Source organism: Vidua macroura, chromosome 2 (assembly GCF_024509145.1).
Source record: "Vidua macroura isolate BioBank_ID:100142 chromosome 2, ASM2450914v1, whole genome shotgun sequence".
Lineage (NCBI taxonomy): Eukaryota > Metazoa > Chordata > Aves > Passeriformes > Viduidae > Vidua > Vidua macroura.
This window is the reverse complement of record NC_071572.1, coordinates 13,661,079-13,733,167: the sequence shown is the minus strand read 5'-3', so window position 1 is coordinate 13,733,167 and position 72,089 is coordinate 13,661,079. Positions and strand designations below refer to the sequence as shown.

The 72,089-nt window shown below is 43.3% G+C and overlaps 1 protein-coding gene across 1 annotated transcript; it reads left to right on the top strand.

Annotated features, from left to right (window-relative positions):
* The first annotated feature begins 17,838 nt into the window (after positions 1-17,838).
* Positions 17,839-51,408, top strand: PTCHD1 (patched domain containing 1). The gene is made up of 3 exons (XM_053972001.1): positions 17,839-18,308; positions 30,465-31,125; positions 49,164-51,408. Exons 1-3 carry the CDS (start codon positions 17,880-17,882, stop codon positions 50,816-50,818), a joined length of 2,745 nt encoding a protein of 914 aa, XP_053827976.1. The 5' UTR covers positions 17,839-17,879; the 3' UTR covers positions 50,819-51,408.
* Positions 51,409-72,089: the final 20,681 nt, after the last annotated feature.

The following is a 72,089-nucleotide window of genomic DNA, read 5'->3' as shown; positions in this document are numbered from 1 at the left end:
AATTTCCTCCACCCTGCAGGTGCCAGGTTCAAAATCCCCAGCTGTACCTTCAGCAATGTGGGTCTCACACACCCTCCGTCCCCTCTGTGATATGGACTTTTTCTGCAGCCCCCATCACCTCTGCCTTGTCAACACCTCCAACTTAAATATTTTCCCACTATAAAGTATGCCTGGACACAATTCTAGAAAGGTCTAGATGGAGGATTTTATGTGCTCTACTTGAAAGCCACCCTCAGCTGCAGAGCTACCCTAAGACACCCGACTGTTGTGTCCTTATCCTGCTGCTTCTTCCCAAGCTGTCGTGTTTTGCTCCACATGCTCCTTAACATCCAGTTCCCTCCCAAAGCATCTCCATCCCCTCACTCCAGTTCCCACTCAAGTCGTCTGGAGAGGGCGTGGGAAGGTAAAGACAGGGAGGAAAAAGAAATTAAATGGACCTCGAGATACATTCCTGCTGCAGTGAGAAATGGTGTTATCCTTGCTTTCCCCACCTCCCTTCCTCTCCTCCCTCACATCTACTCCCCTGCCTATGATCTGTATTTCTCTCACAAAGATTTGGTAATCCTTTCTCAGGGCAGGAAGAGGAACTGTGTGTGGCAGGAGTGAGTGGTGCAGGAGCTCACAGTCCTCTCTCCCCCCAGCCCCAGGCCAGGGCTGCTCCCCCTGTGCCCTGCCCAGGCTCCAACCCGGGCAGGGGCTGTGCCTCTGCTCCTGTACATCAGATGCCTTGGGTGTTTGGAAGCACATGGGAAAAATGCAAGCTAAAGAGGAAGCAAGCCCTTCAACTTGGCTCCAATGCAGTTTTCAATGCTTAACCTTTTTAAATGGCAGCAGCATTGCACCACAATTAGTTTTCAATATATCACTGCCTAAATCCGTGTATCTTCATTCCAAGTATTATTTGCTGTAGAAAACATCTTATGATGACCTGCCACCACAGCTGAAATACATTCATCTCTGCAATACATATACATCTGAAATACATTCTAGGATTAATTAACTTCTTAATTATCATAAAATATCATAGTCAACTATTCAACTATTTTCATCATGCTGTCAAAGGCCTGTGTACACAAGCTAGGGAGTACACACTCCTTGTCTGAGGTAACACTGGCTTGCATAAATCACAGGCAATAATCACAGTGAATAATAACTAGAATTTGCAGTACAGCACATTCATCTTAGGGAAGATGAGAGTGACCAGGGTGAGAAAAAGACTCCAAGATCAAAGATCTTGCTTGTGCTGGTAGCACAGGCTGGCAGATGAGAAATACAATGAACCCAAAAGGTAAGCAACTAAATTTACCATTGGTTCTTGTAAGCAATGTATGATCAGTAAAACCCCATTGGAGACATGTTTGAAGCACATAAGGAAATGAGGAGAGGGAAAGCTTCACATTAGGTGAATCTTCCAGGGCCAGGCCTTGTTTTCCACAAAGGTAGCTAGAAGTGTTGGAAGTGAGCTGTGGAACAGCCCTTCTTACCAGAAAAACTTACAGCAAAACAATGTTTCTCACCCTCTTATTGAAAAGAAACTACAAACCAGAATTCTTCCTCAAGGCTCCCTAGCAGGGCAGTGGGAGCTTCTTTTCTCCTGCTCAGTTTAGCAAAACATGCAGGAAAGGGAGGTGATAATCCCCTGGCGACATTTCACTTAACACTTCTCTGGGAGGCAATAATTCCTATGTGCCACAGGAACCAGAGTAATGGAAGCAGGCTCTGTTTCAGAGAAGTCTCTTAATGTATTTGCAGCACATAAAGGATATTAATATGAGCTTAATCCAAGTTTTGATGAAAGCACTGTAAAGCTCTTATAAGGCTTTGGTGACATTAGGCACTTTCACTTCAGAGCAGGTGCTGTTTGGCAACCCTAAACAATGAGAGGCTCCAAACCAAAGGAAATCCAGGCCTGACCCAGGGACCAGATGGATTCCACACACTGAGGGTAAGTGAGCCACATCCTCCATCCCTTACCTTCAGGGTGAAGACAACAGTTCTGGCTTCAGTAAATAAGCAAACATAAGCATGTAGACACAAACCCAAAAGTAATAAAGGGTCACATTGGAGCTTTTCTGTATTAGGGCTGTACGATGAATTTCATTTGCTAATTCACAAGAGAAGGCTGGGAGCATAAAAACTGGGGAACTGAGCCCTATCCCTTCCTTTTTTTGACCACTTATTTCCTCCCTAGATATCTCTTGGCTCATCCACCTTGTAGGCACAGGTTCTCTCCATCTTCTTTGTGCACCTAACATCAAGTTTTCTTGCAAACTGGTTTCTCTTCACCACCAGTAACAGCAGTGCTCACTGCAGCCCGCATGCTAACATATCCTTATACATTTTTAAGGGCTGTTGTGGACTAAGACATGTTTCATGAAGAGATGGAGAAAATAAGAGAGAGCAGGAAAATGGGGCTAATCAGGGCTGAAAGTGTTAGAATATCAATACAAAAATGTATCTGTAAATTATGGCCTTTGCTATTTTTAGCTACCATTTCAGAAAGAGCAATCATGATGAGATACCACCTTTGCACCTCAACTCCTCAAAGGCAACTTGTCCTCACGACTTTGCTGCTGCTGCATGAATAGGAGATGCTCTCTAAGCAGACAAGGAAGACAGAGCAGCTCTGCATGGGACTGTGCCCAGTGATTCAGCTGCAGAGCTGCCACTCATTTTGCCATGTTGCTGTAGAGAAGCTAATTAGCCCCACTGAGAGTCAAGCTTTATTAGCCTCAGTGCATGTTTGTTAACCTTGTCTCACCATCAGGGACAACACTTGGCCAGCACTGGCCAAGGGTCTCTGCACCAGACGCCGGCACACAGACACCCAACATGTTCTGGGTCTGTCCCTGGTGCAGTGTTCTGCCCCAGTATCTCCAGTGCTATGGCCAGGTGGGAAAAGTGGGGGCATGATTCACCCTGCTCCCCATTTCTTTCCCACTACTTCTTCTCCCACACGCAAACATTGCAAAGGCCCTGCACCAGTTCAGCAGAAACAGCATTCTGCCCTACATAGGACTAACCATATCCACTTCTGGAACAGCAGTGCAACTTCAGCTTTGGAACTAAGCTGATGCTTATTCTCAGTAAACACTGTCACCAAGTATTTGGCACCTACGCTCCTGCTGCTCCAACTGCACTTCAGGCCCAAAGTGCCAATGTTACTTACTACAAGCAGGACTGAGGAAACCTGGTGGTGGACCACTCCTTGAGGTGTCTTGGCCTGAACCTGCCTCTCCACACAGGATGTAGGAGCCTACACATGCATGGCAAGGCACCAAAGGTGCTCAGTCTCGTGGAATTGCTCAGGGGCTGCAACTGCCTGGTTCTGGAGCAAATGTGGAATGTGTAAGTGCATGGAGATTATGTCAGATGATGACTTTAGGCTCTCACTTACCCTACAAAGGGAGAAAACAAAACAACATCCTTAATCTGAAGAGAAGAAAATAAAGGAAACCGTTTGGTCAGAACCACACAGAATCGCTGGGCCAGAGACAGGAATTAAAGCTGCCTTGAGTCCTTGCTTACTTTTTGTATTACAATCCCAGCCCTCCTGCTCTAAGCATCCTTTTGGCTACTGCTGAGAATATGAACTAAGGTCGTGCATCAGCTTTAACAGAAATGCCTCAGATGACCCAGGGCATTGGGAATGAGTTCCTTAAGCCTTCTGGCTGGACCCCATGAGCTCATTTCAGTTGTGGAACATTTCTGGAGTCTGCTGCCCTTCTGTACTGAAACAGCTACACAGATCAGGACCTGGGCACAAAATTCTCTCCATGGCACCCTAAGCCTCCAGGTCTGCCCATGGCCTGCCTTCTCCAGCCATCCCCGGGCTCAAATGAGCACATCTCTGCAGTGACTCTAACAGGCACACACTGTCTCTATGGCAATGAGAGACAGGAAGAGCCTGGGAAAGATGCTGCAGAAAGGACTGTCTGGCACCAGGAGGAGACAGCAGAATGTGCAGGAGACCAGAGAGAAACATTCCCTGAAGGCTTAGGAAAGTGATGTGGCCACGGGATGACAACAAAGGACCCAAAGGAATATAGCAATAAGTGTCAGTTTGCTTCAAGTCAGGTTTTCCTTACCATTAATACTTTCATTACTTTTTCTTTATAATGGATTAAATTTTAACCACGCAGTACTGTAAAAAGTGCGTACTGCACACCACCCAGCTCAATCTCCATCAGGCTCCTGAAAACTGTGAAATGTAACCTTTCCAGCTTTCTAGTGCAGAACTGCACTGCATGTTATATACTTTGCTGTGGCACAGGAAGGGTTATTATGAAATAAGAAGTACTGCATAAGAGTACTTTCAGGTGCTCTCTGTATTTGTGTCAGGCTTTTCCCTCTTTGGAAGAACTGCAGTTAAAAGGCATTACATTAGCATAAAAACCATATTTAACTAAAACTAAAAACATAACTACTATTATAACTGATGATTCAGAACAGGAAAGGAAAGAAAGTAAGGCTTCTAATTCACTCTTACCTATTTATTGTTTCCTTTTTAACACTTCATTCAGACAAGAGCAATGAAATGGCCTCGCCAGGCTCAGTCTCTTTTTATAGCTACCTTTCAGTTCTCAGGTACTAGTGCCTTCTTGCCTCATACACAAGAACAAGGGAAGTATGTTTAAAAATGTACATGTTTTAATTTTGTCAGGATTTGACGTGTCACTAGAGAAAATGCAAAAAAAGTCTACAAGTTTCTGCTTTTGCTCTAGACCAAACTACTGATCATGATCAAGACAATATGACAGGGATTATTAGTCACATTAATTGTTACAATTCATACTCACAAATTGGTTTTAATCTTGCATGTAGCTATTTGCTTTCAAAATCTAATCAAAACAGAAAGGTCAATTTTTTACTTAAATCCCTAAAATGAAGTTATCTACAAAAGCTGCTGAATTTTGTCTCTTTAATTTCAGAGAGCAGATTAAGAAATGGGACAAATTTTTACTTGCACCAAGCAAATTAAGAAGAAATGCAGTGCGTATTTGCAAGCTTATTCACCTATGCTACCCCTACTGCATGCTCTTTCACAGCCACCTATTCTCTACAAGTGGGTAGGAGTGAGGGAGAAAGTGGGAAGAATTAAATATTGGGACAAGAAGTAAATAATCCTGAAGTCACTGGACAAATCAATACATTGGTAGTATATTCAAGTTCCCTATGTGTGTGTAAACAAAAGACCAGGACTTGCATATAAATCTGCATATGGTATATGGGACTTCTGAAACAACTCCCTGAGACATATATTGCTGCCCTACTGCTGTGCTTTTCAAAACCCACACCTTTTCTGAAAGAGAAAATGTCTGCACCTAGCAGATTCTAACTTTGTGTGGGTGTGTAACCGACTTGGTTACCAAAGAAACTAGTACATGTTCTACACCACTGAAAACTAATATTACTATCAGAACAAATGACTGGAAGGAGAGGAAAGGAGAGGGAAAGGGGGGGAAAAAAAGAGAGAGAGAATTACTGCACTGCAGATTTGTAACAACCAATTAATGGCCAGGAAGAGAAATGCCATAGCCTCTGTCACAAAATTTTCAGTCTCCCTACACCGACCAAACAAACCTTTGCTTTCAACGCAAATACTTCAAACCCAAGCCTACACTGCTGTGTTCACGCACCACTGCACTGCCTACACGACGTGTTTTCTGCATAAGTGAAGGAAAGTTGCAGACATCTTGTACTGTTGCCAAGACACTCTGACACTTGCTCAGAGACACTCTGCTGCTGCCGCTGCTGCTCGGGAATCCTCTGACTCCCTACACTCCAGTGCCGCACCTGGGCACTCCCCAGCTGCTTGCACCTTCTGCCTTGCTTTTCCATCAGTGGAAGGTGAACAAAACCCCTAAGCGCAGAACCGGACCATTTCTTTGGGGCAGAAATACTGTATTACTTCATGCTCGCTATGCTGGCAGGGCAACACCCATATGCTTAACGCAGCCTCGCGCCAGCACCACCAACTGCTTTTTCAGGGGTTTTTGGCCGGTTTTCCCAAAGTGCCACACCAGTGCTCTAGGTCGCTGCCCGTGTCCGGCGGCAGCTGCGGCGCGGTGCCGTGTCCCGGCGGGGCGAGGCGGGAGCGCCCGGCAGCGCTGCCCGACACCGCCGCCCCGCGGCCCCGCCGCCTCCCGGGCTGCCGGGAGCGCCGGGAGCTGCTCGGAGCGCCCGGAGTGCCCCGGAGAGCCCGGAGGTGCCTGGAGTGCCCCGGAGAGCCCAGAGGTGCCCGGAGCGCCCGGAGCGCCGGGAGCTGCCCGCGCCTCCCTTCCCGCACCCCGTCCCGCCTTCCCCTCTCCTCCCGCGGGCGAACGCGCAGGGCCGCGGAGAAAGCGGCAGAGGAGCGGTGGGAGCCTACAGCGGGTCTGAGGCGAGGGGGAAAGGGAGACAGGACAGAGGAAAGGAGAGCACCAAAGAGCGGAATATTCGGGATCTGATATGGACGTAGGACGCAACTGCACCTTGGGCAGCTGCCCGGCAGAGGTGGGGATATGGCCCCGTCATTTGGCCGAGCGCATTCCCAGAGAGCCAGCGAGCCCCTTGGTAGGCTCCTTCTAAAAACTGGAGGCAAGGGGACCCCCACAACATCACAGTCAGTATAAATGGAAGGCGCTGTTTTCCTTATAAGAACTAATCGACTCTTTTTTTTTCCCAGGTAATCCTCTGTTTACAGTCTGTGGCTGATGCATCAGCAGGCTGGTGGCATCCCCCAAAGAGCGCTGAAAGCAGCAGAGACTCAGCAGTGGCAAATGGGAAGAAATTACAAAGTTTTACCAAGAGACACTGGAGCTTAGCAGCCACTCTCGACCCTGAACAACACCTTACTGAAGGTTTCCCTTTTTCATTACCTTTTTTCTCACATCTGTGAATTTGATTGTGCCAAAGTCTGGCCATTCTTCATATCCTACTCCCTTTCCTCTATCAAGCTGCAGCCGGTTTCACCTTTGTCCAGGCCATTCCATGCCACCTGGACCTCTGGCTACAGATCAGTGACCCAAGGGATTAGTGTTACTTATCTTGATTTTCTCTTTCACTCAGAGGATCTCCCAGCCCTGACAAGAAGATAGATAACAAATTTCAGAAGCCAAAGCTGAGTTCACCCACCTTACTGCAGCTGTTCTCCACTCAAGCCCTTTCCTCCCATACTTTTACCCAGACAAAACTCTGCTTCTCAGCTCTCAAATGAGTCTTCAGGCAGCCAGATATAGCAGTGAGAGGCAAGGAAAAAGTCTGATGTGCAAGAGGCTGTACAGCTATGTAACTCTTGAGTCTTTTCTTTAAGTCTTCTCTCATTTCAGTTACCGTAACATTCCAGCACCTACAGCAAAAGACACAGGGTCTGGCACCCAGGGAACAGACTCATTCAACATGCAGCTCTGATTCCTTCCTTAATTGACCCTGGACACCTAAAAAGGAATGGCTTAATCCTAAAAAAAAAAAAAAAAAACTAATGTGTCAGCATGCAAGTAAAATGTATACTTACACTAAGGCTAAATTAATGTAATTTTGGGACCTGAATTTAGGTCCCCAACTGAACATTTCAGTGTCTGACTCTGCAACAGGAATGCTCTTTAATACATATCTGCATATAAATTCTGTCATGGGGCTGGGGGTGGGGGCAAATGTCTCTAAAGCAAATGGCTTCCCACCCCCCCACACGAGTCTCTGAATGCATTATTATCAGAGGACTCATTGAGAGATCTGAAGACTTAATATACAGGCTTTGACCTCACAAGCTGAGAAGGAAACTTTTCAAGGGAGAATAAAACACTCCCTTTACTGTGATTGTCACTAGTCTTCTCTGGCAACAGAAGAGACACAGAAACACAAAGAGGGGTGATGTATGGTGATGGTGAAAGACACTTCTCCCTGTTCATTTTCCACTCCTGTAAGTAATATGTTCCTCAAGACCAGGATTCATCCTCTCACTGTTTTATCCCACCTGCTGGTCCCAGTTCCCCTCTGCACCATTATTCTCCATCAACTGCCTAAGATTTCTGTATCTTCATGTGCCTCTCTTCCTCTCCATTTCAGTCAGGCTAATTCACCTTCCATCATATCAGAGAAGGATGCATTAAAAGAAAAAGAAAAAGAAAAAGAAACCCAGGAAAACAATCTCCCTGAACTTCACAGAATTGTCAGGGACCAGAGCAGCCCCTGGCTTCCAAAAAAAGCAATTGCAAAGCCCCAAACTGAGCATGCTAAATACAGTATGGTTTAAGCAGCCATCTCTTAGGAACCATCTGCTTAGCATGTGCAAATAGTGACTTTGGAGATTATTATGATTTACCGAATTTTGGAAGAATTTTACAGGAACAGCAAGAGAAGGCTCTAAGTACTACTGTGACATAAGTATTACAGAATAATGAAACACTGATTTTAGTTTTAGGAATAGAATTCATCTCCCATGAACCAAAATGTAAGCTTGCAGCAGCCTTGAGGGAAAAAGAAATTACTCTTAATGATTTCCTCAAATGTGCAGTAAATTTCACTGAAATACAGAACAGTCTTTCCTTGTATGATATTCCCATGCAGTCAAAATAAAGTGTGTGCTTTCAGGTGCAAAGCCAAACTCAATTAGTATTATACACAAACCAGAATATACCCTGAATGCTGATCAGAGGCAGGCTGATGATTCATACTGCCATGGTCTGCACATTCGGATTTGCAAGGAAAGCCAGTGTACAGCTTGATAAGGGGTTTTGATCCAAAAATAGGCACGGATGCGATTTTAAACATTTGCCTTAGAAAATTAGGTTTAGACACTGTTCTTTAATTGTGTGTCATCTAATGCTGATGGGCACTTACCCAGGTAGAACACCAGCTCCTCAATTAGAATGTAAAGCAATATGTAACATTTACAGTAGTGTAATTCTATATTCATGAGCAGAAAGAGCTGCTTGGAATGCAGCTTTCATAGAAAGCAAGCCAAAAAACCCTATAAAGCTCAAACAGCATCATACAGTAGGATAATTCCCTGCTTCTCTTTTATCCCAGAAACATCAGGAACAATTGGAAAATCAAGCCAGTCCTATGAAAAGTATGTAAGAGACAAAGGAATACGATGTTTTCTTATTTTCAATACACATTTGCTTAATTATCTGATGGTTCTGAACTGAAAATGTATGCCTTAAGAATAACTGACCTCTCTCAAAGACTGTATACATTTCACCTGCTCATTAAAGTTACACCTGTGACTTACTGATACAGCACTGTACAATCCATGCTTTGTCATGAGAGACATTTAGTGCTTAAAAATACAAACACGCAGACTGTTGTCTTACCCTAAATACAGTACTCTGAGAAACCTTTTCCTACTGTCCTGCATATTTACCCCACACATGGCAGTGTGGGGTAAACAAGTAATGGGACATTTTAGAGTCATTTTAATATGGTTGTGGTATGTTTTTAGTGAACATGTGTTAACATAAGGGGTGTAAGAATGGCAAATTTCTTGCATTATGATAATGTGACTGTTCTGTTTTGTCTGTTGTTCTGCTTCTTAAAGGTCCTAGGAAGCTCCTCTTCTATTTTTCTCCTGATTATAGCCAGTCCCTGGCTTCATCCATGGGTACTTACAGCAATGCAGGGGAAGGATGTGTTTGTGACAGATAGAAAGGACAGCAGCACAGAGGTACAGCAGCACAGAGGTACATCCAAACTGCTGACAAACACATCCCTGGTGCATTTTTCTGGTGTTTGTTGAGAAAGCACTGGTGCAAGGCTGAAACAATGGCCATCTGGGATCCATGTTTGTGGGAAGTTGAAAATGGGCTGGTTAAAGAGTAGGTAAAACTTACTTTCCCCTTACAATTCATTCTATTACTTGGCTCATGACAAAATTTAAAAACAGTTGATAAAACATAACAAAGTGTAATGTTAAGAATGATCTTACAGTAAGGGTTCTGAATAAAACTCTGCACTGGTTTATCATACTATGTTTCCTAAATGCTATTAAATTGCTGATTATGGTCATTCCAGTCCCTGTAAGATGCACACAACCTTTATCATCCCACTTTTAAAGATGGGGAAACTGAGGCAAGGAGAGAATAAAAGTGAATTGCCTACAGCAACACAGCAGTTGTAGAACCTGATGCCAGCAGCTTTCAGTCCTTGGTCTGTCATTTATGCTGTATTCTATAAATTATGCAAAATCCCTGTGATATTGTCTAAAATCTACTCAATCTGATACCAGTCCATAAAGACATTCTGAAAGACTGAAGAAAAATTACAGTTTTTTTTTTTTAAATGTCCTTTACTGAAGGTCTCTTACTTTATAGCCAACAACTCTGTCAATATGACTCAATACGCAATCTAGATGCAGGTGGAATAATGTGACAGAGCAGTATGAAGACAATTCTGAGTCAGTGTGCTGTCCCAAAGCTGTACATCTGTAATATATATTTATATAATTGTTTTTACTAACAGCTTTAGAGACACAAAGCCTAGCCAAAGGCTGTAAAGGGGATGTAAGACAGAATATAAAGAAGTAAAGCAGGGGAGAAATGGGTTGATCAGGCCTGTCTACACAATTTGGCTGCTCTGCCAGGGACTTCCATCAAACCCACATTTTCTCTTGAAAGAGAAAGTAGTTGAGCTAAGTAGGAGCTGTTCACTGTGCTCAGTAATGAGTCTCCTTGCATCACAAATCACAGGCTATTTTTCTTATACTTCATCAGATGTGGAAGTGTGACATCTAACCTATTCTTTTCTCCATTCTTTGGAGTCACAGAAAATAATGCTGTCTGACAGAGTCCTCAAAGATTCCTAGTCCATTCTTCTACCCTAAAGTGGGATTAGCAATCCCACTTGTTTTACTTTCATCCAACTTAACCCCACCAGTACTGGAAAGCCTGCACCTTCTCAGGTGACCCTGCTGCTCCACATTACTATTAGAAAAGTGTCACCATCAAAAGCATTTTTAGTATCCAACTCAAACATCTCCTGCTTTTATTTAAGCCTATGTAAATATATATAAAATATATATATAAATAAGAATTCACATATATTCCATATATATAGTGTATGTGTGTATCTTCACATATACATGTGCATTTATGTGTGCATATGCATGTATTCATTCCTAAATCTGAAATCAGATGCTAACCTATTTTGATAGCTCCATGTGTTTTCTTCTGCTTTCACTTGCAACCTACTGCTTTTGCCCATTTTTGTATGAAGGCATATAAACAAAAGAGAAACACTCACACTATTCTAGGAGTTACACTCTGCCAAAAATCCCAGTATCTCCAGACATATTTACTAAACTCCCAGTTAATGTTGTTTTATGCTAAACCTTGTCTCTTAAAGCAGTGCTTTACCGTTAAAATAGATATTTTATACACTTAACTGTGATAGTTAAACTAAAAATACCTATTTTTCAAAAATAATTTATCCACAAGTGAAACTTCTTTTCTATTTTCTGAACCCTGAATATTGTAATTCCTTTTCTAGCAGTATTTCAATATCAGAATAATCAGGGTTATTCCAATAAGAACTTCGAATTGTGCACCCAGGGTAATACATACAGCAATGCTTCCTCATTGGCTCACAGACATTTTTCCCAAAGAATATATTGTTTAATTCTGTCCTCTTTTTTAGAAAAATTCATATTCTTGATAAAATTTGTGCATTTCCTATTTTTTTAGAAAGCTGCATCATCCAGTTATCTAATACAATGGCATTCAGTTAACATCAACCAGACCAAGACACCAAGCAGATTTATTGCGTTGTCGTCTGCTTGTTTTGTTTCTTAAAATGTAGTATGAAAGCTGTAAATTGACTCGTCTGCTTACATTAGCTGTAACATTTCGGTACATCAGGACCATTCAGACTGCATTTCAAAACAAGAACTTAATCCATCTTTCTGCAAGGAAGGACTCTTTTTTATCAGGCCATTATTATTTATTGTGAAGGAAGGACCTTTCCCTAAGTCTGGCAGAAGTGTCAGCAGACACTCTTTTAAAATAAAGAGGGGAGAGGCCATGATTAATAGTCTGGTCAATCACAAATATCAGACAGTGGAGTGAAAAACATAGCCAGAGAGACACCCAAAGGTTTCAGCTTAAGAAGCAAATCTGGATCTAACAAAATTTAGGGGAACTCAAATAAAAGCAGAGCTGTGGTTTTGTGCAGCCTATTACAATATGCAAGGGAACAGATCCATCCTTCCCCTCTACTGAGCTTTCATACAAGCAGAGGGGAAAAAAAAAAAAAAAGAAAAAAAAGAAAAAAAGAAGATAAAAAAAGCACAGGCTCACTGGCTCCCTGTTACATTCCAGGGTTTTTTTTTTCCCAATCTATTCATATTAATGGTACAACTGGGGATTTCCAGTTTTTGTATCATCACTGCCAGGAGCAGCCTAATGGAGCATCTCAGAGACAGACCACAGTTCCAGCCACACAGGGCACTTTCCTCCTTTTATTACACTCTGTAGAAGATGTCACACATGCTTTCTCTTAGCAGTCCTCATGAATCTGCAAAGAGCTGTCGAAGAGTGACCACCAGGGCACTTGGGAGAGAATCAGGTGCCAGCTGTCAAAGTATTTCTTGGTGATTTACATCATTTTCGTATATCTCTCTTTCCACTTGGAGGAACAGGCCAGAGAGGAGCATTTACATATTTGCATTTTACAGGACAGACTGCAAAGAAGAGATATTGTCATGCAGGAGCAGGAGGGAAGATTTCTTTCCTTTCAGCAGATGCAAAAAGATATTTCAGTTCCTGTGATTTCTCCCAAGATCTGCATTAGCAAGTCCATTGTGTGGAGCGCGTGTGTCCTCTCACGGGTGGCAGCACATCAGGGCACCAGGGAGTGCAACGTCAAAGGGCATGCACAGCCACAGCTCCTCCTCGTCTTTGTCCCTCTCTTCCCTTCTGTTTGGTGAACATTAGGGGCTTACACACACTGGAGAAAAACTTCCAACACGACTGATTTTGTCAGTAGCCTGTTTCAGGGAGGTAAGAAATCAGCCATCTTGTATTCCAGCAATGAAATCTGCGGATGCAGTTTGCAAAAAGTGTGGCCATCCCTCGGCAGGGTATTGCTTCCTGGTTTCTATGCTGGGTTAAAAAGGCAGCTGTTCTTGAGACAGCGCCATCCTTCATGACCCAAAGGACTGGTGTAGCGAGGGAATAGACAGGCAGTGATGCTGCTTTGTTCCTCTATTTAATTTCTTCTTTCTCTGGTTGCACAGTTTAAGAAGTCACCTTAGTTTTGGGGTTCTTAAGCTCTAATCATGCTGTTTGGGCCCATGATGCCCCACTCCTTGATCCCAGCCAAAAGAAGGTGGGACTGAGGAGAGGAAAAGAGGCAAGTGAAGTTTCACTGATTAAATATAAACTACTAACTGCACTGAGACCAGCTTTCAATTTCCCAAGGTTACTTCTAGAAAGTCCTTTTTAGTATAAGAAAATTGTCATCCTTCTGGGAGAAATGCAGCACATAAGAGCGAAAAGAGTGATACTTTTGTATAATATTCCTACTGTGATGGAACCCGGGTTGGAAATAAGGAGGATGCTTCACTTTTCTGATAACTGCAAATGGACAAAAGTTGCAAATTAAGAGGATCCCTCACCAATCAGCAATGAGAGATTAACTTTATCATTAACCTTGTCTGTGTCCTCACCTATTTAATTGGCATTGGCCCAGGTCCCAGACCTGAGGCCAAGAAATACAGAGCAGAGTTTGGTTGGGTGATGCAATGAGAGCTACTCCTCCCCCCAGCCATCCTGGACTGGCCACATTGTCTTGATCCCTTGGCACAAAGCACAGGGTCTTTCTATGTCACCAGCAAGACCTTCAGCCAGTATAAATGAGCATAACATAACCAATGTCAATAAAAAAGGTTTTGTAAACCCTAAGAGTCTAATCATAATTAAATTCTCCTTGAAATTTTTCTTTTTAGTTCCCTTTAAAAAAAAAGTCTTTGTTACCCATCTCCTCACTGTGGGTAACCTCCTTCTCTCCAAGCTCCAGCTGGAACCTGCATTACACTTTGCTCAGTGCCCTATTGCAAAAAACATTCCCCATTCGCAGCACTAAATCCCCTGCACATGCTCCTAAAATATCTTCTCTGGTTCCTCATGCCTAACTAAACAATGCAAAATCCTGATTCTCTGCATACCTCCCACAGCCATCCCAGCTGCTCCTGACACCTTTTCTTTCCCCTAGGCCCTCTTCACTCATCTGAAGCTACTCATCAGGAATGCCCTCCTCCATCACTTCTCTCAGCTTTTTCTTTCATTGGACCACTTTTGGGGAATTAGGAGAAAGAAGTTATTTTAAATAAAACATTGCCAACTTCTTTCTCTCACATTAGTTTTAAAACTTCCCATCATAACAAGATTTGAGCAGATGCATAAAGATATGCTCATTTCTGAATGTTCAAGTCATCCTAAAGCCCTCTGACCTGGGCTTGTTGGGTTGTTTGAACCCACCAAGGCCTTGCAGGCCCTGGGAATGACACCATGGCCTCATGCTAATCCACATGACCTGTTTGGCCTTGAGAGCTTCTGAGTGTGGGTCAAGACAGTCTTTTTGCAGGGATCTGAGAGTCAACAAATGCTCCCCAGCAGACAAATCTGCTCTTGAGAGCAGACTTGAACCCTGCCTTTGAGTCACATCTTCCCCATCTCCCTTTTATACTCTGTCCCCAAAAGTAGCTACCCTGCGGTGTTTGCTTTGAAAGGACATAATCATATTGTTCCCCCTCATTATCCCTATTCCCAGCATCTGCACCTCATTGTACGGTCATCTCTTCCCATCATTCTCTCTTAATTTAGTTTGGAAACTCTCTGGAGCAATGAGACATCATTATCTATTTTGTAAAGCGCCATTCAGAGCCGTAGCAGAGTGGCACACATACGTGACAGAAATCCTACCCTTCCATTTTGCTCCAAGAGAAATGCAGAGCAGGTTAATGCTCAGTGCTGGCTGTGCAGCACGTGCTGCCAGCTTTCCCCTACAAGAGGCGAGAGCTCACCAGGCTTTGGTCTTCACAGAGTGCTGTGGGAGGCGTCCAGCTGTTCCACTCCTGACAACCACATTCCCACAGAACACATTTTGATGGCAATTTCTGGCACACTCAGTAACAAGGTGATTTCACCACCTGCAAAGTCAGCAGTATGCAGGTTTTCCTGCTGGTTTGGGAACATCCACAGGGTGCTCGCGGCATTGCAATGTACTCAGTGCAGTTCCAGCATGCACAGCTGATCTCTGACATGTCCAGTAGCATATGTCAACGTTCCCCCGTATATTCCTCCCCTACAGACATCCCCAACAGTAAAAGTCAGGGCAATTCCTTGGGCCAAAGGGAGGAAGGATTTTGTGGAGTGAAATTCTATGTCTCTTTTTGGAAAGACACAATTTCCACTGCAGCTAACAGTGCAGCCTGATGCTGGTTACAACAGGCAGTAAAACTGACACTGCTCTGGGAAGACAGAGGAACATCCAGCAGAATTGCTGATGCATCAGTTTTTTCCTCTATGCCCCTGCAAAAATGCATATATATTGTTAATGGTTGGGTTCAATGATGTCAAATGATTCTTTGAGTCTTCCTGGGGTCACCTATAGCTTACCCAAAGTTAATGTGCTGAGAACTGGGCTAGATGTCAGATCCTCAAACTAGTTTTCCTGAGATACCCTGGAGAACTGTGAATTGGCCACTGGATGGTTACTGAAACAATTAATAATCTCCTTTCCTTTTTAATAATTATAAAATATCTTTAATGGAGACCCAAAAAAGCCAGCACAGATGATACTGCCTGCAGCAATGACAAAAGTTCTTTATTTGTTGCTAATGATGTAGAGCACTAGGCACATCCTGACGTTCCCTCGACACACACGCAGGTGAGTAAGCCTGTGTTCAGGTCTGTGTACAGCCATGGCAGTGAGGGGAAAGTGCTGGACTAGGAGACAAGAGATCTGGGTTCTGAGCCTGACCTGATAGTGAACAGTCACCTAAATTCAGGTCCAGTCCTCTCCCATGTCTGTGCTTCTATGTCCACCTTTGAAATGCTCTTTAAAATATATTCAAATTAGATTTTCTTTCTTAACTTATATAGGACTGATACAAGCAGTGTGGACCCACCTCTGTGGGAGTGGAACCAAGCAGGGGCACGATCATGTTACAAACCCCAGCATCCCTGGACTGGGCACTGCAGAGGCAGCTGCACTGACCTCACAGGCAGATCACTCGGAGTGATTCCTGGTCTTGGACATGAAACCCAGAAGAATCACGAGATGTTGGTTCTGACCTTGGCTGTGCTTAATCAAGCCACTCACTTGCTCAACATGTTACAAGCGAAACATGGAACGAGTTTAGCGTTCAAGCTGTGTGACCTAGCAGTGAGGAGACAGGAATGATGTCAAGGTTTTGTGCATGAAGCGTCCATGACAAAACATCACCTTAGGTCAGACACTACTGAAATGTAAAAGGGAGGATGACTGTCAGCCTATCAACAACCAAAACAGGGAGCCACTGCCGTTTTATGCAGCAATACATGTAACAGCTGTCAAACAGAAACTTCCTTTTCTCAGATTTGTAAAACCACCGGCCTGGGTAGTAACTGGACTTCCATTACCAACACCTTTGGATTGGGAAGGAGCAGATATGGCCAGATAACAGCGCTAGGAATCAGCGTGCCCAAATATGCCAACAGCCAGAGCATTTGTGCTCGTTTCTGCTATTTAGATACAATTTGTGTTCAAAAACGAGGCCGTGCCCCCGAATCCTATCCGGTCATACCTACACACAGGTGGGCACCGCCGCCGGGGTTGCCGGTTCGCGCTGACGGGAGCGGCAGCGCTCCCTGCGCACGGCGCGGTGCCGGCAGGTGCCGGAGCTCCCCGCGCGGGGCACTGCCGGGGCAGCCCGGGGCGGCTCCTGAGACGATGCCCGGTGGCCGGGGACCGTGAGACGGGCAGGGACAGCCTCCCCGCCGGCACCCGCTCTCCCTAATGGGCATGTGCGGCGCTCGCACATGCCCACTCGGGCCGCGCGGGGCCGGCGGGCTGTGCCGCGCCGCGCTGCCGGCGCCGCCGCGGTAGCCGTGCTCAGGGAGCGCGGGGCGCGCCGTCGGGCACCCCGGGACGCGACCCGCCCCCGTCGCCGGGGGAAGCGCCCGGACGTTCCTGGCGGCGGGTGCCCGCAATAAAGCCCCCCACGAAACACACCCAACTCTCCACTCCACGGGGGACAGCCGTTCCGCGGCCCGCCGCTCGCCCGTCGGGGCCGCGGGCAGCCTGCGCTGCCCCGTCGTCCCGGGGGCGGCGGTGCCGGCGGCGGCGGGCGGGGCCGGGCGGGGCGGGGCGCGCCGCGGCGTCCCGAGCGCGGCCGGCGGGCGGGCGGCCCCGGCGGGAGGCGCGGCGCTGCGCCCGCCGCCCCGTGCTCGGCGCCGCCCGGCGTGGCCCCGCGCCCCTGGGCGGAGGGCGGCGGCGGCGGGGGCGCCGCGGAGGGCTTTGCGCGCCCGCCCCGCCTCGCCTCGCCTGCCGCGGCCGGGGGATTAGTCAGCAGTCTGCGGGCAGCCCCGCTCCCGCGCAAACTCCGCGGCGGGGGCGGGGAGCGGCGCTCGCCCCTTCCCCTTCCCGCGGCGGGGCGGCGGCGGGGCTGCCCCCCCCCCACACACACCCCCCGGCGGTCCGCGGCGAGGGGCGGCGGGTTGGGAAGTCGGGCACCGAGGGGCTGGGAAACTCCTCTCGGGCACGGCGGCGTTGCGGGAGGACGGGCGCCCGAGCCGCCCCGCGCACGCACACGGGCGGGCGGGCGCGCACACACACCGCACACACACGCACACGCGCGGCGGCGGCCCCCGGCGCCCCGCAGCCGCGGCCGGCGGGGAGGCGGCGCCCGGCGGGGCTGCCCCATGGTCTTGAGGGGACCGTGGGGGAGCTGCGGGGGCCCCGGCGCGGCGCTCGCTCTCCTGCGCGCCCTCCGCTCTAGGATGTTGCGGCAGGTCTTGCACAGGGGGCTGGGGACGTCCTTCTCCCGGCTCGGCCACTTCGTTGCCAGCCACCCGGTGTTCTTCGCCTCGGCACCCGTGCTCATCTCCATCCTGCTGGGCGCCAGCTTCAGCCGCTACCAGGTGGAAGAGAGCGTGGAGCACCTCCTGGCCCCCACGCACAGCTTGGCCAAGATCGAGAGGAACCTGGTGGACAGCCTCTTCCCGGTGAACCGCTCCAAGCACCGGCTCTACTCCGACCTGCAGACGCCTGGGAGATACGGCCGGGTGATCATCACCTCCTTCCGCAAGGCCAACATGCTGGACCAGCACCACACCGATCTCATCCTCAAGGTAACCCCGGCGGGTCCCCCGGCCCCGAGCATCGCTATCCCGACTGGCCCGGCGCTCCGCATCCCGCCCCGCTCCCCGCACCTGCCCAGCGGCACGGAGCCACCCGCGCATGCCGTGCTCTGCCCGCCCGGCACGGGCGCTGCCACCGCAGCTCCCCGGTCACCTCCCTGCAACAGTTGGGACGCCAGCCCGCCGCGGGGAGCCGGCACCGCGCTCCCCGCCAGCGCCGCGGGCTCCGCTCTCTTCCTCCTTTTTTTTCTTCTTTTCTTTTTTTTTTTTTTTTTTTTTTTCCCCATCTTTTTCTCTTTTTTCCCCGCTTTGCTCTTGTTTGCTTTGGGTGAGCGAGAAGGGCAGTCTGGCTTGCTTAAATAATTTTTTCAGTGTCTCTCTACTCGCGTGGCAGTTGTGCTCCCGAGTTAGGGCGTCTCGGGCTTTCATAAACTCAAACTTCAAAAACAGTTAGGTACCAGTCTATCAGGCTGCCGAGAATGGTTTGGGGGGCTGCTGCTGTGTCTGGACTGCACTTCTGCATGGAGAGGGGTAGCACAAAACCTTCTTCTCACTGCTCATCAAGGCAAATGACATAACTCAGCTGCTTATTTTTAGTGGGTAGTGTTTTTTTCCCCTCCACTCCCAGCCCACCACCACCGGTTTCATAGATGAAAAGAAAATCCAGCCCAGCCACAGACTGCAGGCATGGTGCAGCCTGTGCTGCCTGTTCAAGTTAGAGCGGGCAGCATCTTCTCACTTGAGCAGCACGGAGTGTGCGAGTCACAATCTGACAGGACATCTCACTGTACTATATATCATAACATGTCAGAAACCTACGTTTCTTGAAGCTGGTACTCTAGTTTATGCCCCAGTAGTTTTGAACAATCCTGGAAAGAAAAACAGGGATGATAGATGCAAAAACCTGAGTGTTAAGAGGGTCAGGTTGACTCAAGAAAAAGGAAAGGAACATTTGGAAATAAGCAGAGGTGTGGCTAGCTCAATCCTGCACATTTTTGCTGTTGCCTTGTGGAAGCCCAAAAGATTTCAGCATTTTGTTGTGGTTTTTTCCCCTGAATGTCAAACTGTCAGCCCATATAAATGCCAATGTTAATTCTTTTTTATCGCTTCAAGGAGTGTCTCTTCTGAAATGAAAAAAACAGATGCAAACACCTATTGTAAGAGACTTCAGGGAGACCTCTCTCTTTACTAAACAATGAAATAACTGTTACAGTGAATTTATTTATATTTTATTTCCACTGTAGGCACATACAGAACTGTGGTACAGAGCCACACAGTATTTTCTGTTTTCCTTTTGTCATATTATCCAACAGTAATGAGCAAACATTTAATGAGTGTCAACTTACTAAGTACAGTAACAGCAATGTTACTGGCAAATGAGAAAACTCCAGAGAAATGATTTTCATTCCTTCATTTTCTTGCACTGTGAATTGCATTTGCATCCAGTATGTGCACATTTACTCAGTCATAGGATAATAATGGTAATGGATTTTTTCTCTGTACTGCTTTCTCTAGAGATCTGTAGTTTTATCAATAGCAGAGTGACACACAAATAAATGGTACTCAGAATCTTTCTGCAGGCAAACTTCTGCATAAGATTTATCACATCAGCAAAAGAGATACAACTTTAAAAGTTCTGTCAGTATTTAACACAGCATCATTTTTAATAGACAAAATTCACTAAAAAAATATTATTTTTCTTTTAGTGAGATAATGAACACCATTGCCATTTGATTGTTTAGACATTGTCAGGCGTGTCTGATGCATTATTTCCAACTCTTTACTTATCTAGTTTATTCCAATATGCTTTGTGTAGAATGGATTAAGTTCCTTGTCCTGATTATGCTTCTGTTTGTGGGCAGAGGCAGGCTCAGGCAGCTGCCTGTCCAGCCCTGTGGATGGCCCGTCCCATGGGCCACAGAACAGCAGAACAGGAGGGAGGGCTCCTAGCTCCCAATATTGTTATATTTGTGGTGATGCAGGCCTACATCATCTTGTGTTAACAGGGCCCACAAGGAAGGGGGAAAGAAAAAGGTGGCCATCAAGGCTTTCCTATACACATTCAGTTGCATGAAAGGGAGAAGGGAGCAAAGGCAGCCCCAGCTGCAGTCCAGAGCCAGACAGCTCAAAGGACTGTGCTTGTAAATAAGTGTCCTGGGTGAAACCACAGAGTAAATCCCACTCACGTTTCTGAAGCTGCCATGTAAGCACAGGCAGGGCAGAGAACCTACACGGCAGCTTTTGCTTATCTTTCCTTTTCTGGAGGATGACCTCCCCAAGGGAGAGGTTTTGCTTTAGAATAAATGTCAGGTTGGACACTGGCTCCTCCCACATGGCTGTTGCTGCATCTCCACCCACAAGCAGGAGGATGGGAGACACAGGAGGATGGTTGCCCCAGGCAGATGCTGGATGCTCTTGCAGCACATCTTGTTGGTTTCCTTACCTGCCATATTCCACTTCATCTGCCAAAGAGGGAAGAGAATGAGCAGCTACAGCTTCCCTAGTCATGTGCCAAGGAAAGATTTTCCCGGATCTAGGCAGAGGAAGAAGTCAACGTCTGTTACTGTTCCTTAGCAAAGGGATACAAAGTTTTGGGCTCTGAGCGGTTGAAACTGAAACATAGATGGTCCTGTCAGAAGTTAATCAGTCTAACATTCAAGACAGTTCATTATTCAATGAAATGACTCTTGTGGTGACATCTCTAAAACACTCTGGTTAGCTTAGTGCAGTTCCTGGTGGGCACGTTACCAGGCTGAGAAAGTCACTGTTGCCAGTGCTGCAGGGTACCTTGTTGCTGGCTGGGCAGGGATTCTGGGCAGGGCTCAGCCTCAGAACTGTCTCAGCCCAGGGCCCAGGCAGCGCTCCCAGAGCAGGGGCTGCGGAAGGGCTCCCGCGGTCAGTGCACATCTGCCAGCGCCGCGCTGGCTGCTCCCAGGTCTTGCTGAACAGACAAGCTGCTCCACACAGGGTCTCTCCTCATTAGCAGAGAGGTGTGTGGCTCCCTTATAGAATAGTTTTGCTTTTGAGAGGATGCCAAGTACTCTTTTATTTCTTATTTTTGTGTAAATCTCTATCCGTCGTTCTCATAGCTCCCTGTAAGTGCTTACACCATTCTAGGCCTGCCATCCCAACATTGCATGTCCAGCTGCCATAGTCATTTGCAGAAGGGAGAAATCTAAGCATATCTTCAGTCTCTGATCTTGAATAGGTGTTCCAATAAAAAGCCTGGGTAGAATCTCAGATATGGAAGAGATGCATCCTGAGACTGAGATATCATGGGAAGACAAGAATGAAATTTTACTTGCTGCAGTACCTGCTCTATAGCTGAGCATAGGGAACTGGCATGCTGTGCTGTTGGTGTGCAGGATGTTTCTTCCTCAAGATTTGTGTTTCGAGAGAGAGAGGTAGGAGGTAAAAGCACCTAATTGAAGAAAGTGTGCTTTTACCCCTGTATTTCCAATGAGTGCTTAGAAAAGCAAAAATAATTGGGATACTTGGTGTGGACCATCATGCAGACGTTCAGATGATTATATAAAGTCTGTAGAAATTGTCTAAGAAAACCTAGAATCCCCCCTAAAAATAGTGTTAGAACAGCCCCTATCATTTCACGGTGATATTTTCACTTGCAGCAAGAGACTTGTTAGGTTAAAGTTATACAAACTCCTGGGAATACAGACCTAGACAGATTTTTGAACCTCAGAAAATACATTCTAACTTAGAATTTGAGACACCGATCCTTCTGATTCTGTTTATTCCTGTATGCTAACAGTGAGTCAACTGCACCATACTAAAGACTTTTTTACATTAAAGATTTACCTTTTTTTGCAGAAGAATATTCTCTCTTCCATTTCCATTCTTTTGTTTGTAAGAATAACACAGTACTAATATTTTTTGGCAAAATCTCCACTTAAGATATCAAGGCATAAAGATGAAAAGGGATTGAAATGTAACACGCCTTACTGAAGGGGATTGCATTTGCAGTTTCCTTCTATAAAAATCTGTAGATGACAGGGTTTTTTTTCTTAAAGAAACCTTTACTAACTACAGATTTGTAGTGCTTATAGATTTTTTCTCTCATAAACTGGCCGTTATTTGGTCTAGGTAACTAAATATGTATTTGTACACACAAATGAAGTAAAGTCAGGTATTTCTGTTTAAGGACACATTTATTTAAGAACTTCATAACTTCTGATTGCTGCAGAACAAAACAGTTTAGCTTCAAAATCTTGCAGACTTCATACTTGTTGGGATTTTATTTCCTCTCTCTGCTCCTTAATTATTCTGTTCCTGTTAACGTGTGTGTTGGCACGCTCTGTGTACGGTCCTCACGGATTTCCTCACTTACTTTGTACGTGTGAGGAAATTCGTGGAGGAAACAACCGTGTTTAGAAATAGCCACGTTCCCTTGTCTGTGGTATTCCCAATTGCTTTGCTGTACAAACATGGCACACTTAAACCATTACTTCCAAAGTCAGTGGAAGTGGGTTGTGGTTGTTCAGCGGAGCCGAAAGCTGGGTCTGTTGCGATCCTGAGTAACGCAAGGTACCCCTTTCTAGAAACTTTTGGCTACTCCTGAATGCCTGGACACGGGCAGTCAGCTGTGGATCTAGCAATGGATGTAATAGGTCTCCACATTCTCAAGGTAGCTCGGGCACTAAAAACACTTCTTGGGAAACAGTCAATAGAACATACAGTGCATTCTGCTGAAAACAAAATAAAGGATGAAGTCATGTCTTTAGAGCAAGGCTGTAAGATGAGGGGAAGAGTCCTAATACGAGAAAAACAAGGGTGTGAAAGCAGCAGAAGTGCAAGCCTGTTGTCATAGCAGCACAATGCTGCAGGGCTAAAATGTATCTTATGCGAAAACAGATGAGAATTAAGATACGCAGGTAAGATCTGGGCACAGCCAAGGAAGAGGGAAGGTAAATAGCACGTTGCAAGGACAGTGTGGAAGTGTGTGCAGAAACCCCCCTGAGCTCCCAGTGTCAGCAGCAGCAGCTCCTCAGAGTGATTCCTGCAGGCAAGAGGGTTCAGTCTCTCCCGCAGGCACTGGTCAGTGACTGGAGCAGAAGTCCTAAAGTTGCCTGTGCCTGGGAGGAAGATCACGTCCCCCTGGTGCCCACCACCCCCTGGCCCTGCTCCAGTAGCACCAGTCAGGACAAGGCCCCTCCGCTCTCCCTCCTTCTTCACTACCACCCTGTGCTGCTGCCAGCCGAGCAGCCCGTGCTCAGAATGCCCAGCATCCCGTGTTGCCTTGCCTTTCCTGCCTTGGAAGGTCAGACTTTGCTTCCTCTCTAGCAAACAGGACACATGGAGGACAGGTGTTTTCAATAGGTGGCTGGATGTGTTGTGTGTGCTGGGGGCATCACCCCTCAAGGAGAGCACACAAGCGGGCAGGGCAGGCATCAGAAGCCAGGGACATCTGTGCATCACAGCCACCGAGACCAGGCCACCCCCAGGCAGTGTCACAGGGCTGAGGGAGAGCTGCCAGGCCCCCCCCCACTGACCACATTTGTACTTCCTAAAAGCTGTGACAAGGCCCTGCCTTTAAGTTGGGGTTTACAGCAGGAGAACCCCCTCTCTCCAATTGGAAGGCAGAAGGAGGAGCTGAGTTGTTAACTAACACCGTGGGCTGTGAACCTGCAGCTATTAAGGTTTCCCTGCGGTGCAGAAGGGGCTGTTCCTCAGGCTTCTGCTTGGCAAGAGCCCCCTGAGAAGCAGTAGAAAGATGGAAGGGTGTTCATGGAGACATCTGAAGGGCATGGAGAAAGCCACCCGTGGTGGAACTGGTACCAGATCAGACACAGGAGCAAAGTTTTATTCTTTTTTCCCCATCATGAAAAATTGATCTTGTTGCCACACACCAGGCTGTGCGGGGAGGTTTCTGCTGCCCAGGTGTCCTGTCATCCAGCAGCAGTCAGCCCAAAAAACAGAGTGGGCTTCTCTCGGTGGAACAAATTCAGGCAGATTTACAAGGTGTCAGAATTAAGATGGTATTGATTAGAATAGCTTCTCCGCTTCAGATTAGAAAAGAAAAATCATATCTAGCGATTTTCTGTAGCTACCAAGAAGACAGATGGAAATGTAAATGTACGCACATCTGTCGCTTCAAGCACTAATAGTTGTCCCTCAGTTGATGACTTGTAGTTTGAACAATTTTTACATTTTATTTTTCTGAAAAATGTTTGGAGAAAAGATAAATCATTGTGTTTTGGACAGCTGAAAAAATTAGTTGCAAAAATAAATCCCGTGCATAATTAGTATCTTAGTGTCTCTTCAGGAAACCTGATTGTAGGACTGAGAAAAAGAGCCAAACTACTCATAGCGATCCTTGCTGCTTGTTCTCCAGCTGTGACTTCTAATGTTATCCCGAGCCATTAGGATCTGTTGGCTTCCTCTGTTGGCTGTGTGCACGCTCTTCATCCCTTGCTAGGCTGGCATGGTCAGGAGGCCACTGCCCACCACCCTTTTGAACCTCTGCCCTGGACCCACAGTCTCAGACTGACAGCAGGGCACAGCCCTGGCCAGGGGCTCCCTTGCCCTCCCTCTCTGCACCTTCTGATGAAAATGCACTCTTGAAAGTTTAATTCTGCCCATATCTGCAGAACCCACAGTGGGGATTTTTTTGTAAATTAAGCTGGAAGCTGTGCAAGTCTCTCATAACCTTTTTACGTTTTGACTGAGGCCACCTCTTGACGTGAATAAAAAAGTACGCTGCAAAGGTATGAAATGCCAGAGATTACTGAGATCATAGAAAAAGTGGAGAAATTTATAGCTATCCATTAAAGGCATTTTCTCCTCTTCATTTTCCTTGGCACAAGTTACCTGTAAAAATTACTAAAAGAGTAAACCAGCTTCTCATAAAAATGAAGTGTATATTTAAAATTATTGTCTTCATCCTGCTTTCTAGTTTTTCAGTCTTGAATCCAAAACAGTGATAAAATTTTAAATGGTAATAGGTAATGAGTTCAGAGCCTTCTCAGTCTTTCCTCCATAACCACAAGATCCGTCTTTTTTTTTTTCTTTTTTCTTCTTTTTTTTTTTTTTTAATGAAAGCTGAGATTATAAAAAAAAAAAAAATCACAATACTTCAGGCTCCAGGACTCACGATAAAAACAGACTTGGTGAAAATGACAGCGAAAATATTCTAAGAGTGTCAACACTGAAAAGCAAAGCTAATATTGGATTTGAACCATCAGATGGAGACTGCAAGACTAAATAAGTCAAATAATAGCAGCAACAACAAAGTAATATGGCTTTGCAAAGATGATGCTCCTGAGAGTAAAACATGTCTTCATGCCAGATCATTTGCAGTGCAAGAGGACATCCATATATCCAGCTAGTTTTGTCTCATTGGCCATTCATTGACTGTATGTCAAGTACAAAGTATAATCGAGTCCTTACAATGAGTGATGTCCTCTATAAACACCATATATCATTGCTCAGCAGCAAAACCAAACATATTTTTGAGGTATACATGATAAGCAGGAGGTATGATTAAAAATGGTGTCTGTGACTGACCCTGCTTCCAAGAGAGTCAGGATGTGTTTTCATGAGCTGGGCATGAGAGCTTGTTAAAAACTGAATGGTGCCATTGCGTTTTGCTGTCACTGTGGACACTGTGTCCCTGGGAGCAAAGCTGTGCCACCAGCGAGGTGAGGTCCAAGTGGTGGTTGGGTCCTCATTCCCCTTTCCCATAGATTTGATTGGGGTAGGAAATTATGTAAGGTGAGCTTAAAGGATTTCTGGGATTGGACCATTTTGCAGATGAATCAGCAGTTTCTAACCCATCCCTGCTGGGAAGGGATCTGTTTCCTTCACAGGGAGGCTGCAGACTTCTTTGTTACCTGATTAAATTAACAAAATTCTGGTAATACCTTCTCACTTTTGAATTAAAGGATTTTTCCACAAAGCAAAGGGGTACAGGTTTTTCTCACCCCTTCTTAATAGCTTCCTGCATCTTTTGCAGGGACTTAAGAATAAAAACAAGCTTTCCTTTCTGTCATGACCATACATCTCCAAGTACAACCCTTTTGCCTTCAGGCTCAGCTTTGATGGCACTGCTGAAAGTTGTGCCGAGCTCTTTACAGTGGAGAGCCGGCTCACAGAGCCCAGTGTGGGGCTTGGCCATCCCAGGGCACCCAAACTGACTCTACTGAAGGGCTCTGGTTCCCAGCACCAGTCTTCCTGTGCTGGTGGCAGAGGTAGGAGGACCAGCAAAAATAAAACAGTTTAAAGAACTTCCAGCCATGGCTCTCTGAGGCCCTGGTGCAAACGGCATAGCCGTGGATAAGTGGAAGGATTTTTGCTTCCTGGCGTCCCTTCCTGGGCCCATGGACAGAACCAGCTGGCAGGTGTGGTATTCACAGGCAGGGAAGTGCAATTTCACCACCTCTCATCTGTCAGCTGTGCCACAGGCTTAAACATGGCATGGTGGGGAGGTGTGAAACCAGTACAGCCCTCACCTGGAGATATTGGCTGAAAGGGATTTCTCTCCTTGTTGAAGCCATCATGCCTCTCTGTCTAAAATAAATAACGGAGTGAGCATGGGACTTAAAGTAAGCAAAGACCAAGACCAAGACGCTACCAAATGCAAATGACTGAAAGACTAAAGGAAAACACTGTTCTAGAAACCTCTAAGGTGGTGCAGGACACATAAATACCATTTTTGGAAGGGAAAGGGGAAGTCTAAGGAATGGTCACTGTTTAAACAATGGCAAAAGGAAGAAGTGGATGTTATTATTTCATGTCTGAACACTCTCAGGGACCGTGTGCCACCGTGGTGAGGGAGCTTAGGTGGTGCTGTGCAGTTCTCATGCTGCAGTGCTCTGGCATCTCAGCAGTGAACTGCTTTTTGCACTGTTAGCTAGCTGAAAAAGCTGGGAGTGATGAGCAAGCAGTGCATGTCTCCCTTCAAGAAAAAGCATTCATTCAAATTTTGTTATTCCTTTAAATTTCGCATTCTCCTAATAGGATCGGAAAGGATAAGAACAGCTGGATAAATGAGGATCTGGTAGTCAGTCATTTGTCCCAGGACTAGGTGCCAGGTTTATTCTGAGTATGGTTACTTGCTATTAGAATCATCTGCACTGAGAAGTGCAATATGCATTATGCATTAGCATATTGCTGATGTTGTCCCCATCACACAACAGCCTTTACCATCAGACTGAAGTTTCCTGGGGGACCTCCTGGTGTTCCATAGGCAAGCCAAATTGCAGACTGTGCAATCCTTTGAACTCACAGGAAGTGCCCTTGTAAGCTCTTGGAGCTTCTGTTTTCTGTGGAAACCAGTCACCCAGGGTTATGACTGTGGGCTTTGGATGGGTGGAACAATCTGTGTGGCCGCAGCTGAATTCCCAGCATGGCAGCAGAAAGGAGAGCACCATGGGACTGCAACTCTCATCAGGAGGAGGCAGCATCCTTGTGGCTCACGGGCTGCCACAGGCAAGCAAAGGGAGAAAGGAGAGAGCCTTCAGCCATGCTGCAGCACACTGCCCTGCACTGAGGCAGCAGAGGGCTTTCCTAGCATCAAGTCTGAAAAAAGTGCAGATAAAGTGTTGTGTTTGTCTTGAGAAGGAAAGTCTGGGTCTGAATTCCTAGGGCTGAATCCTTGGGCATGCTGGTGCAGTTCTCAGCATACTTTATTGGGTGGAGGGAATGGCAAGTTTTCCTCTTCTTTGGCTGTTTGCAGCCAATTTGAGACCAAATACTGTGGCTACTGGCAAAGCTCAGAATATATCTCATAGCTGCTCTAAACTGCACAAGCTTGCAGCCAGCTCTGGGAGCTGCTCAGCTGCCAGGATGTGCCAGGACACAGCTGTCTGCCTCCTTCCCTCTCTTCCCCAAAGCCCCATTGCCGAGAGGTGGGATGGGCAGGTCCTCCCCATGCAGTGCCCTGTCCAGCCCAGCACAATCTCAGAAGCACCAGGCCACTGCTGCAGGACAAGCTCCTCAGCCTGAAAGGAACATTTCCAAGAGGAAAGGAGTATTTTAGGTATGACATTTAGCTTCTAGCCATTCACTAAAGATGAAGTAATAGCTGTAATAGATGAGGTTATTTTATAACCTAAATATTAAAAGAAAGTGCTTCAGACATGAAAGGAAGCAAATGCTGCAGTGAGGCAGGGTGGGTAAATAGCGAGACACACTGTTTGATAGAAGTTGCATGTCAGTTTAGTTTCTTCTGCATTGTGTCACTCCATAGATCCTCTCTGAAGGAGTTGTATTGTGAATCTAATAAAGGCAGGAAATTCCTTCTATTCCTCCTGGTTTCCCTCAGCTGCACTTCTTTATGTGACGTCTTGTTTTATAGCTGTTGTCAATGAAAACCATTCAGTAGCTCCCACTGCAAAAAAATTAAAATCAGATCTCTGTCTTTGATCTGGTAAATCAGGGCATTTTCCCCAAACTGTAGTCACATACAATAGAATTTGTACCCCAAAACAGTTGGAACTTTGCAACTCCAATCTGAAAAATGGGAAGTATTCCCCATAGAGGTTAATTTCTTTGTCATGTTCCTGCAAATATTTTATTTTGTTTTATTTTAGAAGAAAGTTGTGCAAAAGACCCTAATCTGTTGCACAGACAGTTACATTTTTTTTCTCCCACCACAATGGAAAATTTTGCTTTTCACCATGGCCAGGTATCGTGTTCTCACAGTACTGTGAAAAGATTTGTTAGTTCAGTTCATTTCTCAAACTTATCTTCCTAATGTCAGTATTGAACTCTTATTTCTGTCAAAAAAATTAAAACTACTCAAAGGTGGAAAAACACACCCTCAAGCTGCTAGTGAAACAAGATGAGAATATAGGAATGCTGTAATCTTTGTCTATATGATGTCACATTATCCTGAGGAATGGAGGCAACATAACTAAATTTCTACCCATCACAGAGTGTGCAATGTAATCACAAAACAATCAGATTGTTAGTACCATGTAAATTAGGAAGGGGGAAGGTGGCTGGGTGGGGTGCTGCAAATAAGTCTCAAATACCATACAAAAGTCACTATGACTGTTTAGTTTCAACAGACACAGGAGGTTAGCCAGGATTATTTGACATTTTTTCCCTTTGTCCCCAGAAGACTGTATAAGCTCTACTGCTCTCCTGTACACTATCTTCTATTTTTTAAACAGTGTTTATCATCAGACAGAATGATATACATTAGCAAACTCAATATTTTATTTTTCAAAAACATTGTAACCCTAGCCTATTTGGGCTATTCTTTTGCCATATTTTAAATTTCTTGTTTCTTCTATGTTGACTAAAATGGATTCAGAAAAGATTGCAAGAGTTTTCTATATTTTTTCAAGAAGAGATGTTAATTTTTTCTGCCTTTCTGATGCTCAAAAATAACTGAATATTTTTGGAGTCAGAGCTTAGGCATGGCAAATTCCAGAAAGATGAGAAACAAAAAGGAAGGTGCACTAAGAACTGCTAGACCCCAAAATAACCTACAAACCCTAAAGTTAGGGGACCTTCACTAATTAACAGAACTTCTCAGAGGGAGCAAGAGAAAACCAGTGTCTGTCTCTGCCATTGCTTCCTGCTCTCAGACTACTGAGGATTTGATGGGAGAAAGAGGGAGGAGAAAAGAGGGCAAATTAGTTATTTCCAGATTTCTTTTCCCTGCTGTGCCAACCGTCTCTGTATGTTGGACATGCAGCTGTGGCCTGTGCTGGTGCCCTGTACTGCCAGGCTGCCAGTGCATCCTGCACAGGTGGCACACCTGGTCACAATGCTCTTCTGCCTCTACACCTCAAGTTGATCTCTTGAGAGAGTAATTGGGCAATCCTGGGCACAACAGTGTCCCTGGACATGGTTGGGCTTTAGCTGGACCTGTTGAGTTTACTTATTTAGAGAGGCCAAACAGCAGCTGCACGTGGCACATCCGCACGTCACGTTATGCCAGAGTTACCAGCAAAGGACACAGGGGAATAAAACTGCTGATTTGATGCATGTTTCCTTTTTTTTTATTTTTTTTTTTTTTTTGCAATGAGTGTGCTATTAATACTGCAGTCACCAGAACTTTTGTTGTTGTTGCTTAGATCAAATAGAAAAGGGACGGCGGTGAGGAGCTGCTGTCGTTCTGGCTGCTACTGTGCAAGATGAACTGATGAATAACGTGTGTGATTTCTCTTTCCCTTGTAGTTGCACTCTGCAGTGACCAGGATCCAAGTTCAAAGACCTGGTTTCAATTACACGTTTGCCCATATATGTATCCTGAACAATGACAAGACATGCATAGTGGACGACATAGTGCATGTACTGGAGGAATTAAAGGCTGCTCGTTCTTCTAATCGAACTAATTTTGCAATCACTTATCCGATTACTCACTTAAAGGATGGCAGGGAAGTGTATAATGGGCATCAGCTCGGTGGGGTTACTGTGCACAGCAAGGACCGGGTGAAGTCTGCAGAAGCCATTCAGCTCACCTACTACTTGCAGGCAATCAACTCCTTGAATGACATGGTGGCAGAGAAGTGGGAATCCATTTTTTGTGACACTGTTGAACTTTTCCAGAAATCCAACAGGAAAGTCAAAATGTATCCTTTCACTTCCTCTTCGCTGAAGGAGGATTTCCAGAAGACGAGCAGGGTGTCAGAACGCTACCTGATCACAAGCTTGGTCCTTGTGGTCACCTTGGCCATTCTCTGCTGCTCCATGCAGGATTGTGTCCGCAGCAAACCCTGGCTTGGCCTGCTGGGATTGCTGACAGTGACCCTTGCCACCCTGACTGCTGCTGGGATCATCAATCTCACTGGTGGGAAATACAATTCCACCTTCCTGGGAATCCCCTTCGTCATGTTAGGTAACTATCTCCTCTCTCTCTTTTGTGTGTTTGTGCCTCCCTGACGCATTTCCCAGCAAGCAGACAAGCATCACTGCATGGTTCCTGTTGTCTCATTCCTGCAGAACTGCCCCGTGCCGAATCCACGCTGCCTCTTTTCCTAAACTGTTTTTATGGTGCCTGGATGTTAAAATCATGCCTGGGGCTCCAGTATGGCATAGCACAATGCCATGGGATGTGGAGCCTATGCAGTAGCAAGGAACAAGCATGTGCAAATGCTGTGCCTTTTGCAGAGAGGGAGCCCAGCTGCTGCTTCTCTGTGGATGTTTGATTCTGGTTTTGGAGGGAGACCTTTGCAGTGGTCCCCATGCAACACTGACAGCATCAGCTATGCTGGCAAGTCAAAGGGCTGCCCATGTTGGGCATTTAGGGAGTGCTGGCTCTTTTGGAGACCAGAGCAATGCTGTCCTGGCTTGGCAGGTACCTTCCTGTGGAATAAGAGCGGTGGTTGGTTCTGGGTTGCATTTCTCCAGAAGTCCCTGTATTGGCTGAGCAAGTGTAGGGAGAGTTTCACAGCACTGGGGGAGAGAACTTTGGCACCCCTGGTCAGGGATGGACCTGTAAGCTCAGCACCAGCACATTCCACAGCAGAGGGTTATGGAGGGAAGCAGCACTGGCTGCTCCCTGGCTCCTGTGCCAGCAGAGAATCTTTCTCTCCCTGGGTTTTGTATCACCTTCACTCACTCTGGAGTATGGAGTGGTTTCAGTTTGTTTTGTTTTGTTTTCATCGAGGGTAGGAAAGGGGAGGACAGAAGTCTGGTCATCTTGCTCACAACCCAGAGTCAAAGCCCTCTCCTGCAGTTGTGGGAATTCTGCATATTGTACCCAGAGAGGCAGGAGGACTTCACGGGAGACAAAACGAGAGCTCTGGAGAGTTCACAGCCTCTTTGTTTGTTTTTGGTTCATAACCAGTGTGAAAAGCTTTGTGCACTGTAGGTGTTTAATATGTCCTTGTTCACGCCATTATTCATTTGTGGAGAATAATACATGCATTGATTTGATCACAGCTTCCCCAGCTGAAAATCAGTGTTCAGTAATACTTCAGGTTTCAAGTGTAAGAGTGTCTCCACTGACTTAGTCACATCATGTAGTGATATGACACGTTTTGAGCACAGCTATTTTTATATCCAGCACCAGGTTCCTGTGCCATGCTGGTACTGTAGTGCTGCTGCATTGTGGTATTGTTGCACTTTAATTAAAGACTATGCTTCAGTGCATCACACTACCAGTTAACATACAGAATAAATTCAGTGACAAACAGAATTCAGCTACATTACATCGGCTGTCGTTTTCAGATGACATCCATGAAAATTAAACTACATTGTAATCTAGAGGAAATGCAACACAAGAAAGTCAGAGTCAAAAGAAGGGTACCTTTCTGACCTGAGTCTCTGGTTTATTTGGTGGGTTTTTATGCCCGTTCATGTGTTATAAAATTCAATTCCTCAAACTAAGTAGCGTATATTAAGTGTAACTTTAGATAGGAAGGGGTTTTCAGACGTGTTACAAGAGTAGCAGAAAAGCAATCTAAAGTTCAGACATATGAATTGAAAGTACATGGGGAAACTGACTCAAAAATATGAAATTTTAGCTTTGTTTAGGGATCAAATATCTGCTCACTGGGACAACCTTTCAGATCTTTAATTTACTAGTAATGACAATGCTGAGACTTGAAATCCTCAAAGACTTAGAGATTACTATGAAAAATTTCACATGTCTATTTTAGAGCTCCATTAAGTGCCAAGCTGTATAGATAACTCTGCTTTTCTTTTTTTTTTTTTTTTTTCTTTTTCCTGATTTTTTTTTTTTTTTTTTGGTCTTACTTTGTTGAAGTATTCCACTCTTAAAAGGGCAGCTTGGCTCCCACTGTGAACAAGTCAAGATAAAGCAGCCAAGTTCGTGTAAATCTTGCCTGCTTCCCCAGCTGCATAAAATCTCTCAAGGGATGGGAATATCAACAGGTGAAGAGAAGGCACTGACAGCATTTTGGAGTTTTTAATGAGAACTGTTTAAACTGGCTAGATAGCTAGAAAGGCAGGTTGGCCTTTTTTTTCTCTTCCTGAAGTACAACGGAAAGATTCAGCATGCGTTTTGAAATGTATTTCATACCTACGTGTTGTTTTGCTTATAAAGGATGTTTTAAGTCAAAGAAACTGTGGGCTGCAGACACCAAGAATCCTCCGTTATAGCCCGCTGAACTGCTTCCACTTAATTTCAGTGACCGTCAGATTAGATCATAGATTAACTGACCTTTAGGAAGCTAAAGGATTTCTGGCTAACGATGTAGCCCTGTATCTATTACTCATAATCTCATGGCTAAAAGCAGAAATGAGATAGAAAAAACTATTACACTGGACACATTTCAGGCACGGCCCCTTTACTGGTATACATCATTAATGAAGTTTCCCTGGTTTATAGCAGCTGAGGATTTTTAACTTTCCATCAGCGTTGCGGAGGCGGGGGGACACTCTCCAGACATCATTTGACACAGGATGAGATTACATCTTTCATAACAAATAGTTTTCATCATGCACTTTGTCTCCTCCTTGGACCACTTCCTCCTGTGTTTCACTGCACAACCACTGCAGCATTTGTATCATGTCTAACCCGAGTTCCCCTTTTGCAACTTAGCTGTCCTCCTTATTTATCCAGTGCATCTGGAAAATAATTTATTTTCATTTTCTTTGCATATTTGGTACCGCAGGTACCACTCTCACTTGCCTAGTCTTCTTCCTTTTCATCCCAGCTTTCCTCAGACTATGTTTACCAGACTTCCAGCAATCTTCTTACTTTTGACCATTCCACATCTTCCAGGGAGTGTGGTGCCTAAATTCAGGCACAGGATTCAGACTGAGGTTTTCAGCAGCACGTAGAGTAGGAGGATGATTTTTCACATCTTGCATATGGCACTGCTGTTCATACATCGCCATATGTCATTCATTTTTTTCTCAGCAGTATGAAATGGTTGGCATTTGGTTGGTGGTACATGGTAATTCACAGATCCTTCATGTCATTTTCTACCCTGTTTTCATAGTCATTTATTCCAAACATGTAGAAGTTTGCCCTTGTCCTTGCTGAGTTATAGCTTGTTTATCTCACACCATTTCTCCTCAATAAGTTTATCTGGAGACCATCACTGTCTCCAAGATGTATTAGCTGGTCAGCAATGTTTTGCAATTATCAACCTTTTCATATTTTCAAGAATTACTTTCTGAATAGGTTGTCCAGTCACAAGCCCATTCTAAAAATATAGGCAGTATGTCTGGAAAATAGTCTGATCAAAGTACTTCTTTCATTTATCCTGTTTTCTTTGACATCCCTTATTCATCAGCCATTTCCAAGAACAAACAATCTACGGTGAAGGGTACCAGCCTCTGTAGATGTTGAATCCTCAGCTTTTGCATCAACAGGGAATTTAAAAAGTTACTAAATTACCATGACTTACCAAATTACAGTCTTAAACTCAGGCTCTGTAAGTGTAGGCAGGAATATCTTTTGCCTACTCCACCTGTTAAATATGACATGCCAGTTTAAACACTTCATACTCTGGTTTTAATCATGGTCGTTTATTCTAATTTATTTTACTTTTTAATTAAGGCAGATTACTGTAACCCATCTTACAAAAGATGATTCTACACAGTCTGAGTATGTCACTACTGTGACGATTTTTATGGTGAGGCAGGTTTCTTTTTTGCCATCCCCGATTTCTAATTCAATGGCAAAAACTGAAGCCAGGAGAAATGTTGCCAGACACCCCCTTCCCCAGCAGATACTAAAAGAGTGAAGGTTCCCTTTGGTGCCTGGAGGTCCAGCTGCAAGAGGCCATGGCTGGGGCTGGCCTGAACCCCACCAAGGGGCTGTGGGGTGAGGCAGCAGAGTCCAGGGTGGCTGCAGCCACTCTTTTCTCTGGGATATCTTGTCAAGTCAAACTGGGAACTGCTCTTCTCCCATTACAGGTTAACACAGGTACTTCTAACCTGAAAGTGAAGCCTAAAACCTGGGAAAATTAGCAGGCTCCCACCATTCGTCTGGACGTAGTATGAATTAGCATATGTCTCTGTGGTTTTTTTAAACTGCCATCCACATCTATCAGTGTGCAAACAAGTAATTTAAGGACAAGTTTGCTAGATCTTGTGAATACTTTGCTGAATTAGGGATGTTCATTTTTGACCATAGGAACAAAAAAAAAAAAAATCTATAACTAGGTTGGGCTTAAAATGGCTGATTTATAGTGTCAGCTGAAAAGCAGAATTAAAATTCTGATTTCCTATTGCCTACTTCATTAAAAACTACAGATGTTTGGTCTGGCAGAGATGCTAATATATCCGTCATAAGTTTCCCTTACACATTAAATGCTGTTTAAAAACTGCCAAACCTTTAAAAATAATGTTTTCCTCAAAAAATCAGAGTGTTACCAAACAAATCATTGGACAAAAACCAGCGCTGTCTGAACAAGTTTTTGGCGTGACTTTTTTTCCTTCCCAGAGGCAGAGTGGAACCTAGGCACTCAAAAGAAAATTGCAACATAGCCCTTTGCACTGCAAACGAGCAATGTGTTTGCTGTTCCTTCAGAAATGAATGCAGCTTACTCGGGGAGAAGTGGCTCTCTTTAGCTGCCAAGTTCGTGAAAAGCATCGGCTGTGTGAAATCGCGGTGGAACGCCGGGCGCTGCCAGATATGGGCAGGGACACGGGGCCAGCTCCGAGAGCTTATATTTAGCCTCCAGTGCTGGCAGGGGAAAACCAGGTAGAAGTTATGAGAGTGGCTTGAGCTTGTAGCACACTGTAAAAGGAAATGGTACCGGCCGTGTGTGACACTCAGCAAAAACAGGGACAAATGAAAACCCCTTCTTACAACCTCCATTGCATCCCGCCCTGCCGCATGCCCTTTCTGGGATGAGAGAAGGGAAAAGCAGTCAACAGAGAGATCCAGGGAGGGATGAGTGGGAAGGAGCAGGTGGAAATGTCAGGTAGGACCTAGGCAGGGTTCTCCTGAGGTTCAGTCTCAAGTGGAGGAAAGTCAGGGGGAGAAGGACACCCTTACAGGTCTGCATCTGGCAGGAAGAAGCACAGGAGCAGGGTGAGGTGTGGAGCACTTTGGAAGGTACCTGGAGGAACCAGGTCTCATAGTGGCACCTTATAGATGCAGAGAAGTTCCAGTCACTTCTTATAAACACAAATTTCTTGGCCACACACCTTCCACGTGGCTTGCCTCGGGGTGAACTGTGCTGATGGAGAAGTGAACTGAGATACCTGTATGGGGGTTTGACAGATGCAAAAAGTTGGAGACCACAGATTAGATCTGAGGTCAGAGACAGTTGGGAAAGAAAGTTTGAAGGAAAAAGGCAACAGAAGAAGAGGGGAGGTCAATGTGTTTGATGATAGGAGTGAAAAGCGCAGGAGAGCAAGCAAGAGGACTGCTGAAAGTTAGAGACCCCAAAGGCAACAGGCAACTAAATCAAATAGGGCAGCTGACAACCAGCACAAAAACCTGAGGGTGTTCAGGCCAGCACACACCAGTACATGGGGCTCACTGGTGCTGTGCCTCAGTGCCCGTAAGGCACCTGGCCTGGCTGCTTCTTAGTTCTCTGGAAGAACATGCTGGTAGGGAGTTGCAACATATGCCAAATTTATACACCCAAAAAGCATCCATTATGCTCCCTATCAAGCATCCAAGTGTTTGCTGTGTTCAATAAAGCTGAAGAGTCAACATTGGTTACATAAAGAGAGTTTCAAAGAGAGAGAAGCAGCCCCTCCACAGGTCTCCCCAGTGCCCTTCAGTCCACACACAGAAGTAACACCCCCCCCCCCCCCCAAATGTTTGACTTTGTATTTTTCTACCAATTTCCCTGCTGTCAGTTAATAAAAATGTGAAGCTTACTGAGTCTGGTTTTTTAATTCCCCAGCTAAGCTTTCTCACTCTACCTGTCCAACTGTCCCTCAGCTGTCTTTTCATGCTGTGAAGAAGCATGTCCTCCTTCAGCTGGCTGCCCCCACGTCCCTTTCTCCCATCTCATCCATCTCTTTTGCAATATCTGGCAGCCTTCTCCAGCAGGTCTCACCCATCTTCCTCCTCCAGGCCATGGCGCCTCCTTCCTAATGCCTGCACAAATCTCAGCATCATTTGGTCTCCCTAAGCTTCCTTCATCTTTTCTGCTGTTTTTCACATTCCTGTCAGTGTGTCCTCTCTGCCATTTTGGTTGGGTTTTCTTTAAATTTCTCCTCTCTCATCCTCCCCTCTCCTCAGTCACAGCTGGGCCCATTGCTCCCACCATTTTCCCTATATTCCTCAACAACTTCCTTGGCACTCAGATAGGTCCCCACTATGCCCTGCAGTTGTATCTCAGCTGCTTGTGATTTCCACCATTCATTCTTTCCTTTTTTCATACTGCCAAAGCACTCCAAGAGTGCCCTGGAAGTACACTTGGTTTTTTGTCACTCCATCTGCTCAGCTTTCCCAGTTCAACCCTGCACAGCTCAGTTACAGTCCTAAAGCATTTTGTCCTTTCATCCCTCTTCTAAGAAATGAATAAAATTATCTGGTTTTATCTACCCTGAACAGACAGAATCCCAGGCATGTCATTTTCCTCATCATGCTTTTTTCTTCTCCCTTTTCTGTTCTCAGTCCCTCAGTCTTTTATGACATCTCTAAGCAGCCATGCATCTTCTGCAGTCCTTCAAGCATCACCTGGCATTTCTGTTCCTCATGTGGAAGAGGGAGTAAGAGCAGAAGTAGGTTCCCAGGCCACCCCTCCTCACTCAATGTACCAATTAGTCCCCTCACCAAAGTCAACACTTTCCACCCAAAGTGGAGCTGATTAATCACCTCCTTCACCTGCTGGTCTTCCTCACTCCAGCTCTCCTCCTGAAGGATGATGTCTCAAGCCCTTTAAGGAACCCAAACACAGAAGGCATTATTGTGTGGAAAAGAAATAGACTTGAAAAACAAATGGTGGCAGACTGTTTTAGACACTAGCCCTTTCCTGAGCAATCCAAAAGCAGCAGGTAGAGCTGGCATGACATATGACATGAGCACACATGACATACAGCCAACATGGTGTCCAAGTTCCCCCATCACCACCACAAAGCCCAGTGAAATCCCTGCACACGTACATGCTTCTTGGCTTCAGAAGACTGCTGATGATTCAGATAATTTACAATGTTTTTTGGAAGAGAGGAGCTGTATCCATAGGAAGTCAGTCCAGAGAACATCTTAATATTGAAACCAAGTGCTGTACAGCCATTTCCTCTTCATTTTTGGTGCTCCAATATACACTTGTGAAAAGTACCTTACAGGTGATACAGCGTTTTCAATGAATATTCTTTTATGCAAAGAGTAACAGAAAGCTGTTACACTTTTACTGTCTGCATTCTTTTAACTGTGGGGAACTCAGTGCATGCAAGGGCTCAATGGAGAGCTTTGTCAGAGGTGTGCCAAACAGTCACAGGTACCAAGAGTTTGGCACTGACATCCTGATTTTCTTCAAGTAGCGAAGTCCCTCAAGAGAAACTTTCACATATATGACAATACGCTGGAAGTTCAGAGGTTAAAGAAAGGAATCTTTTCTCTCTATATATCTACATGTAGAATGTGTGTGTATATATATATATTGTTTGTGGTACACTTTATTTACTGGGCCTGGGTGGTCAATGAAGACCTGGGAAATGTCAGAAGGAACTGATGTGACTTCATTTTAGGTCTGGCTGCGAGAGAGAAGGTGAACATTGTGAGCTTCAAATAAATGACATCCCTCAAATAGGCAACAGCCTAGAGGTATGCAGAGAGGGGACCAGTCATTTTCAGGTCATGAAACCTATGGCAGGGGATCCAGAGGTGGATTAAATAAATTGGAATAAGTCTGGATGCTTTGTGAAAAGCCCAAGTTGAGTTCCAAACCTCTCTTTCTTTTTAATCAGTAAAAAATAGTAGGTTGGATGTGCTTTAACTGAATTTTTGCAACTTTCTGAACATTGTGTTTCACATATGGTTGATCTATATATTATGAGTAAGAGTAGTGACAAACATCACTAAAACAGGAGAATTTAAGTGTATGCCTGAGATGTTGTGGTTGTAGCTTTCTCACCAGAAAGGGAGAAACTTGAAGAGTGGTAAACAAGTTCATATTCCACTGGTCCATGTACCACTGGGACAGCAATCCTAGAAGCAAATGATATTTTAACCTTAGAAATTTAAAGCAGATTTAAAACATGTTTGCCCCAAATGTACCCACTATGTCTTACTCCATCTTCAGGAGGTTTGCTGTATGTCCCTTGGCTGTTCTGTAACATGGTAAACATTAACCTAGCATGGGTGATTGCAGGAGGCTCTCACTTTTAAATACTTCCTTTCCACAGCATGCATAAAATCTGTCCAAAAATCACTTAGTGATGAAAATCAGTTTTCAATTTTGTCTGCTGATATGAGTCATAGCATGTCATATGTGAGACGAGTCCGTGTTTCTTAACAGACTAACTCCACATGTAACCACCTCCTCACCTAGTGAGGTTTGAACTATGTGCACCATGGGGAAATTCATCTTGCCAGCCATACCTTCATTCCTTTACTGTCCTGGCATGGCACTCTCCCATCCTGTACAGCTCCCCTGGTGCACAGGCTGGTCCTGGCTCCCCACACACCCTGGGGTCTGCACCCCCTGCCAGCAGCAGTGGTGAGCAGACCCCTGCCCTCCTCCTCTTGTCATCCTCCTTCTCTCTTCAGAAAACAGCTTAGGCAGGGCACTCTGCTTCCTGGGAGATTTTCTGGTGTTTCTAAGCTAAAGAGGATGAAGAGGCATTCCTGGGAGGTTTTTGGGGCAGGGAGACTCTTTGGAGGCCAGACAGAGTCAGGTGCTCCCTGGTGTTTGTTCCAGAAGCACAGACTTGCACATATGGCACAGGTGTGGCTCAAATGCTTTTGGTTCAGATCTGCAACAGGTCTGGGGAGTCAGTAGATGAGCAAACCATGCAGACATAAATATTCCAGCAGCTAAAACCAAATTTTGCTAACGCACAGCTCCTTCTGTTGCACTGAAAGAAATATGACTTTTAACTTTTGCCAGGTCTTTTGTGAATACATAGGATAGCAAGTGACACATTTAAACAGAGCTGACAGCCTGCTATTTAAATGCCAAAACAACCCTTTACTCATTTTTAAGTGGAATAAATGTTCTCTTTATATATAAAAGTAGATTTTGAACTATAACGTAGTTTGCTTATCAAAATACAAGAGCCACTCAAACTTTCTCTCAAATGTATCTCTTTTTTAAAATGTGTTTATATGACATTCTTGCTATCACTGTAACAAAAAAATCTCAAATATTACATTGTTTCAAAAGTAAAAAAGGGTGATACAAGAAAAACATCCATAATTTTCCCAAAACCTAAAACAATAACTTTATTTAATGAAATCAATGGGTCTGTTCAGGATTTGCCATGTAAGTGCTGAATTGCGTGTATAATCATTACAGTAGGAGGCTGTTAATTTAAACAGAATTTGGTATACTTTAAAAAAATAATTTGAAAATGCAATATTAAATAGTATGATTTTTTTAATTAGTAAATAGCTCTAAAATACTCCAAAAATAAAAAGTAGTAAACCACGTTACCACCATTGCTGATTAGGGATTGTGGTGAAGTTTAGGACTATGAATACCAAAGCATTGTTTAATTTTACTTAATTAAAATACTTCTCATTCTCTTTGTTTCTTTTCCCCTTAAATAGATAGAAAAATTAAATAGATAGAATGTTTATGTGTTTCTTGTGTATGTGTATGTATTTCTTCAGAGATAGAGATTTATATGTAGAATGATTTTCATTTCAATAGTTATATGTCATCATAGTTTATATATGTGTGTGTGTGTGTGTGTGTAATATGTGATCATAGTTTTAAAATTAGGTTGTGAAAATATTGGCTCCTTGTTGTTTGTTTGCCATGATAAAAAATAGTACTGGGGAGTTTATAGTTGGTGTGCACCACATACCCCAAGCATTGCTGACTGTGTCCCCACAGTTTAGGGTGAGACCAAGGGGATGATTTCATTTTGTCCGTGCCTGCTTTGTGCAAATGTGTGCTTTTTAGTACAGGTCAGAAAGGGCTACACCTGACCAAAACAGACAGTTTCACAGGACAGCAAAGAGTTGACTGAGTGCTCCATTTCCAAAAGCTCAGTTTAAAAATGTAGGATATTATGGCAGACATTCATTGCCAGAAGTCTGGGATCTAAATTACTCTGGTGCAGCAGATCCACACGAGTCTTATGAGGAGCCTACTCCCCTTTTGTGCTTGGGGGAATAGGCTGCACAAGACCTAAATGAGGCCTCAACCTTGTGCTGGATTTCCAGACACACTCCATTTTCCTGACTGTGCATTAAGCAATTTGAGTGCAGGCTTAATGGCCCGGAGAGTCTTTCAGCAGGATCTATGACTGAAAATATCATTGTGGTCTCCCAGTGTGAAGCACTGAGCGCCAGTTGAAGACGTCTTCTCTGCACACACCAACCAAGCCAGCGTGTGCTGCACGGGGACACTTTCTCTTCACAGTGCATTTCTGTGGGCACAGCCGCCCACAGCTGTGAAACACAGCAGATTCTGAGAGCATATTATTAAACATTTTGGTTTCTGTTACTTTGTTGCCAAGTAGATACAGCACAAAACACAGCTCTCTCTCCAGAGACTGAGGCAGATTTTTATCTGGTGTGCATGCACCAAGATACTGTGTTTTTGATGCTGGTAGTAAGTTGAGGAGTACTTGGGCATGGATGGGGCTTTCTGACTGGGATGGCCAGTGCTGTTGTAAACACGGTTGGAGAGATCAGCCTGACACTTGAGGGTGAATGGCTAATAATCAAATAATCAAACCAGAGACTGATCAAATGGTTTCATGCCTAGATACCTAACAGGCTCACCTACCTAATTTCAGTATGTTTCTCCTTTGGGAAGATCCCAAGTCAGATGTTAGTACCTGCAGCCATAGTACATCTTAGGTGATAATATGTGTAAAATTTAGTATCCTTTAAAGCAATAACTGCAAATACTGAATCTACCCAACAGTACCGTTACCATGTTTTTGAGGTGTGTTGTCATACCTGTAATGCATGTACAATACTGACATGTAGGGACAGGAGGTGAATAAAGCACTGCAATACATACAGCCTATGTTTATACCAGTACATCGCATCCCATGTTGCTCTTCATGTGTCCTGAATCCATGTTCCATGCCTGCACATAGCATTCAGGCTTACTTGGCCTTTGAACCTGTGCTTGGAGGTATGAAATCAGGTCAGCCTGAGGTCAGGCATTTGTGTGGCTGGGACTTCAATTACTTTACCAAAAAGGATGCATTAACACCACTCAGCTGTCCAGAGCCTGCAGTCCCCTAGTCACAATTTCCCTGAGACGAACACTGCTGCCTGGAAACACAGTTGTTTAGATGAGTACCTTACAGGATGTTAGTATTCTCCAGGATTTTACTCTACACCGTGAACTGGGCTCCCACAAACAGACAAGTGTAGGAAAAGCAAGTAGGATTTGCAGTGCATTTCTCAGCTCAGCACAAATGTTTGGGACAGACAAGTCTGCACTGTGGGATGTTCAGCAATACACCCCCTCCTTCACGTCTGACATTCATGCAGCAAAACCATTTATGTTTTACATTCATCTATTGCACCATTTATGGACCACAAAGTTGGACATTGCTTAGGGTTTGTTACAACAGCGTGCTAATGATGGTATAGCTGGTCAGCTCAACCCTTGCCAGTAAATTGTTATCCACTCAGTGAAAAGTGTTGTATAAATTAGGCTTGGTGCTGATTCTGTCTGCGTGCTTAAGGATCTCGTTCAGCTGTAGTATTTTATTGTTTTAGTGAGAACAGGGTATGGAGCCAGATGTTTTCTTCAGCTGGATGCAAACATTCTTGCTCTGCCTGTCACATTCAGTAGCAGTTTGAGCCTGCTATATGGTCCAGGCTGAAATCGAGCCTGCTGGGAGAGGCCACATGAGGCAGGCCAGGTATTTAGTCAACAACTGGTTGATTGCAGCTCCTGTGACAAAGGGAGTCTGGATTAGTGGTTTCACTTGGCTTGTCAGAAGATGGGAGATGAGATCACTGATCTAGCTGGAAAAAAATAAGTCAGCAGGGGGAAATTATCTCAGCCTCTTTGTTGACATTACTGTAGAAAGCAGTTCTAGAGTCGAGCAGTGTACATTGTTATTTTTAATACTGTCAGCTAGGAAAATTCATTGCACCTTCATTATATCATATGTTATTGCAGGTACCATTTTGGAAAGGGCAATTCCTGTGATATGATTCTGATCTCCTATGTACTATTTTTGCACACAAGAGCAGTTCTTGAGACCTTGCCTGCGTTGGCAGCAAGCTGGGATATGAATTTACAGCATCCTAGTTATTTCATGTTAATTCATCTGGTGTTTGTCTCTGCAGATGATATTTCACTCCACTTTGAATGTGAATCAAGCTGTGCTTCACAGATACCCACAAAGAAAGCTGGTGCAACATAGTTTGCCCTCTGTACATTCACACCCCTTTTCACAGGACACTAAATTCCTCTTGCAGACAAGTGCTCCAATTCAGTGGGGTGATTTCAGGCTTAAATCAACCTGAGTGGGACAACACTTGTCCAGCTGAACTGATAGTGTTACAGGGATGCAGCCATTACAGTGCAAGCAAAAACCTTAAATCAAAATCCTCACTTAGCCTCCAAAATGCCATCAGAGCATGCTTCCATTTCAAATTTTCAGCCACCCAGTTTACAAGGCTCCCATATATCCTACCATGAGTCATTACCCATTTCAGACAGTCTTTTGTGACATCAGCATCAGGAAAACGTTTTGTTTCAAAAGGAACCTTCAAAAAAAAAAAAAAAAAAGGCTACTTTCTGATCCCCACCATTCCTTTAGTCCAGTGTAGACTAAAACAGGTGAATTAGTAACCATGTGGCTACTAATACTAATACAATAGGAGAGGAGAAGTAATGCCTGAGAAGGGAGAAACACCCAATAGCCCAGCTTTGCCATTAGTGACGTCTGATCCCTCTTGAAGACAATTTGATGCTTTATTGGTGTTAATTGTGGCTGTTAATGGGCACCATACATCCTAGTACAGTACTTGGCCTCCTTGAGGGGCAGATCTGTTGTTATTAGTGTTTTGTGTACCTCTGCATTAAAATGGGATTAATAAAATCTATTAGCCCTGAAATGCTACCTTCCTCACAGAAGTTTGGAACTTCACAACCTGTAAGTGGCATTTTACTCAGAGAGCTTTTACTCAAGTGTCAAACACATACAGAGACATACAACCTTCAAAACAATAAGGACAAAAAAGATGAGACACACAGTGTACTATTATTCTCTACTTTCATAGATGGGTAAAAGTGCAAAAAGAAGAACCAAAAACCTCTTTCTCAGTCATTCCCCTTTATTTCTCTGATGGAAGAAGTCTGTTTGGATATCCAAGCCTCATATTACCACAATAAGATGAAAACTTCACATGATTTTAGTGCACAATTGAACATATTCCTCACTTGTTTTACAAAAGCATGCAGGAGCCCTTGCTTCAGGTAAGCAATTAAGCCAAGCAAATAGAGAACTGGTTTGTGACTCCAGTGACCAGAAGGTCACTTTGCTGCCCTCTCACAGGCTCTAGGGCTGCTTAAATCCCTTCTGCTCCCTCTGCTTTGGTCTCACCATTTGCAGTCAGGAGCAAAGCCAACACTAAGCCTGGGCTGCCCGTGCCAATTCATGAAGGCCCCTTGCTTGAGCAACCACTTAACAGGGGAAAGGATGCATTTCTTTTTCGAGCTTTGAAAATGGTACTAGAAAGAACTGTTTCAGTGCCTGCACATAAATAGTATTTTAAAATGAGGATAATGATTCAATAATCTTAAGGAAGATAAAATTTTGCTTTCGCTTTCACAACTTCCTACAAGTGCTTTTTTTCTGATGTATGTTCTGCATTGATTTTGCAGAGCATGTGTAATTGCAAGACTTGTTTCTGAAGGAGAAAAATGAAACTTTTTATAGCATTTTCAGGCTACTCATAAAAGTGCTGTATTTAATCTAGACCTAATTTATTTAGTTTATTGGTAGTATTACTATTATTATCATGTTCTAAAATTAAAGGTAGTCCATCTCAGGCTGAAAAGCCTGTGGAGATCCTCAACATTAACAATAATTTTCTTCTTCATTTTCTTTGACTACAGAAGTCAGAATGTCTGTTCTCAGTCCTCCAACATATGGTAGGAGTATCTCCTAAATGCAAAGCAGCAGAAAAAGAGAATAAGAAAAAAAAGTTTGATTCCCATTTGTCCAATACCTTTCTCCTATCCCTTTAACATTTTCCTTTGACCCTGAACCTCTTTTTCTTAAAAAACTCCCATCTTTCTGTGTACTTCTTGTTAGCTCATGATTGTACAGCCTGACTGTAGGGCACGACCGGTGAATCATAACAGCAAATGTCAGCAGGAAAAGATCTCCAGTAGCCCATTAGCTGTTTGAGTTCATATTTATTATTTACTGAATGACCGTGAATAATGAACAAGTTGCTCTAAATGATTACAGATTTGTGGCTAAATCTCTATTAAAAAGGGAAAATCAGTTGAAGCAATTACAGAATTTATTTAAAAGGAAAAAATTCCCTTTGTCGCACTAATATTACATGGAGTAGATGTAGCAACAGCGAGAGAAATAGAGGTAATTGGTGCAAATTGATTAGGGATGCAAAAAATGAAAACTCTGAAATGACAGAGAAGTGAAAGAAATTCTCTCAAAATGCTTCCATGGAGATATCACCCTAGTCTCTGTGGGCTAGACGTATATGAACATCAGCGAGTTAGAGTGTTGGAGATTGTTACTCAAGTTGTGTTTACAGTCAGTATTTAGAAGTAAATTAGGTTAGATAAATCCCATCCTAGCTAAATACAGCTAATTTGTTGACTGCCAAGCCTAATTTGTGCTTGAGTTTGGGCCTAATTTTTTTTCTGAGGAAACTGGATCAGGTCAGGAGTGCCACTGGTGCAAAATTCTGCAACTTTAGGCATGTCCTCTCAATGTAAATGATAATTCTGTAGCTATTGTATAAATGGACAGAGAAATCACAAACTGTAAAATTGAAGGAAAATACCAGCTCTTAGTACACAGATTGTGTAGCAAACAACAAAAGGAACCTATCCTAAAATAGGAAAGTATCCAAATATTTTCTCTTGACTTTGTGGAGCAGATGTGGTGACGCCTCTTCATGCATTTACTTGAGCAGTTCTCTAAATCAGATTCCATTTTAGGGTAGTCTTGAAGATTATGTAAGAGCAAATTGTGGTTTTATCTTTTCTGCTTAAAGAAGGAATGTGGTATCAGAAGTCATGTTATCAGGCATGATCCAAAGCCTTATACCAGCTAAAACGTCATGTTCAGCATCATATTTAACTAGCTCTAATTTCCTTCTCTCATTGCACAGTCAAAGGTTCCCCAAATTAATATGGCTATTTGAGTATTTTTAGGCAAGAGCCTATTAATGCTGATTTTTTTTTTTTTTTTTTTTCAAAAACATGCTATAGCTAAAGCTCATGATGGAAATAATTTGTAATATTCAATGACCTCATTTTATTCTGTTTTGCTCACTCAATGCTAATGCGTATGATGCCATGTGAAATTCGCAGATGAGCCTGTCTGCAAGACTCATGGGAGCCATAAATGGATTAAACCTCTCACTCCCTACTTTGGCAAGTGATCAGTTACTTTTAAATAAAGGTCAGTCTGTCTTTACAAAGAACACACTAAAAGCAAGCTTAATAGCTTTCCCTACTGAGCCTAGAACATAACTATTTGAAGCATAATTAGCAACAGGGTGCCAGTCACTGATTGTGCTTTTTGCTTGATTCTGTGTCTGGGGAGTTCCAGTATTCCCTATTAGCTTTAAGAGGGGGCACAGTGCTAGTTATCAAATTGACAGTCTTGACCTGGCCTCTGAAAGCAGCTGTAAAACACTGTTGGGGAAAATTAAGATGAATGCCAAAGCCAGGTCTGTAATACTGCTACAAATTGGACATTTGAGGTCCATGCCATGACTCTAAATAACAAAATAGGTGAAATATCTGATATACATGAGAGTGTGGACTTTGTTACACTAAACACCAGGTGATGAGATACACAGCTTTGCTATTATCTCATCTTATGAGCTCTGTATTGTGACTTCTTTATAAAATACTCCATAACTATTCTTTTCAGCATAACAGAGTGACCAGCTCTGCCATCTGTCAAAATACAGATTTCAAGAAGGGTAGAGTGAATCAGCAACAACTGCCCCTACAGTAAAAGGTGCTGACCACAAAAGGGTTATTTTGTCAAGTTAATTAAATATTTAGCCTGTATAAGGCATTTAAGAATTAACATGGTTATAGACTCACAGCATCATAGAATGGTTTGGGCTGGAAGGGACCTTCAAGATCATCTAGTTCCAACATCCCTAATATATCTTGTGGTATTCCAGTTCTTCAAAATACCTCATTTGCTTGGGTTTTATGGACTGGTATTTATAGCCCTTGTAGCAAAAGTGATAATTGTCTACAGGTGGAGAGAACAGAGCTGATACAGCAATTTTGGTACTCTGCAGACAGTCTGAAATTCTAAGAGAGATCTGTGAATTACCTTGACCTTCCTGACTGGAGCATCATCTTCAAAAGTTCAGTGATTGCACTTCAGTGTTATCAGCAACTAATTTAGCACTGATCATTTTATCTAATACTATCAGAGAAGATGGGTAAGAGCACAACACAGTGGACTGACTTTTGGGAATTTCTGGAGATAATCCAAGAGCAGACCAGAGAAGCAGAAAAGTGACGGCAAAATCAGCAAAAGAATAAGGAGGAGAGGAATTAAAAGGCAGCAAAGAGGCTGGGATTATATGGAAAAGATCTCTTAAGTAAAGATGAACATTATAATGAATTATTATGAGAAAAATATTACCATGTCACATTTTAGGTGTGATACAAAGACTACCTTCTGTTTATTTCTGTGTAAATAGTCAAACTACATTGACTTCAGCTCCTCTCACCTGGTAGATGGTCAGTGGCTGCATTCCCAGCTCAGGATCACTACCAGAGAGCAGAGGTCTGTGTCCTCCAAATGCATCTTCACAACATAGAAACTGTAAGAGGAAGATGACCAACCAGGGATTAAAATAAAAGCATGTACTTTTCCTGACTTACCTGCACTTGGGGGTTAAACACAGGATTTTAGGTCATTCCTTTTGTGAATGGTATATCCATTTTAAGAGTCAATTAAATACATTACAAAATGTAGGCATTACAAGAAATATAGGGCTGTATTTGGTTTTATAAGCTCTCAGATATATAAAGAACAGCCATGCCTTAAGCAGCTCCATATCAGTTTTACCACTCTCCTTCTCTAAAATTTATTTGTTCTTTTATTTGTTTGTTTCATTTCTAGGATTTCTTTTTCCTGATGGAAAATTTGTACAAGAAGTGGAGAAATCAGTAACTGATTTAATTGATCATTTTCAGTTTATGTGGAATTTTCATTTTTTACAGATTTTCTACAATGCAGCCAACTAATGCTCTGCTTCCAGCATAGGCACTTCAAGGTCGTATTTCTTTGTTTTCACCACAGGTCAGTTACCATCACCAGGAAAAACTAATTTGAAAGCATCTTCCACCACAGGCACTCGGAAATAATGAAACGAAACACCCAAGCAGAGTAAAAAAATCCTGTTTCTTTAACCCATGAATCCTGTGCCAGCACTGCAGAACTCTCCTCAAGCTCTGGCAGTAAGGTTTGCTAGGCAGGTAGCAAACACGCTCCTGTGATTTACACCTCCATAATAATTTCTCTCTTCTGCAGGACATTTCCTTCAAGCACTGGTAGCATCCAGCTGTGTCTCCTTTGAGCCCTTTAGCGTGTCGACGTTACTTTTTTCTGTGTAATTCAGGATTTGAATACATTAAACACCACCTTTGTTCTCTATTGTAGGTCATGGGTTGTATGGGACTTTTGAAATGTTGTCCTCCTGGAGAAAAACTAGAGAAGACCAACATGTTAAAGACAGAACTGCAGCTGTATTTGCAGACTCCATGCTCTCGTTTTCTCTCACCACTGCCATGTACCTGGTCACTTTTGGAATAGGTGCCAGTCCCTTCACTAACATTGAAGCAGCCAGGATTTTCTGCTGCAATTCCTGTATTGCAATTTTCTTCAACTACCTCTATGTACTCTCCTTTTATGGTTCCAGCCTGGTGTTTACTGGCTACATAGAAAACAACTACCAGCATAGTATCTTCTGCAGAAAGGTACCAAAGCCAGAGGTATTGCAAGAGAAGCCTGCATGGTATAGGTTTCTTCTGACAGCCAGATTCAGTGAGGACACAGATGATTCAGAGGAAACGAACACTTACGAGAGTCATCTTTTGGTGTGGTTCCTGAAACGCTATTATTGTGACTGGATAACAAACACTTATGTCAAGCCTTTTGTAGTTCTCTTTTACCTTGTTTATATTTCCTTTGCCTTAATGGGCTACCTGCAGGTCAGTGAGGGGTCAGACCTGAGCAACATCGTAGCGACTGCGACTCGGACCATCGAGTACACAACTGCCCAGCAGAAGTATTTCAGCAACTACAGCCCGGTCATTGGGTTCTACATCTATGAGTCAATCGAGTACTGGAACACCAGTGTCCAGGAGGACGTGTTGGAGTACACCAAGGGCTTTGTGAGGATATCTTGGTTCGAAAGCTACTTAAATTACCTTAGGAAACTCAACATATCTACTGGATTGCCGAAGAAGAATTTCACTGATATGTTGAGGAACTCCTTCCTGAAGACCCCTCAGTTTGCCCATTTTTCAGAGGATATCATATTTTCCAAGAAATACAACAATGAAGTTGATGTTGTGGCCTCCAGGATGTTCTTGGTGGCCAAGACAATGGAAACCAAGAGGGAAGAACTTTATGACCTCCTGGAGACCCTGAGGAAGCTCTCTCTCACCTCCAAGGTGAAATTCATAGTTTTCAATCCATCATTTGTGTACATGGATCGTTATGCCTCTTCAGTGGGAGCCCCCTTACAAAACTCCTGCATTAGTGCTTTATTTCTGCTCTTCTTCTCTGCATTCCTGGTGGCAGACTCTCTGATCAATGTCTGGCTCACTCTAACTGTTGCCTCGGTTGAATTCGGAGTTATAGGTTTTATGACCTTGTGGAAAGTGGAACTAGATTGTATTTCTGTGTTGTGCTTAATTTACGGAATTAATTATACAATTGACAACTGTGCTCCACTGTTATCAACCTTTGTCCTGGGCAAAGAGTTCACAAGAACTAAATGGGTGAAAAATGCCCTGGAAGTGCATGGGGTAGCTATTTTGCAGAGCTACCTCTGCTATATTGTTGGTCTGATTCCTCTTGCAGCTGTGCCTTCAAATCTGACCCGTACACTGTTCAGGTGCTTGTTTTTAATAGCATTAGTCACCTTCTTTCACTGCTTTGCCATTTTACCTGTGATACTGACTTTCCTGCCACCTTCCAAGAAGAAGAGGAAAGAGAAGAAGAATCCTGAAAACCGTGAGGAAATAGAGTGTGTTGAAATGGTGGATATGGATAGCACCCGAGTGGTTGACCAAATTACAACAGTCTAACTTGATTTGTTGGTTGCTTTTTTACACTAGGTCTTACTGAGGAAAAAAAAAAAGAAACCAGTACTGACTAAATGTGTGGGTACAGAAAGATTGGAGGTTTTCCCCTCCTTCTTTTAAGCTAAATCCAGGAATATTCAAAATTATGGGAGAAATTAAAAATAAATTTAAAAAAATAAATAAAAAGAGCCGGGGTATTGTACCTTGCTCAGTTCCTATAACAGGTTATATGGGAGAATTTGCACACCCATGCAAAGAAAGGTTAAATTTTAGATGCATGAAGTAAGATCTAATGGAAGAAGTTGGGTTCTTAAGCAGTCATCTGCATCGCCTGTACTGCAGATGCTGCAATTATTGTGGCTAAACCAAATCATGTTGAAAGGTCAACTGTCAAGGCTGAAGTAGCACTAAATGTTTGCTGGATGTAAAGGCTTTACAAACTTTCTGCACAGCAATAACTCAAGTCAGTGAGTCAGCTCTTATAAGTCTTTGCCATCACATTTAATATTTCTTTTCTCCCCTAATCTAAACATTTATGCAAGACTATATAAAAGATAGCAAACTGTACTGGGAAAGAAGGCAGTACACAGCAACCAAGTGCTTTCCAAGCACCTTTATGTTATGAATCACTTTTTTTTTTCTAAAAGTATCATTATTTTAAAATTGAAATCATCCCTTGTAACATTTTTAATCATGGTTTTATAGCTGTTTCTTTTTCTTATAAAAACAAAAAAGAACAAAAAAAAAAAAAGAACAAAAAATATCCATGTGACTCTGTCACTCTAAAAAATATATAATTCTATTTTATACATGTCTCGCTACTAGTTAAACATGTAATCTGCTTTACCAACTGTAATTTTGTTAGCACTCTACTAAGACATGAGTGGATCTAGCAGCAGACAGAAGATGGTGTACTGAATATTTCAGCACCAAAATCCATGATACAAACCTCAAATACTAAAATGTCACCAAGAAAGTGAATGTTAGAGCTCTTTTATTGAGAGCCTATTTCAGGCCATTCACTGGTAATGCACAGTAAGAGGATTAGTGGGTAGTTTTACATAATGTATGACTTAATCCCTCAATCTTCCTAGAGTACCTGTAAAGCAATAGACCTTGCAGCTATGGGCTCTTCCAGGAGACAGGAGACAGTAACAGTTGTGTGGAACAAACTGAAGGTTGGGACTGTGGTTTAGCAGCAGCAAGTTTATCAATGTCCCCAAAGAGCCCATATCTAAGGGGTCTGTTGAAAACATCATGTGTGAGAGAGAAAAAAAAAAAAAAAACAACCCAAAAAAACCCCACCAAAACCAACAACTTAAAATGATTACATTACCGAGTCTTTTTGGAGCCGTGAGTTCTAAATCAATAATTCTGTCAACATCTGTGATGTGGAGTAAAACAGATAAAGCAGCATCTCTTCCCTCCTCTGCCCCCTCCACCCTTAAGAGCAACAGGCTCATTACTGTAAGGTTTTATCATGTGGTTGAACCCTAGTGGGGATATGTAAGCCAATTCTGTACGTTTTGCTAAGAGTATTCTGACCATACATTGCCTGTGGAAACCCAATAGCAGGAAGCTGGCTGGTGTGCTGGGTGGTTTCATATGGACTGTTGCTTTTTGGTGCAACATGAATGTATTCCAACCAGTCTCCCTTTTGCAGCTCATCTGGAAACTAAGAGTACTTGAAAAGTTTTCAGCATTTGGCACAGAGTTTGCTTCAGTGACAGAATCTGGTGGGGAGGGGTATTGCAAGAGCCATGGGGCTTGGAGCACTGGGAGCACCGTGGCTCGGGAGGCTGCCTGTGGTACCTGTACAGTCACTAGGACGTCCGTGGTCACAAACCCAGGATGTGGTTCATTGCGTGAAACATCTCTTTAGCTTCCAAATGCCAGTGGCCCCCAAATGCCCTGTACAAAACCTGCAATGCCACCTACTGAATATTAATTTTCAAGCAAAGAGATATTTCTGAAGCATCCTTCCTAGCAGAAAATAAGATAATCAGATATTTTGCCCTGAAGCAAAATATTACATTCTCACTAGCAAAACAACTCAGCAGAGCAGCTGGCAACATTTATTTTCCCCGGGATAAGTCCTTTCCCTGACCAGAAGAGAGGAAGCTGTGCCCAGGAATGCACAGGCTCTTTGCTTAAGTAAACAACAGTTGCTTCGGTAGCAGCTGGGAAGCTGTAACAACTTCAGCCTTGGCAGAACAGAGGCGGACACCTTGAAGACAGCCAAATGAATGTAAGGCTAGGAAAAAGATGTTTCCCCTGTTTCTTTAGACTCAGGCTTGGGGCTATTATTTTCCAGCCAAAAAAATATTCCTTAAATATACTTCACTGTAGATTTTCTGTGATTGTCAGTATGTTGTTTAAATACCAGTCACCCTGTCCCCTGGCTGTTCAACAGGCAGCTGCAGTGGCTTTTAAACTTCTGAGGGCATTAGCAAATTAGCTGAGAGTTCCAGAGGAATTGCAATTTCTCTGCAGTAATCTACTGACTTGTGTGACACTTGGAAATGGGATGTGTCAAAGAGGTTGGTTGTACACTGCCGAGAGGAATACATGGCAAACACTGATTTTACACTTCTGCTATCCCTCATGCTATTCACTTGCAAACACCAGACTCCAAGATAGTTACCATAAACCTCCTCACATCTAATTGCAGTGCATAGACAGGAGCATCTTTAAAGAGATGTCCAAAGACAAGCTTGCAGTTTCACAGATCTCTTATTAAATCTCACCATGTGAGGCCTTCAGAGATCTTCAAGAAAAGTGATAAAACCAGGGATAAAATTACTTCTCTATCTCCAAACCTGTCAGAAAAAGGATGTGGAGGCATTCTTGTGACAAAGTGCTGCAGAAGAGGCTTGAGTGTCCACAGAAGGCAGGGTGAGAAGTCCACGCCCTTGCCCCCAGGGCAGAGCCAACAACATTTAAATAATTTCTGAAGGATGTTTGTCCAGCCCATTCCTAAAAGTCTTTCTAAGGGCAGATTCCTCTCCCAGTACTTCCCCCTCAATGCCATGTTACCCTCTCCAGTAACCAGTAACTCCTGCTAGCCACCCAAGACTGGGTTAGAGAAGAGGAGCCGTGCCCCTCTCTACACAGGGATAGGACAGGCAGGAGACTGGAGCATCCCCAAAAGAGTGAAAACCCAGAACAGAGCCAAAACCAATTTACATACATTTTTCACTGTGTTTCACATCAAGCTGTCATTCTGTTCCCCACCTCCAGCACTGGCAAGGTACAGCCATGGAAGTGTCCAAGGTGCACTCAGCCCAGGTCCGTGAGACTTCGGCCTGAACCCTGATGTGTCTGAGGGATGCACCAAATACTCCTTCTCTGCAGGTAGCTTGAATACCTCAACATGAACCATGTTCTCAAGGTTTCAGACTATGCTAAGCCACTTTGGCCTTCCTCCCCTTCAACTTTTTTCTCTGGAGCAATTACCTTCACCAAAGTCAATGGACCTCCCTGCACTGATTGATTAGTAGGTGCAGATGCAGCGCTTTGTTCTCAATCCAAAGCACTCCCAGTGGCTAACTGTGCATGAGATTTTACCCTTACTGGTGAATCTCCAGTTTGGAAGACTACCTAGGCTTAAGCAGATTTTTGTCATACTCTTAAGTGGCTTTTTAGCCCAGGTATCACTGTGGTTTTGTTTGCAATATAGATTATCCAATTTTTTATAAATGCAGTGAGTAGAAGAGAGTATTATACACTGTCAGGCACTGACTAAAATCTAACAGTGAAAATTTTAGCTAAGGCTAACAAGACTACATAGGACTATGGCTCACTGAGCACATACGTCTTTTACAAATATGAAAATTCCCATTGTAAGGTATTCCCAAGTAAGGTATGGTGTATAGTATATATTTTTACTACAGGGTAAGCATGGGGAAAAAGAGCCAACCTACGTGCATATGGCCCTCAAGATCAATCCAGTTTCCTTGTAATATAACATCTGATATTGTGTTAGCACAAGTCCACTTTCAATTTACAATTACTCTAACTAGAGAAAAAAAAATAAAGAAAATTTGTTATAGCTGGAATAACTATGCCATAAACATTAATTGATGAAGACAGAATTTTCTGCCCAAAGCAAAAATGTGGAAGTGTTCTAGCTAGATTAAAAATAGAGCTGGAATTGTTGAGAAAAACCTGTCTGTCAAAGAAAAAGAACTTCTTTTCCAAAGACAAGCAAATACACTTATTATGGTCAACTGCATGAACCTGGAGGGAATACAGTACCAAAGTGGCCTGAGGTTATGTTGAGTCACGAGAGGATTCACATCTGCTTTCAGAAACCTTCTGAGCCAGCACTGAATTCAGGTAAAACATGTACTGTAAATTGAAAGGTGTACTTTTAAATGTTTTTTTCTAGGCTGACTGTCCTCCTGTGAGCCATGAAATCCCACATCAGCCAACACTTTTATTTTTATTCAAAGGGAAAACAAAACTAAGTGCTGGCACGACTGGGCAGAAATCAGGGGAGTCCAGAAGGAAGACTGGCTTCTCTGAAAAACAGAGAGAGCCAGCAAAGCATGTGAGAAGATCTGATGACTTCAAAACTTAGCAAAGTGGTGGTTTTTCCTATTTCATTAACTCGGAAAGCAAACAGCATGTTCAGGTAGACACGGGGAAGGGAAGCTGAGTTAGTAGGAGTCAGCTCTGGGTTTGCTGTGCACTGCAGTTACAGTAGCTCCTCTGGCATGGTTGGGAACTGTCAGCAGGATGGGAATGTGGGAGGGGCAGGGCTGGCACTGCTGTGTGGGTATGGGGGATGCCAGACCAGGGGCTGTGGTGGTGCCATTTCCCTTGTCCCCATCCCACAGCCCTGCCCTGGAGTTTCCGGAGTGTGCAGCCTGCAGAGAGCATCAGCTGCCGTGCAGGAACAGTTCCTCACGATTCTCACACTGTGGCAGCACTGCTGGCGGGTTTTGCTGAACCAGTGCTTTTGTGGTAAGGCACCAGCCCTGTAGGAAAGCACTTTCTGGAAGCTCTTGGTTAGAAAGAATTACCCAGAGCCTTTTCCTCCCCTGCCTTTGCACATGTTAAAATCCTAATCCATAAAAATCAGATTGTACAATTTAGCTATGTAGGGACAAAGTATTTCTTCCATGGCTTTATCCCTACATTTATCACTAAAAGTACCTGTCGTTTATTTTCGTATAAACATTGTGAAATAAGTAAGCCTTTCTGGGGTACACACAAGTCTGATGAGAAGGAGGTGGGGAGGGGGGACAGCCCCTTCCTTTTCCCAAAGGTAGGAAGCATCTTCCACCCACGGCCAGGCACTACACCATCACTGCAGGGCACCCCCAGTGACCCCAGCTCAGTGCAGTGGGGAGGGCAACCTTATCCCCCATCCCCAGCCTTATTAGAGAACAGGGAGAAGCTTTAACTCCAAATTGTGGGGGGTGTGGGCCCCCAGGAAGCCCTTGTGAAATCCATCCACTGCCAGGAAAGCACAGTGGCGAACTTCTTGTTTGGTTGGGTTTTTTTGAGAAAGAGATGACAAAAGTATCCCAGGAGGGCATTTGAACACAAATTCCTGTCCATGGTGCGTGGGTTGGAGCAGAATGGCATGCCCTGACATGCCACCCCTTGCCCTGTTGTCCTGGCACAGCTTCCTGCCTGGAGAGAGGGCACCTCAGCATCACGTGCGCCTGCCTGGGGCAGCCGCTTCTCAGGCACAAATTGTTCTGATGTCGTTGGCATTCTGCAAGTCATTACCTTTTTTTAATTCTTGGGAATAACAAAACAAAAAAGTTCGGCAGAAACAATTCTAGATTATTTAAGCTCCAATAAGTCTTAATCTGTGCATCAAATAAATGGCTTGCAAGATGTCAGGGGTTTTCGTTTAGGCTTTTTTTAACCTATTTTTACTATTTTTGTATTAATTTAGGGGAAAAATTGTATAATGAATCTCAATGTATAGCATAAGCCTAAAATAAAATGGCTATCTCTCTCTCTGCTTCCTGTGCTCCCAAACTGCTACAGAAATCCCATGCCATTGCCAATGCAGAAATCTGGTTTTCCTGGCCTAACCCAAATAATCAGGATGAGCATGCTCTCCAGGTCCCCACAGAGGGGGTGGTGGAGTAGTTCAGGGGCACCTGCTCAGCACAAAGCCAGCCATGTCCCCAAGATGATGGGCATGCTGCTTCTGCAGGAGGCCCTCTTGTTCCAGGCTGCACACTGCAAGCACAGGGAAAGCCACACCTATTCACTTCCATGTTATTGGGATCTAAGTGCTTTTTGGGGGTGTTCTAGATAATCCAGCAGCAGGACTCCAGCCTCGGCTGGGAAACCAACAGCTAAGGCAAAAATCTGAAAATCAAAAACTACAGGTCATTTCCTCAAACAAGACCTGGACCTTCTGAGATCTGGTAGGTAGGTAGACCTGAAGTATTACTGTTGAACAGAAGTATTGCAATTGAACAGACTTATTACTATTAAAATTTTTCTAACCAATACCTTACCATTCACAAACTTAAAAGCCCCATCATCACTGAGAGACCCACCTCTCTCACCAGCAGAACCACAGCTGCTGCTCCAGGATCTTCTGATGACTGTGCTCAATCATCTTCTTCCCATGCCCAAGCAGATAATCCATTTACACTTCTTTCCTAATGTTTTGGAGAAGGGGAGCAGCATTCCTACAGGCCCATATGGACCTCCTGCTTCAAAGCAGAGGCAAACCACTCCACCAGGGGATGAGGGTGACAGCTACCAGTGCTCTGTCACATGTGACTGCAGAAATGAGATATGCATCACTTTACTGTAAAAAGCAGGTGAGCCAGATCCAATCCCAAGTCACTGCAACAAATAGCAGGGGTTAGGGGTTTTTGGCTACCAAGGGCTTTCAGCCACTTTAGTTCAATGGGAAGTTTGGGTCTGCAATTTAAAGGTGATTCCTGTCACCTGTTATGGCTCCTGGCCTTGTCCCTTTCAGTCATTCTTTCTCTCATTGCCTTAAATTCAGAATCCAGAAGCACTGTTGCCAAAAATTCTGTCTGAAACTGAAACTCAAACTATATCAATTTTTCCAATTACTAGTGTAATGTAAGAGAAGCTATGTCTAAGCATCACACAGGAACTCAAAAAGCAAAACCCCTGGTACCAGGCTGGTGTTCCTCATTTGCGTTAGCAAGAGCTCTTTCCTGCAAATCTCCTCCATTCTAATTTACAAAATTCAGGCTTTACAAATGTGTAATCAGCGTGTTTTATTCTGAAAGTTCATCTGTACATATACCTTCAAAATAAAGGCATGTTAAATCTGATTTTTAGCTTATCAAGGAATACAGTTCAACCCAACAAATGTTCGTGAGCAGCACGTCTGAATTCCACATGCAATTCTTTCACTGCTGCATACAAGTCAGAATATTTTCACTCCCAAATAACACATTCCCTTATTTATACAACTAATTTGCATACAGAAACTAGGCAGGATCGTGGGCCCAAAACAGTGAAGCATGCTCATGTTTACATTCATCCTGTAAACATCACTTAAACTTTTAAAGGTTAATGGCAATATAAAACTCATTGAGAAGAACAGGATTTTTTTTGCTGACTTCGGTTTAATGGCAGAATATAACTGAAATATATGCCAAGCACTAGCTAGAAAGAACCAAAAGTCCATCAGCAGAGAAGAAAGTCCCATTGAAAATTTATATGTATGAGAAATGTAAGAATCATGTCAAAGGCCTTAGCTGGGTATCCAGTTTATACATAGCATATGCTATATATAATGCAGAATATTCCATTCTGATTCTTTTTGGCCACATTGAATCCTCTGAAATATGCTCTGCTCTGTGAAGAGGCATACTTTTGAGCTAAACTGACATTTATCTTCTTAGAAATTACCAATTTGCACAGGTGAAGTTTGCTGGAAACAAAATTTTAAATGTATACAAACAAACTGATGCCAGAAAACACAATTTGTAAAAGTATGCCTTCACACACTGATTATATTTCATAATAAGCAATCTGTTCCCTGATGCTACAAGTAAAAACTGATTTTTTATTTGTCAGCTATATTCAGGAAAATGAGATGCCCCACTAATGTATATATAGTGCATACACCCCCATACCAATTATGCATTATACGCCCAACACAAGTTGGCTCTGTATAAAGAGGAGAAAAAGCCAATCTAGAAATGTATTTGAAAGCTGGTAGGAAGAATAGTTTATCTGTACTGAGATTAGTAATGGATCAGCAGGGGAGGAACAACAGAGAAGTTTGGTAAGGAGTTTAGGAACAAAGAAACTGGCTACAGAAATGCAGAGCTGTCAAATAAAACTCAGGTTTTATTGTGTCAGGAGGATGAGAAAGAAATTATATAAAACCTTCTGAGTTGCAAAGGAAAGGAAGGTCTAAACTAGTTTGGGACTGAGAAAAATTATATGAACATATGTAAGACTGGCAGCTGTAATGTATATTAAGGCTGTTTAATAAAAGACAGGATCTGCCTATACAAGGAAAATAAAAAATCACAGCTGCCTAATTATACGATTTCAAATATAGATTCAATACCTCATTGTTTTGGAATAAAAGGAGAATATAATTCATAATCTAATCTGGGGCCCAGAGCTGAAGAATTTGACATGAACTATAAACAGTATCATACAGAAAAAAAAAGATTGGTCATGGATTCTGGCTCATAACTTACTTAAAAATGACAAATTGACCCTCACTATTTTACTGCAGCTCCTATTTAGAGAAGAGCAGCTGACTTTAGTGTTCTGAAACAGCCATGCCTTCCTGACAAAATACTTGTGTGTTGGAAGGATTTCTTTTCTTTTCTTTTGAAGAGGTGATCAATTTTCTCTCTGGACAAAGTGAGACCCAGCCACATAACCCACAGCAAGAAGTGGGAAATTCCTCTCTTGAGGTGATTCCTGATTCAAGGACATCCATCTGCAATTGGATTTCTCTTTTCTTTCCTCTCTGCATACTATTGCAGGCAGTTCCAAACCTGTCTATTGACAGTTTGACCAATCAGTGTATCGTACCCTCTTTGCAAGAGAGGTGGGGCTCTGCCAAGCATCTCCTGACTCTGGCTCCAGAGGCAGTGGCCACATTATAATTTCAGGATTATTCCTGCTCATTAGCCCCTCTCATGGGAGCCTTTCTGTCACTATCTTGGATCTTACTGGAAGGGTGGCTACAATGGCTGTCACAGGACAACCAACAACAATTTGCTGACCTGGCATGCCTCTGATAAACACAAGTGACGTAGCAGTACTAGATCTCGCAAGGAGAAGCATCCAAAGCTCACTGTCAGGACATCATAGGATATTTAATATCACCATCTGTGGGGATGTTTATACAGCAGATTTATTATATGGAATTTGCAGAAATAGGGAGAGGAGAGAGAGAGAAGATCAATTTAACTGTTTATTCAGCACTTTTCAAACCTCTTCATCAAAGGAAGAGTTCTTGCCTCCCAGTCAGTGGTGATACCAAACCTTAAGAATCTAATTTACAGAAAAAGATTAAAAGAATTTGGCTTAGAAAAGGAAAATGTGGAGCAGTGATATGTGACTTCAGAATTATGGATAAGATTGCTAACATCAGCGAGTTCTTTTTTTTTTTTTTTTTTTCCAGCATATGCTTCAAAGTCAGAATCTCAGAATACAAAATATTTGAAGTGAGAAGCAAATAATAAATTAATGGAGAACATTTTCACAGATAGAAATGACAAATATAAATTGGAAACTGTAAAGTCAAGGGAGACAAAAAAATCAACTCAGATGAGAAATGCCTAGATTTATTGTAGAGAACTCCATAAAAGCCTGAACAAAAAACCTCTTAAATGTACTCACAGCCCTGGAGAGCTCTTCAGGTGGTCTGTTCCAGCACCAGATCAAAAATAAGGTAAGAGTTTTAAATTATTGACAACTACAACCAACAAAGCTTTAAAGTGTAGAACTTGGGTAGGGGAGAAATGGAAAAATTATGGGAAAAATACTGAATTACTTACTCTTTGTGTTCATCAGCACCTCTCCACAGACTTCTCAGGAGTTACAGCTAATAGTATTTGTTTAAAGCACCATCCAGCACATTCCAGACAACTGTTCTCCCCTTCCACTGGAAGCCAAAGGCTGAGTTTCATTTTGTCAGTCTGCTTTCAAGGCAGATGATCCCTGTGACAGTATCTGAGTGACACAGGACCTGAGACACAGAGGTCAGCACAGACCAGCACAGGAAATCCATACCTGAGCCATGGCAAGGCAAAGCATTGTTCCTCCTTCAGCAGACAGCTGTGCAAAAGAGAGCATTCCAATTCTTAATGTACTTTAAAAGCTTATAAGAAAAATTGGCCTCTGTGGAACACTGTGGTTTCCCTAAGCAGTAGATGTGCTATGAATGCTGTCCAGGCATCCTTATGCTTGTGCTTTCCCAAATTTTAGTAGTCCTCAGCCTTTGGCTTCATGCCACGCCGTCCCTCTGACACTCATATTGCAAGTTTCATTGAGATACCTTTCTGGTGAAAAGGACTTTGTTCAGAACTTACAAATCTTTTTAAATATGAACTCTTCTATTTGCCCCAGAAGGTTCCCACACCTGCCATCTCTATTCTCTGTTAGTACATCTAGAAATAAAGGTGGCCACAGAGGAAAGGAGAGAACTGAAAAGCAAGCAAAAGTCCCATCATTTCAGTTAAGTGGCAGCTAGTTTTGTGAGGCTCAATTACCAGGAATTTTGTGAGCCTCATTTTCCAGTACCAAATTTTAAAAAGGTGCTCACTATTCCACTCCTAAGCCAGGAAGAACTATGGATTTTCAGAATACTCCAAGCAGAATATAACTGCTGTATTGAAACCATGTTGCCCAGTGGAAAAAAAGCATTGGGAAGGGGAAGAGAGGTGAATAGGGTTGCTGGATTTGAAATTTTCAGCAGAAAAGACTGGGTTTTCTTTTTCAAAGAAAGCTCGCATTTTTGCATCTGTTTTGAAAGAAGAAGTCTTTAAGTCTGACAAACTTAAAGCACATAAAATCATATACAAAACCTTCCATTCAGGAGAGGAGAGGCCAGACTTGAGCTGAGAAGAGATATCAAGGCAGTAGCAAATACGAACAATAGCAAACATTGCACTTCTATGGAAACACAGATTTGAATGCATAATTGGCTGAATGTTACCAAAAATCTCCTAATGCAGGAAAAATAAAGTCAGGGAAAGATTGTCAAAAAACCTTTCTGTGATTTTTAACTTCTTGTTATGGCTTATTTGTAAGGTCACCAGATCTGTGGCTTTCACACTCCATTCAAATCTGTAACTGTTTCTTTAGACATAGTTATCATTAATATACATTCAGCCATTGACCAAATACAAACCATACCCAGGTGGCCAGACATAGATCTCAATTAGTCAAAGGTCATCCTTAACAGCTACCCCCACTCCTAAAAAACATATCAAGTGTATGTATGTCACAGAATAGTTGGAAAAAGCTATACAAAATTCTAACCTACCTGGAAACAATTTGCTTTAAACAGTCCAAACAGAATTGAAAAATTGTTTGCAGCAAATACTTTTATAAGCTCAAATGTGAAGGTAAAGTAGCTCTATTCAAGCCTTTTGAAGAGAATGAATGAGAGAATGAATGTGAAAAAGCACATGGAGTGCAATTTAAAGAAGCAAGCAAGCGAATCATGACCAGAGAATGTCTATAATACCCTGGCAGTTGACCTTCAATGGGTGAGGATGGTAAGTGGTTTGGAGAATCAGCATTTCATCAAGTGGTTGAGTATATTTTTACCCTTTTCAAATATGAAACAGCTCATCAGGTAAAAACTGATCATGCAAGGTTTATCCATTTGCCTGCTCTCAGTGAGCATGAAAAAAATCATATTCCTAAACAAGCCTGTGGTTTCTGCTGATTTTGGTTAATTCCAGTATGTTTCTGTTAACCACTGAGGGGACAAAAGAAAGAAATAAAAATCCTCCAAATCTTTATTGCTTTTTCTTTTCTCAAGAATGTATCCTACACCTCCCATTACCTTCTCCTTTTGCTATGCCAGACCTCTCTTATGAAATTCCCCAGTTTTGGCCAGTTGACTCAAGCGCTCCCCTAATACACTCTTGCAATTGTAAGTACTCAGGGGTTCCACTAAAGGGGTGGCTGGATGCAGCTTCAGGACTAATTGTATCCTATGAGTTATAGAATTATGCACCAACAGCTAAAAGGACACAATTACAAAGTGAACTATTGTGACACACACTGTGTAATGTCATACAATCAAATGCAATGTTTAGTAAACATGAACCTCTTTGTCATTTTGTATTTGTTTATACAGATTTAAGAAAAATAAAAATAAAGCACACATTTAAAAATATGCCTTTCTCCATTGCGTCTCTGCAGCATTATGCAACTTCCTGTTGAGGCTGATGGGAAGGCAGTGACTCGGTCAGTGCCTGGGGAAATAGGCAATGACTAGCAAGGAATATGCAGCTCTTGTTTGAATTGAATTATACCTGCAAAGAGAGGGAGACAACCTTCTAGAGAGTGTGGGAGAGAAAAGGAATGGCTCACCAGACATTTGCTAGGTGGGAACACCAAATTTCTGCAGAAGTAGGAGCCTTAACTAGGTCACTGCCTAAAGGACTGCATTTTTTCCAGCAATGTGCCAGTAATGAAACACCAAAGGGTTTCTGATTCCTGGGCTCCTCCCTCGGCTACAAAGTCTGGGGGAAAAAGGAAAGGGGAAAAACTGTAAGTCTTCCACTTACAGTTGGAGAACTGATCATCTCTGGCATGCCCTGAAAACAAGGTGACACAGCTGGCAGGGAGCCAGGTCCTGCCAGTTTGCCCAAGGACCCATGGTTTATCCCACCAAGTCTCTGTAACACACAAAGGCTCAGCTTTGCAGACCTCCAGTAGGAGGTCTCTCCTCTCCTCTCCCCCTCTCCTCTGGGAGTGACAATGCACATTTCAAGATCTCTGTCTTTCTTCAGAGGAAGATTCTCTGGCACCTTGCCCTCCTGCAATGCCGCCCTCCTTCTCTCTCCTTGCTTGTTCTCATCCTCATTTATCTCACAGACACGAACATAAGAGATTCCTATGCAAAAGGCTGATCTCAGTCCATTCCTCTGTGGCCTGAGCCAACACGACTTCCATTGGCAAAGGAAAGCAATCCACAATTTTGGCAAAATGATCATTTTTCTCCTTTCCTCAATACACCACAAGAAACAGAGAAAGATGATCTAATGACGGATATCCAAAATACTGCAGAGGGAACAAAAGACAAGCATGCTACTAATTTTTACAAAGTATGTACTGTGAGTTTAGTGTAAGTACAATGAGTTGAGAGGGCATATCATTATTTTTTACAATTGGTTACAAAATCATCATTTTGTGGTAGCAGTTTTGGTCTGTGGTTTGAACACAAAGCAATTACAATGTCAAATGGCACTATTTTGAAAAAAAAAAAAAAAAGAGAAGTGTTTCTGAAATTTAATTGTGTTCAAATCCCAGAGTAATTGTGGTACAATAGGAATTATCAGGTCACATTTCAAATCCATCTCTACATTTGCATGTGTGTGCATGGTCACATTTGGTGTACTCAGTGGTACTCTTAGCAGACACACGAGGGGGAGATCCCACATGGGCTATTCAGGGCCAGCTCCATTCAATGTTTTCACTACTACCAGCATGGATAATGCCCAAAAGAATATATTACTAAAGCATTATCATCTGCCTAAGTTAGGAAAAACTGCAGAGTTCTGAAGGCTGAGAATAGAGTCAAAACACACTCAGACCATTGAAATAAAGAATGATGTGAAATCAACTGCAAGAAACTCAGAAAGCCAAGTCCGTGGGAGAAAGAGAAATCAGTGGTGCAAACACAAAGTATGGAAAAACTGATTAAACAGCAGTTTTGCAGAAGAGTATCAGAGATTGCACTTGGTCACTGCTTCACAGTAAGTAAAAACTGTGGCAATGCTACAAAGCCACCACATCTAATCCTTATCCAATTTATTGAAAGAGTTACATACAGAAGACATGGAAGACTTTTTTTTCTGTTCTCCTTAGAGGAGATGAATCTTCAACTGAACACTGTGGACATGACCCTTGGAAAGAGTATGGAATTAAAGGAGAATGAAGAGTCAGAAAAATGCACTTTGTTCAGGAAAGCCTGCTTATTCTATGAGAGATGAATTTGAGAACCACAGTAACAATTTTCTGTATGAAAAGGATATATAAGAACTGGTATCAAATGTTTCTTGTGTTCCATGAAGGTGGAACAAGACACTATCATTTTAATTTGCAGCAAATATAAGTCAATTTGTATATCCTAATTCCAAGAATAGGCATGCACTGGGAATATGCCTAGGCTGGCTGTGGGACCTTGTTTAGCAGGGTTTAAAGAAGAGGTTTCACAAAAAACTGCTTGAAGCAACCTAGATACTGATTCAGCCCCTTTTTTAACAAAAATCCAGTGTTTCCAACTCAAGTATGGTATAGCAATTTAGGTTGCCCCAAGCTATGTCCCTTTAAATTGGCTCAGATTATGTATTCACAAACAGAGGCACCTTGAATTGCTTGTCATGTTACTTAGCATAAAAGCCGGAATCCTGGCCTGTAGAGACTGGGACGTGTTCAAAAAAATGGGAGATTTATGTGTCTGTAACTAATACTTTTAAGTACGGCAATTTAAAATTTGTAGCAATTCAGCCACAATAAGTGGAGAAAATGTGATGTCTTCTACTGTTTCCTGATGCACTTTAATATGTGAAATTCAAGCTCTTTAGCTCACAGAAAATCTCTGCTGTAAAACATTCAGTTAGAAGGGTCCATGAAGTACAGAATAACAGCAGAAGAAAGAGACAAATTAATTTGCTCGATAGACAATTATTGGAAGCTTAGGAGACAAGAAATACCAGATTAAATACTTTCTCCATTTCTTTCTTACAAATCAGTCTTTTGGTGTTTAATGAGTTCCTATCGGTCTATGCAAATAATTCACAATGAATAATTTATCTGATATTTTTTTCTGTTTGTGGGATATCTAAAAGCAAATTGGTTTCCTCTCACATATTCATTATTCAAAATTACATTAATATAGCCTTCGGTGAGTGTGTTTTCACTGCAGTTGCTTTGCTCCACAATTCAGGTTTCATACCACCTACATGTGGCAAGGGTCCCACCAAATTCCTCTTGTCCTCAGGACAAAGATTCCTTCAAGATGAGTTAAGGTCCCACTTTCACCAGGCTCTGCAGGATATCTCTCTGTCCACTGATGCCATGGAGGGGGATAACCTCCTAATCTAAACAGCTGGATCTGATGTGGGCATCTGGATTAGGCTGGCCAGTGCTAAATTAAGGAGCCTCTTGAAGTCCCACTTTCCAAATTAATTGGGTGAAGAGAAGCAAGATTACCCAGGGAAAGAAAAGCAGCACTCCTCCGGGCATCCCATTTCTGCCATTAATGTTCCCTGTCTCTTCCATTGGCTGTTCTTAGTCAACATTGTCATAGAATCATGGAATGCTTTAGGTTGGAAAATACCTTTAGGGTCATTCACTCCAACTGTGTATTAGATGCATGCTTGCACTTGATTTGCACACAAGAGGTAGGCAAAGGATTTTGACCTCGGTTTTGAATCTCATTTTAGTAGTTCCTACGCGAAGGAAATTGCCACCATACTTGAAGTCTCCACCATTTTGGGTACAGTCCATAGAACTCCTTCTGCTCCTTGAAACAGAGAATTAAATGCTTGTGTGGAGAACTTTCAATTCATCTTTGTCATGAAGCTTAGGGATGCCAGACAGACCAGCTAACACAAGAGGCATTGTTCCTGTCATGTAAAACACTGACAATGCCAAATGATGACCGAGAACTGGCAAGGTCCTTCAGCAAGCAAATTTTGAATAGGAAGGAAAGGTTGAACTGCAGTTGTTTTTCCAGTTGCAGTCAGATCTTTTGATAATCACATTATACAGAGGCAGTTCTATAAATTTTGTCGTGACTTCTCGTGACTTAAGGGGTTTGGTAACTGAACACAATGAAATATTTGTGTTGCTAGAGGCACTTGACAAGGAGACACACTGTATTAGATGTTCAGTGTGTCCCGCTCCCTCAAATTCCTTGTTTAACATTTTCAGAATGCAGAATGCATTTGCTTTTGCAGAATTGTCTTCCTCAGAAGCTCACCTCAGACTTCCTCTTTCACCATCTTAGACTGCTAGAAGAAGTCATTCAAAGGTATCAAGAATATTTTTATTCACAAATGGAAAGGCTCATTCTCTTTACTGCCATAAAAAGCCAGCTTAAACTGCTGACTGCTTGTGGCTAGCCTATTAATGTAAAAGTGAGAGACCATGCATGGGCGAGATAAAAAGGGGCAAAGGAAAGAACAGAAAGCATGCAGGGAGAAAAAAGAGATTAAAAGAAGAGGGGGGAAAAAAGTCGAAGGAATAAGTGGAATGAGAAAAAAGCAGAAAAAGAAGGCAAAATATAGAGATGCCATCAGTAGAAAGGAAGAAACAGTGAAGAAAAACAAGGATATTGGGAAAAGGCAGGGATGATACCAGATCTTAAAATAATTTTGAGAAAATAGATAGTGATGTCAAAATCCCAGTAATTGAATTTTTGCCTTGAAAAGCCACTGACAACTTTGCTTTAATGTTTACCCACATAAAATCAAACTCCACGTCCCTGACTTCATGTATCTCTCAATGAAGTCAACAAGAATCAATAGCAACAGCAGCATTCAAATCCATGCTGTTTTCATTGTAGAAAAGGTAAATACAATATTCTTTCCATACCTGCACCATTTCTCCATCTTTTTGAAGTCTCTAACACACTTATATCTATCCCAAAGCCACTGTTGTTAGCCTTCCTGAATTGATGGCATCCAGCTGAAGAGAAGCCAGTGAGGGAGAGCTCACATATTGTCTGTTCTTAATAAATAATCATTAAATGATAGATTGGCAGCACCACAGCATTGTCCAACACTCAGTCTATTTGCCTTGAGTCAGCTGCTCTGTACTTTCTCCCTATTTTTGCATAATTGAATACTATATCTTACATTTCTTTTTTTCTCTGCGCAAGGACTGGTCTTATCTGAAAAATATTGTAAACTCATTCAAATTTCATGAATTCATTTGACCTAATGCAAACTGGAGGTACAGGAAAACCAAATAAATTAGTAAACCAGCACCTCTCCACTACCTTTTAATAGTGGTATTTTTTGTTTCCTTCAACTGCAACTCAGGCCTGCCTGGCCTCTCCCCCATCCTTTGCAATAGACACTGAAAAATTTATGAGCAGCACAAACTTCCTCAATCATTTCAATGTCTTAGACTTACAATGTATCACATAAAGTGAGTACTCAAATGCTTGAATCATCACACTGAGGCCACGTTTCTTGGACTAGTGATGTTTCCATCCATCCACCCAATGGGTCTGATGAGACACCTGCAGACAGGGGCCAGACAAGGAAGTAATAGTGTCACATAAGAGTTAGATAAATGCTTCACTAGTGGAAGCAGTTCAAAGATTTCTTGGCAGTTTAGGCAAATCCTGAATTTTGTAAGCACAGGAGCAAATGAGTGAGTAGGTCTCCTTTCAGAACTGGAGCTCAGGTGGTCATGGTGGTGGAGGGCTGTGGATGAGCCCAGGGGGACACAGTTGTCACCAGGAGGGGCAGAGAGCCAATGGGGGCCATGACAATCCAGAAAAGGTGGCAGGTGGTCAAAGGGTTTCTGGAGCTTGTGGAGATGCCTGTTTCCTACCTTTCCATCGATCTCACAGATGCCAATGCAAGATCTCCCAGTTTATTTTATCTCTGGTGGGGCTTTGGTCTGTAACAGGGGCACAGCACAGCACCAGACCCAGCCTGCTCCCTCGGGAGCCCAGTCCATGCCCTCTGGTGGAGGTGGTCGGGCTGCCAGCCTCTCCTTGCCCTGTCCCACCCCAGTGGTGCAGCTGCCCGAGGGGAGCCCCCCCTTCTTCCCAGACAGGTGGTTTCCACGTGAGCTCAAGTGCTGCACACCGAGCAGGGGACAGCGGGGACACTGCAGGCACAGCTCCCAGCAGCTGCCAGTCTCCCTGCCTGCCTGCTGGGACATGGGGAGGAGCACACGGCCGCGTGCGTCAGCCTGAGTCAGAAACACTAATGCTGAAAAGCACATCCTAAAAGCTAACAGGCTCAGCTCTTCACAACCATTTTGCCTGTGCAAAAGCCTAATGATTCTTCATTTGGACACCAGTCTAGATACCAGAGCCATGATGATCCAGAGGGAGCCATCAGGCTTGTAGGCTCCTCTGTATGTCTCATTTGGGATGGGAAGACAGATAATACACAATCAGGCTGATTAGTCAGAGGGAGTGACTTACAATTTCATGTACTGTGTGCTTTGTACACCTAAGCAACAGAACAAATTCAGATATATTCCTGAGTGGCCTATATAATCAAAAATATCTATATCTAGGCCCTAAAACAGAGAGAGGATTTGTGTCCCTTTTATAAGTCAAGGTATCTAAGCACATAATATAGAAGGAAAGCAAACTTAGTATTTCCCTCTAGAGGTCTTTAAACAAAAGAATGTGTCACAATGACATACAGCAGGTAGAAAACAAATTTGATAAAATAAATATATAGAATAAATATTATTTTTAAGGACGGTATCCCACAATATTTTTGGTTATGATGCAAAAGCATATCTTTGATTTGGACAATAAGACCCTTTCCAGAAATATTCCCTGTTTGTTGTAAAATGTCATGTTGTAAAGCAGAATCATCCATCAAAATGCAAAACAATAAGGTTTCTTATCTTGGGACAAATTAAGTTCACCAAAGATATGAGGTCAGGTGAAAAGAAGGAAAATTTTCTGTATTTTTCAGCCAGCAGGGTTGTGAGAAAAATCCTTTCTGAATTCTTCCCATTTACGTGCCTGTGATGTACCTGTGCAGCTCGAGGTTCCTCGTACACAGAAAGCAGGATGCATTAATCATGAGCAACAGAGGGCCTGAAGCTGCAGTGTGCCACTCCACTTGAAAAGCCTCTAAAATATGCTAGTGCCAGATCTGCCTGGGCTGAAAACTGTGTACTGCTCACAATGATGCATCTGAAAAGAGTAAAATTAAATGTATGCTCTCAGAAAACTTGCTACACATCTACTCCAATTTCTTCCCATTTCTGCTGTACCAAAGGATTGCAATTTCCATTTGTGTCTTAAGCATGCTCCTTCTGTGTTTCTTATCAGACCAACAGAGCTTCCTCCTGCCTTTCTTACGAAAGTTCACCTCAATGAAATCACCGAGGTAAATAAGGCAAGCGAGATTTTCCCACTACCTCACAGGGAATTCATCTGCTGAGGCTTCATTTTCTGTAATGTATGGCTTTTGTTCCTGGCCTCCTCCACACAGTTAGGCACCTAGGCATGATGGTAATCTGGCTTTCTCCCCATGTACGCCTGGCAGATGGTGGTGAGTATGAGCTCTGACGGCAAGCACTAAGCAATGCAGCCTGCTCATCATCACACTGGAGCAAGAACAGCCTCGGCCACGTTCCCAAGCATTTACTCTTTGTCTGGAGTTCCTCAGATATTTCAGTGCCAGCCATACATCACAACTTCAAGAGCTGAGGTGACAATTCAAAATATGAAAATCATTCCAGAGTAAATGAAGCAAATGATCGTTTTTGACAAATACACATGAGTGTGGCACTCAGAAATCTGGCTTGAATGTCTCTAAATAATTAAATTTATCTACCTCAGTAACTACATTTGAATTGCAAATTAATTCTCCACCTCAGCCCTGCTGCATGTGTGTGTCTCCACTGGTACCTGAGCTCCCCCAGCCACAGGCTCTGAGAGCAGGAGCACCTTTGGGCGGAAGCATTTCAGTGCAGAGAGCACCGAGGGTGAGGGCACTTGGCTTTGCTACACAAGGTTTTGTTGTCACCCTCCTTGCAGTTTCTTTTGGTGCCTTTCAGTGGGTCCTGTGCTGTGCAGCACATCCACAACCCAGGGCCAGTGCCAAGCATGGAGCTGCTGGGGCAGGGCTGTGCTCCTGCAAACCTGGCTTAGGTCCATCACGTGTGTTGTGGTATCTTTTAACTGCCCAAATCACCCTCTCTACCACGCTCCTGTCCTTTCTACACAGAATAGACAGGGCAGCACTGCTTGCCCGATATTCCCCACTGGGGGAATGACAAAGTACATTGTTAAGTCCCTGTATTGTTTCCATCTTTGTTCGGTTCTCCACCAATGCCACCCTTATTACAAGTCCCTCAAATTCCATTGTAAAACAGAATTATCCACCTCCCTACCACTTCTCAGCATATGAGCATTTTCTCAAGAACAATGACTTTGTTCTCCCAAATGTCCTGTGAAATGAAGAAACTTCCTTAGATCCATTTTACAAATAGAGGCTTGAGGCACAGAGATATTAATGTCAACAGGGCTAACTCACTTTAAAAGTTTATCGTTTGACTTTCTTAGGGAACCAGGCATTTTATTGCACTACGTTTCTCCACAGCAATGCAGTTTCCATTGGAAACTCCAAGCATTCCTCATTTCATTTCAGCAAGTCAGACTGAAGGGCTCAGATAAGAAATCCAGAAATTGAAGAACACACAGGCATCACCTGAGAAATATCAGTGATGTGATTTAAATCCCAGTGGAATTCTGGCACATCAGGAAGGAAAGAAAGTTCTCCAGGGCAGCATTTAACAGCCCATCCCAGAAGACTTCCTCTTGTTCCATCTTATTCATTGCACAGATTCCCAGTTCCCACAGCAAATGCAGAGGTCCTGGAGGTGACAGTTCCTCCCCATAGCTGTGACACATCCCCCAGCCCATGTACCCTGAACTATTTACAGTGCTGTGGAAAACCCTGTGTGTGGTGTGAAGGGTGAACAAGTAACCCAAAATTGCACTTGTTACCACTCAGGATTGTAAAGTCAGCTTTGCACAGGCAAGTTGAAAACTGATATTTTTTTTCTAGTTCCATAAGTTGAAAACTGATATTTTTTTTCTAGTTCCATACCTTCTTCTGGTGCTGTAAGAAAACCCTTAGGACAAGTGCAGAAGAGGCTAGGAAGTTCCCAGGTTTCATGCTTGTAGCCCTGAAGCAACCCTGAGGCAGGAATAATCCTCTGCATAGATGTCACGAAGATGACAATGACAAATGGCCACTCTGGTTCCTTAGCAAAAGGAACTACACTCCACAATGGCAGTAAGTGAATTTTTGCCCTTGCACCCTGAGCTATTCTGTTCCTCAGGCCAGGTTCAGCCTTCCTGACACCTTGTGAT

Excerpts from the sequence above, each read along its gene's own strand:
- PTCHD1 (XM_053972001.1), top strand. The coding sequence starts at position 17,880 with ATGGTCTTGAGGGGACCGTGGGGGAGCTGCGGGGGCCCCGGCGCGGCG. Across the intron at positions 18,309-30,464 it reads ACACCGATCTCATCCTCAAG|TTGCACTCTGCAGTGACCAG; the intron begins GTAACCCCGGCG and ends TTTCCCTTGTAG. Across the intron at positions 31,126-49,163 it reads AATCCCCTTCGTCATGTTAG|GTCATGGGTTGTATGGGACT; the intron begins GTAACTATCTCC and ends TCTCTATTGTAG.